Source organism: Notechis scutatus, chromosome 4, assembly GCF_049901735.1.
Source record: "Notechis scutatus isolate UNSWTSFEM ecotype Mainland chromosome 4, rNotScu1.2, whole genome shotgun sequence".
Lineage (NCBI taxonomy): Eukaryota > Metazoa > Chordata > Lepidosauria > Squamata > Elapidae > Notechis > Notechis scutatus.
The window spans coordinates 60,099,558-60,171,646 of NC_142012.1; the positions used below are offsets into that span (position 1 = coordinate 60,099,558).

Below are 72,089 nucleotides of genomic sequence, written 5' to 3' on the forward strand. Positions count from 1 at the left end.
AAGATGTATGGACTTCTACTCCCAGAGTTCCCCAGCCAGCATGAAGTCCACATGTCTTAATGCTTTCAAGATTGAGAGATGCCGGTCTAACCTAACTTTATGAAATTCAAAGGCTTTGGCCACCTTGTGAGAAGGGAAGACTCACTGGACAAGTTGATTGCAGGAAATACGACTTCAGCAACAGAGTGGTCAACGTCTGGAATACTCTACCCGACTCTGTAGTCTCTTCCCCAAACCCCAAAAACTTTAACCTTAGACTGTCTACTATTGACCTCACCCCCTTCCTAAGAGGTCTGTAGGGGGCATGCATAAGCGCACTAACGTGCCTACCGTCCCTGTCCTATTGTTTCTCTTATTCTTTTATTTTTCTTATATGTACCCATTTCATGTATTCACAACTATGTATACGCTTATACTTATTATCTTGTAAACAATTGGCAAATCAAATAAATAAAATAAATAAATAAATAAGAGCCTAATGCTGGGAATGATTGAGGGCAAATGAAGAAGGGGACGGCAGAGAATGAGGTGGCTGGATGGAGTCACTGAATCAGTTGGCGTGAGCTTAAATGGATTCTGGAGGATGGTAGAGGACAGGAAGGCCTGGAGGAACGTTGTCCATGGGGTCACGATGGGTCGGACGCAACTTTGCAACTAACAGCAACAACAACCTAACCTTTGCTGACAGTCTGGTTCTGCCATTTCCCCATCGCTCTTTCATTTTATTCGCTTTTGGTGACTAAGTCAGCCTTAACTATCTCTACGATGAAGGGACATTTTGGTTTCATTGGTGATACCGTATCATCCAAAGATAACCTGTCAGTGGATAAAGATTTCTGGCCTTTGTCACCATTATCTTAGAGGGAAGTCAGAGAACTTGAAACAACGGCAAGAGGGGCAGGGTGGAAATTCTCCACGGAAATCTTGGTATTTTTATTTTTCAAGAATTCTATCCGGTAAAATTTCATTGTCCATTCAGTAATCCATAAGTGTTGTTTATGGTCAACTCCACGACAGCTGGAGGCTCTTCAAGTCTTGATAGTAGGCCTAAATTTCATTGTGGTGCTATAAAGGTAGGCAGGCAGGCAGGCAGGCAGGTAGGCAGGCAGGCAGGTAGGTAGATAGGTAGATAGGTAGATAGGTAGATGGTAGATAGGTAGATAGGTAGATAGGTAGATAGGTAGATAGGTAGTAGGTAGGTAGGTAGATAGATAGATAGATAGATAGATAGATAGATAGATAGATAGATAGAAAGATAGAAAGATAGATAGATAGATAGATAGATAGATAGATAGATAGATAGATAGATGATAGATAGATAGATAGATAGATAGATAGATAGATAGATAGATAGATAGGTAGATAGATAGATAGATAGTAGATGGGATGATAGTAGATATGAGTGATAGGTAGGATAGATGAAGGTGATGGTAGATAGAAGATAGATAGATAGGATAGATAGATATAGATAGATAGATAGATAGATAGAGGTGAGATAGATAATAGATAGATAGAGATATAGATAGGATGATAGATGATAGATAGTAGGTAGGTAAGTAGATAGATAGATAGATAGATAGATAGATAGATAGGATAGATAGATAGATAGATAGATAGATAGATAGATAGATAGATAGATAGATAGATGATAGATAGATAGATAGATAGATAGATAGATAGATAGATAGATAGATAGATGACAGATAGACAGACAGACAGACAGACAGACAGAGTGATGACTTGGGGTATGGCACAAAGGAAACACAGTCAGCTAACAAGAGTCCCTTTATTAGCTCCAACTTTGCCCCAATGTCCTAGGTACTTTCTGGCTGGAGAAGAACTCTCCCAGGAACAGCTGTTGACTGCAGAGATTCAAGTCCAAAATGTGGTCAACAAAAACTGTAACTATAAGTCCAACCAAGGCAAAATGAGGAAATTTTTTGGCAGGGAAGGAAAAGGAATTCCAGGTGTGAAGGCATGGCAAACCTCAACATGGTTGGAAAGATGCCAGGAACACAGATAAGCAAAGTCAACACAAGGTAAACTCATGTTTGCTCCCAGCAGCTGCCACATGCAGCCTGCATTTCTTCTAAACTTTCTTCCCTAATGAAGGGAATCAGGGCCCTTTCCTCCCCTGTAAGCTACACAACCCACATTTTCCTCTTCTCCATTCCTCCCTGCGTGCCCTAGGATGAAGAGGGGGTGGGCCTGGTTCTTCCTCTGAACTCCCTCTCCCTTGTTCTACCTGTTTCCTGCTCTGCCCAGCCACACTTTGTCTTTCCCCAGTTTCCTCCACAGACAACAGAGCCACACTCCCACTCTCTGTCAGCTGTTCATCTTCCTCCTTGGATTCGGACTCTTAACAGGGGCATGACAGATAGATAGATAGATAGATAGATAGATAGATAGATAGATAGATAGATAGATAGATAGATAGATGGATGGATGGATGGATGGATGGATGGATGGATGGATGGATGGATGGATGGATGGATAGGTGGATAGGTGGGTAGGTGGGTAGGTGGATCGGTGGATAGGTGGATAGGTGGATAGGTGGATAGGTGGATCGATGGATAGGTGGATAGGTGGGTAGGTGGGTAGGTGGATCGATGGATAGGTGGATAGCTGGATAGGTGGATAGGTGGGTGGACAGATGGACAGACAGACAGGCAGACACAGACTGACTTACAGACAGACAGACCGAGAGCCTAAATAAGCTTGGTTTATATATGTGTGTGTGTTTTGGATAGATGTATGGATGGGTGGATAGACAGACAGGTAGACAGGCATACACACACAGACAGACAGACCATCTTTAATATGAGCTCCAGTCTTCATCTTCTTTAAAGAAGTCTCTGGGATAGGACACCATTCATATGAACTCCAGGGTTTTCTGACACATTGAAAGAACTTTATGCCGGTTGGTTAGAGGGATCTGAGCTCTTCAAAGGCTTGAAGACCAAGGTATTATATTATCATTGTGTCCCAAGTTGGAAATACAATCTAAATATGATTCAAACATGAAAAATAGGGCTTCTCTAAAGGACAAACACCTTTGGATGAGACACTGTTGAATTCTGATGAAAAACTAATTTAAAAGGTATATCACGTCTCACATTTCCTAACTTGGCCTGCATTAAACCAGAAAGAACGACTCCCATTTGCTGGCACTATTATTGTGGTAGAGTAGAGATTGCCTATGGAATCAGCACAGTTTACACAGGTTGTTGTTAACACGACAAGGAATGCTGGATACCATTTAAATATGGCCCTAATCATCAACCATTCTAGAAACAGGGTTACAATTGCATATCCTAGTATCTCTCTAGTGCTGCAGTAAGAGACAAATGTAAGGGAGGACTGTAGAAGATCCCCATAGATCCTGTCCAAGATCCTTCCAACCCCATGACTCTGATCCCTCTTTAGCTCAGGTGCCGAAGATTTGGGGGTTAACTGGTCAGGCTTGCCAACGATCTGCAACCTGCCCAGGTTAGATGATTCCAAGATCTGAGATTGATGCACTCTGGATGACCCTGCTGCTTATACAGGTAGTTCTCGACTTACGTCAGTTTATTTCGTGACCGTTTGAAGCTACAACGGCACTGAAAAAAGTGACTTGTGACCATTTTTTTCACACTTAAAAAAACTGTTGCAGCAGTGGTGGGATTCAGTGGTGGGATTCAGCCAGTTCACACCGGTTCAGGTGAACCGGTAGCAAGGATTGGGCATGGGTCGGTGAACCGGTAGTAACTTCTGGCTGGCCATGCCCCCGACCCGGTCAGCCCTCCCCTCCCCACCCAGTCAGTCCCTATCGCGCATGCATAATGTTGCGCACATGTGAAACATCGCTGACTGTGTTCTTCTCTATTCAGTCATTCCTTAAAGTTGTTTCTCCCCTCCCAACGATCAGCTGTTCCTACGAGAAGCTGTGCCGGGATTCCCCTCACTGCTTTGCTCGGGAGGCTTCGCTGAGGACCAGAAGGCCCCAAAATGGAGTGTGGGGAAGTGCCGCGTGCCCCCCCAGGCTCTGTTTTTTTCCTCCCTGAACCCCAGGAAAGCCTTCTGGGAGCAAAAATGCCCCCTCCAGGAGGCTTGCCTGAGGCCCAGAAGGCCCAAAACATGGGGGGGTGTTGCTGAAAAAAAAGCCACGCCCACCCAGTCACATGGCCCAGTCACATGGCCATGCCCACCTAGCCATTCCTACCTAGCCACGCCCACAGACTCGATAGTAAAAAATTTTTGAATCTCACCACTGGTGGGATTTAATTTTTTTTTTTACCACTGGTTCTGTGGGCGTGGCTTGGTGGGCATGCTTTGCACGCGTGCAGAGAGTTTATTACTGATTTTCTCCTGCGCTCCTGCACTCTGCCTGTGTGTTCAACAGCTGACATGCGGCAATCCGCTGTGGCGCGCGAAGCAGCTGAGCTTCAAAAACCAGGAAATAAAGGTCAGTATGGAGCTGGGGCAAGTGGGAGGGCCCAGGAACTGATCATCAGGAGTGAACTGGTTCAGCTGAACCGAGCCGAACCGGTAGAATACCACCACTGTGTTGCAGCATGCCGCCCCCACCCCCGGGTCACATGACAAAAATTCAAACACTTCAAAACTCCTTTTTATGATGGTTGCAGGGGGTCACGTGACCTCCTCTTGTGACCTTCTCACGAACAAAGTCAAAGGGGAAGTGAGAGTCACTTAACAACTCTGTTAAGTGACCTAAGGGCTGCAGGGATTCACTCCACAAAACGTGGCCAGAAACCTCGTAAAAATGGGGGGGGGAGCTCACTTAACCAATGTCTCATTGAGCCAAAGAAATTCCGGGCTCAACTAGATGACCTACAAGGGCCCTTCCGACTCCATTAATCGATAATGTGATTGTAAGTCCAAGGACTACTGTCATGCCCTTGTTGGAGTCTGATTCTGAGGGGGAGATTGAGCAAGTGACAGAGAGTGGGACTGTGGCTCCAGTAGCTGTGGAAGAAACTGGGGAAGGGCACATTCTGGCTGGGCATTCAGAAGAAGACCCAGGGCCACCACCTATTCATCCTAGGGCATGCAGGGAGGAACGGAGAAGGGAGCAACATGGCTTATGGGAGAGAAAAAGGCCCTGATCCCTTTCATTAGTTGCAGATGGGAGAACAGGCTATAAGGCGGCCATTTGCACACAGCACCTTGCTGGAAGCAAAACGTGCATTATCTTTATCGAGGCTTAACTGGGTTTTTGTCGTCCCCCCAACTGTGTGTGTGCTTCATTATCTTTTGGAAGTCTGCAATTTATTATCCTGGCCTGTTGTGTTAATTACTTCAACGTGGTTTGTGTTGGTTTTTTTATTTCTACTTTATCTGTACTTTGGGTTCGGACTGCATTTCTTCCCTTTGTAGACTTATTTTTGGAAGAGTTTGATTTCCAGCCGAGGATAACTGGACATTGGGGGCCAAGTTGGAGGCATTAAAGGGAATCGGTCTACTTTGGTGCCTTTGTTATTTTTGTGCCACACCCCGGGTCATCAGAGCTACCTGTATTCCCCCGGGGATGGTGGGAGGGAGGGAAGGAGGGGTGGCAGTGGTGGTTTTATTTTTATTTTCAGAACGTTTGCACAGCAGTGGTTGACTCTTCATCACTGCACTCCCCCTGATGTGTAGTGTGTGTGCATTGTGCGAGTGTGGGTGTGGGTGTATTGTGTGCGTGCGTGCACACGCCTGTGCACCCACTTGCTCCACCTCCCTGTCATGAGGCCATTCTCGTAAGCATGAAGAAGCCCTGGAATGTTTTATTGAAAGCTCTTCATTGACTTGTAGCCATCCTTTTTCTCCTAAGCGTGGCATTGTGAGATGGCGGCTGTGGCACCTCTTCCCAATCTATCCCCCCTCTCCCCAATTACTCCATTCCCCCCGTAACCAGGCAACACTTTCTGAATACCCAAAAATTGAAAAGAACCGCTTAGTCTTCCAGAAAGTCCTCAATAATAGTGAGGAAAAGAACAAAGATCTATGAGACAACAAAATGCCACAGGGGTGACTTTTTGAGAGCAATTATCTCTCATTAATCAGAAGAACAGCTGCAATATTAATTTTCTCGCTTTCTTCCTTTGCTTTTCAAAGTGTTGTCTCCCTTCCCCACTGCACACCCAACATTTGAATAATCATAGATTTTTGGCTTCATAGAGAAGCCACCGTTTCAGGGGCTGAAAACTGCATGGCCGACATTGAAGAAATAGTTGGAGGCTTTCAGGTTTCGGGGAAGGGAATGAGAGTGAAAATGTTAATCGCAGCTCCTTTTTCTCTCTCTCTCTCTAAAAAAAAAAAAAAAAAAAAAAGAGGGAGAGAGCTTTACTTTGGATCAAACCGATCCATTAGTTTGTAGAGATTCTCAGTCATCCAGATCATGGCTGTCCCAGAGGTGCATTTTAGGAGGCAATTGGACTTTCTGCTTTTTTCTTTTGAAAATGTTTCACTTCTCATCCAAGAAGCATCTTCAGATCCGACAGGATAGCATGGAATGGAGGGATTTATACTCCTTGCAGACAGCTGGTCGTTTGTATCTTTATAGAGAGTCATTGAGGCCACTTGGAGGTTTATCTGTGTCCTCAGGGTCTACTACTATTCATGACTCAGGTGACCTTGAGGACACAGATAAACCTCCAAGTGGCCTCAACGACCCACTAAAAGGATGCAAATGGCCAGCTGTCTGCAAGGAATATAAATCCTTCTATTCCCCACTATCCTGTCAGAGTTGAAGAAGGTCCTTGGATGAGAAGCGAAATGTCTTCAAAGAAAAAATCCAGTTGCCTCCTGATAAACAACCTTTGGGGAAACTTATCCATTTTTCTTCCTCTTCCCCTGATTCATTTTTCCACTTTTCAAAATGAAGATGTGAAAAAAACCACCCAGGAGGAGAAATGGCAGGTTCTCCATGGGTTCAAGCTAGAATGGGAGCGTAAGAGGCTGTGCTGTCCATTTCATTTTCAGGAAGAAGACGCATACCATCCATCCTCTCAAAAGGACCATTTGGAAGCAGGATGCTCTGGGGACACATCGAAAGGTCCAGTTGTGTGTCCTTGGAAACAAGAAATTTAATCCAGCAGACAGTCAGGTCAAGTTCTCCCTCCTTTTTTCCCCCCTCTCCTCCTCCTTGATTTTATTTTTCAAATGTTGTAGAACAGTGGCCCCCAACCTTTTTTGTGCCACGGCCCGGTACCGGCATCACAAAATGATCCACGGCCCGGTACCGGCATCAGCATGCATGGCAAGGCGAGCCGAGCGACCGGCCAGCCAGCCGTCCCCCGCTTCTCCCAGCCACCTTCAACTCCTCCTTTGTACCTTTGTCGATGGGCTTCGGGATGGCTTCGGGACGGTCGCTCGCTCGCCTTGCCTTGGGTGCTGAAAGAATCTTCGTGCCTTAGTTTTGTTGAAGCCGCCCCCCTTCGATGAAACTAAGGCGCGAGGATTCCTTCAGGACCCAAACGCCGCTTTCCAACCGGAAAATCTCACCCGGAAGCACTTTCTCGTCAAACAAGATGGCGGCGCCCAGCAAACCGGCGGCCCGGTAGGAAATGTTCCACGGACCGGTACCGGTCCACGGCCCGGTGGTTGGGGACCCCTTTTGTAGAAGATCTGCTTTTATGTTCCTGGAGATGAGTTTAAAAAACAACAACATGACATCTTCTTAAAGAGAAGGACACGTGCAACATTTGTATGAGCAAATGTGCTTAAGATTTATGGATTCGTGGGTGCTACACTGTGCCACATGTTATACCATGCCGTGCCACTGATTTTCAAATTAAGGTCTGATTCCACATCCATTTATATCCGCTAGGTGTCAAAGAGCTCACTGTGAACACAAAAATGAAAAATGAGGAATGGTGATTTATGTGAAGTATTAAGAAAACTGTTGCTATTTCGTGAACTTACAGATAACAGGGATGGCAGTGAAGAAAACAGATGGGTGTTTAATGGTTGTTTGATAGCAGTATTCTAATATCTCAGGGGCTGCCCCAAAGAAGAGGGAGTCAAGCTATTCTCCAAAGCACCTGAAAGCAGGAGAAGAAGCAATGGGTGGAAAGTAATCAAGGAGAGAAGCAACTAAGAATTAAGGAGAAATTTCCTGACAGTGAGAATAATTAATCAGTGGAACAACTTGCCTCCAGAAGTTGTCGTTCTGACAAGGCTTCTGGACCGTAATTAAGCACAAGCTTAGTTAAAACAACTCTTGTTTTATTTCGATGCTGGGAATTATATTCATTCCCAGCCTGTAGTGAGTCCCAAACAGTCCCTCGAGATAAGCACCCATCTTTCTCTCCTTTGAATTGCTGCCAACAACTAAAGTGCCAAATGAAGTATAAAAAAAAAAACCAACCAAAGTACAAAGTCCACACAGAGCTTCCAGGTTGAATCTGAACAGAATGAATGACTTTGCTTCCTGCAAAAGTTTCTCTAAGTTTGCACCTCCTTTATATCTTGGGGAGGGGCAATCACTTGCAAGCCTTACTCCCAAGTCACCCCTTTTGTTTCAGCTGTTCTTGCCTTCTAGCAGCTCTGTGCGCACACACACACTGGGAACAGGCTCCCCTTGTTCCTCTACCTCACTGCTGCCAGACTCCAGAGGCTCCGGAGTCAGCACACAACTCCCAGATGGTCCTGGCCCCATCTCTGTATTGGATGCAGGATCCTCGTCCGAGTCCTCCCCAAACTCCCGGACTGGTCCCCTTTCTTCCTGCCAGTGAACCACAACAGTTGTTGATGCTCCAACACTGGAAGTTTTTAAGAAGAGATTGGAAAACCATTTATCTGAAGTGGTGTAGGGTTTCCTGCCTAGGCAGGGGGTTGGACTAGAAGACCTGCAAGGTCCCTTCCAACTCTGTTATTCTATTCTATTCTATTCTATTTATGAGGGTAGTTTGGGGATGAACACTGAAAAAGTGAGAAGGATGGACCGAGCTCTGGAAGAATAACAAGGAATTTAATCAAGGGGGGAAGTTCAAAACCCTTTTTAGGAAATACGAACCAGTCGGCAAGCATCCAAATGTAAATCACATGACCATGGGGATGCTGCAATGGTCATAAGTGTGAAAAATGGTCATAAGTCACTTTTTTCAGTACTCTTGTAACTTTGAATGGTCACTAAATGAACTGTTGTAAGTCGAGGACTACCTGTATTAGGAAGCACTAACAAAAATTGTCTCTTAAACAAGGCCTTTTAAAGACTGAAAAGGCTGGGAACAGAATGCTCATGTCAGCCTCCCCTCATAGAGACTTTGTGAGGATCCAGAGTGTAACACAAACGTAACAAAATCCAAGACGAAAATAAATGTCCTGTAATGCCTCCAACTTGGCCCCACTGTTCAATAATTCTCAGTTGGAGATAAAACTTATTCAAAAATAGTCTTCAGAAGAAAGCAATACAGTCTGAACTTAATGAGCAGATAGAAGTGAAATAAAAAACTAAAACAAACTACAATGAAGGAATTTCTACAACGGAGAAGGCACAGTCTGTTGGAAAGATGCCAACCAAGATAACTTCAGCCCAAAATAATACACACTTTGCTTCTGGCAACGCTGTGTTTTAACCGTCTCTCTTATATACTATTCTCCCCAGCTGCAACCAATGAGTGGGATCATGGCCACTTCCTCTCTCGTAAGCCAAGTTGTTGCCTTCTCCATTCTTCCCTGCGTGTCCTAGGATACAGAGGGGTTGGGCCTGGATCCTCCTCTGACTGCCCAGCCGGCCTCTGCCCTTCCCCAGACTCCTCCACAACCTCCGGAGCCACACTTCCACTCCCTGTGGGCTGTTCCTCCTCTCCCTCAGAGTCTGACTCTAACAAGGGCATGACAGACTTTCTTGCTTTATCCTATATAAAAGTCCAACTTTTCTCCATTATTTTCTTCCCATTCAAGTTAATATTTGCGTAAATGGGAATGTATGTAAAGACTTCAAAGAATGAAATAATGTTGGGGATTAATTGTCTTTTGGCTGAATATTTTTATTGCCTTGAATGTGTATTGATCTACCTGATCAGAATTTTATAGTAAGGAGTAGGAGGACTTTAAAAAAAAACAGTTTTGATTCTAAGCATCAATAGTGGTGAAGAAGGGATCTTCTAAAGAAATTGGTCCACCACTACCAGGCCATTTCCCCTCTGAATAATTTCTTTAAAAACAGCTATATTGGAGTTACAGAAGGGTTGGCTTTACATCACTTGTATTCTCTCGTGATTATTCAAATGTCAGAGGGAGTAAGCGTTATTTCTCTAATTTCTAAAGAAATTAGAAAGAAAGAATATAAGGTCCTGCAATCTTCCAGGTGCATTAGGATTGGTATAGTGCCTGATGAAAATGGGAATTGCAATTCAACCACTTCTTCATGGCACAAAATTGATCTAAGGGTCTTTTAGATTTGTTTTTTAATTCCACCTTCACTATTATTATAAACCATGCTTCGCTACGAAACTATGTGATCGGGCTTAGTTTTTGGGGAGGAAAAACAAGGGGAAAATTGTGCCTCTGTCTAACAGCGTACATTGGTATACATCTGGCTAGCGTTCTGTCAGTGTGTGAGAGAGTTGAGGGCTGTTTGGAAACTGAAACAGTATTTGCTGTGTGAGCAAGAAGACAGCAAGGAGCCTGGGTGTGGCTTAGCTCAATTGTTCTGTACTAAAACTGGTTGCTGCTGTGAAACTAAAACTGAAACTCCTCTGCTTGTGTTTTGCATTTGGAACAGATTTCTTTTCAGGTGAGGAGGGTGAGTAGAACTTCTTAGCATCAGAGCGTGTTAATAATAATATACAAAATACTAATGCTCTGATGGTCAGTTTGAAAAATCCTTTCTTAGCGAGTACCTAGAAGCCAAGAGGAGCATACGTGACAAATTTCAAGTTTGTAGGCTTTATGGTTCTGGACATTTTGTGATGAGGTGTGAGCGGTATTTTGCTTTTATATAGAAGATATGTCAATGCGATGAACGTATCTAACACTCCCTTCCTCAAAGAACGTATAAAGGCTTCAGGAGGCATCCAAACATTAAAATAATAAGTGATTTACAGATATTGGGCAAAGAGTGTTTCTGAGAATATATACTAGCATAAGGGCCCCCCCCCCCCCCCCCCCCCCCCCCCCCCCCCCCCCCCCCCCCCCCCCCCCCCCCCCCCCCCCCCCCCCCCCGATGACCCACCTGCAAATAACCACAAGACCATGTTCTGCCAATCTTTGACCACTGATCTGACCTCTTCCAGCAACATACCATACTAATAATGGCAAAGCTGATGTTAGGTATCCTGACCTCAAATTGTTTGTTTATAAACCGCCTTTAAAAAGGCACATACTTCCGGCATGAACTTATAAAACTCAAGATTGTTGATACAGTTCTAAGGAGGAATTATTGAGTCTGTCATGGAATCAAAATCACATGAAGTATTAGTACCACTTTATAAAGCTTTAATAAGACCACAACTGGAATACCGCATCCAGTTTTGGTCATCACATTACAAAAAAAAAGATGTTGAGACTTTGGAAAAAAAGTGCGAAGAAGAGCAACTAGGATGATTAAAGGCCTGGAGACTAAAACTGAGGAAGAACAGTTGCAGGATTTAGGTTTGGCTAGTCTACAGAAAAGGAGGACTAGGGTGGGAAAATGATAGCAGTATTCCAGTATTTGAGAAGCTGCCACGAAGAGGAGGGGGTCAATTTATTCTCCAAAGCACCAGAAGGCAGGACAAGAAGCAATGGATGGAAACTAATCAAGGAGAGAAGCAACTTGGGGTTGAGGAGAAACTTCCTAACAGTGAGGACAATTAACCAGTGGAAGAACTTGCCTTCAGAAATTGTGGGTGTTTCATCAATGGAGGTTTTTAAGAGGAGATTGGACAGTCACTTGTCTGAAATGGTATAGGGTCTCCAGCTCAAGCAGGGGGATGGACTAGAAGATCTCCAAGGTCCCATCCAGCTCTATTTAGATTTATTCCTCTTTAAATGTCTGGTTTTGTACCTGTCCCAAACAAGACAGGTACAGACTTCAAGAAAAAAAAAAACTGCAACCAGCCAGCCTTCCTTCAATTGAGAATCTGTATATTGCACGAGGCAGAAAGAGAGCTCAAAAAATATCTACAGACCCCTCACATCCTTGGACACAAATTGTTTCAACTCCACCCCTCAGGGCACCACAACAGAGCATTGCAAGCCACAACAACTAAACACAGGGACAGTTTTTCCCTCGTGCCATCACTCTACTGAACACCTAATTCCCACAGCCCGGCCTAAGGATGTTTACCCATGTAGTAGGGCTGCAATTGTTATTATCCTTCTCATCTTTCCTATTATTTTCTCCTATTGGTGTCTTACGATTATATTACTTTGTTGTTTGTTGTTTGCATGTACACCGAGAGTTTATGCACCAGAGACAAAGTCCAATTGTGTGTCCAATTACACTTGGCCAATAAAGAATATTGCATATCATGAACTTGGCTGAGCTGTGCAGTTGCTTTTGCAGATATGAAATATGTATACTAGATTAGATACAACTGAGATTTTTTTTTTTTAGTTTTATTTTTATTTTTGTGATGCAACTGCCCAAGTTGTAATTTTTGAGTTGTGTGGAAATTATCACCGCCCTTCATCAACACTGTTAATGAATTCAGGATCTCAGGCCATGGTGAGAATTTTCTTCCAAAAGTGGATTCCATTCCCACATTTGTGATTACCCGGGGTGTGGCACAAGGGCAATCCAGTCAGATAATCAGTAGGAGTCCCTTTATTAGTGTCAACTTTGCCCCCAATGTCCTGGTTACCTTCTGGCTGGAGAAAAACTCTCCCGCGAACAGCCTTTGGCTGCAGAGAATCAAGTCCAAAATGTGGTCAACAAAAACTGTAACTATAAGTCTAATCAAGGCAAAGTGAGGTAATTAGTTTGCAGGGCAGGAGCAAGAATTCCAGACGTGAAGGCATGGCAAAACTCAACGTGGTTGGAAAGACGCCAGGAACACAGATAAGCAAAGCCAACATGAAGTAAACTCATGTTTGTTCCCAGCACTGCCACACTCAGCTTGCATCTCTTTTAAACTCTCTTCCCAGGTATTCCTAATGAAGGGAATCAGGGCCCTTTCCTCCCCCATAAGCCATGCAACCCATGTTGCTCCCTTCTCCGTTCCTCCCTATGTGCCCTAGGATGAAGAGTGGGTGGGCCTGGGTCTTCCTCTGAACTCCCTCTCCCTTGTTCTACCTCTCTTCTGCTCTGCCCAGCTGGACTTGCCCTTCTCCAGTTTCCTCCACAGCCAATGGAGCCACCCTCCCACTCCTTGTCAGCTGTTCATCTTCCTCCTTGGATTCAGACTCTGACAGGGGCATGACAACATTCAGCTGCCACTTTGGCTCACAGATTACAGGTTGCTCTGTTAGTCATTGGGCATCTGGCTACATTTAGGAGATAGTCGAAATCTGATAATATGATAATTCTAATGTTCAATATTAATACTGTATATATTAATTCAATATATCACACAGGTAGTCCTTGACTTACAGCTGTTCATTTAGTGACAATTTGAAATGACAACAGCAGTAAGAAGTGACTTATGACTGTTTTTCAGACTGATGACCATTGCGGCATCCCTATGGTCACATGATCAAAATTCAACCACTTGGCAACTGACTCATATTTATGATGGTTGCAGTGTCCTGGGATCATGTGATCCTGTGATGACCCAGGGTGGGATACAAAACAAACACAGTCACAAAAACCCGGTGAAGCCCCTTTTATTCCTTCATTTTGCTTCCAAGCTCCAAATATTCTTAACGGAAGCCAAAACAGTTACAAGAAGAAGGGAAAAAGCAACACAAACCAAGCAAGATAAGGGCTGGAGGACGTCCACAGATAACACACATTGGGAAGGACGCCAAACTCAGAGAGGAACCATAAACTAGAGATATTTCCATGCTTTGTTTCCAGCGTTCGCCCGTACACATGTCCGCCCTCTTATTCAGTTGTCACAGCTGCAGCCCATGAAGAGGATCAAGGCCCTCTCCTCCCCTGTAGACCACATCTCTCCCTTATCCTCTCCTCCCTGAGTGCCCTAGGATGGAGAGGGGATGGGCCTGGGTCCTCCTCTGACTGCTTAGCCAGCCTCTGCCCTTCCCTAGCCTCCTCCACAACTTCTGGAGCCACACATCCACTCCCTGTTGGCTGTTCCTCCTCTCCCTCAGAGTCAATCTCCACCAGGGGCATGACAGATTCCCTTTTGGGACCTTCTGACAAGCAAAGTCAATGGGGAAGCCAGATTCATTTAGCAACTGTGGTACTAATTTAACAGCTGCAGTGATTCATTTAACAACGGTGGCAAAAAATGTTGTAAAATGGGACAAAGCGCATTTAATAAATGCCTCAACAAAAAGTTTGACCTCAACAGTAGTTCTAAGTCAAAGACTGCCTATATTTCATTCCTATCCTGTAATTACAAAGTATTCGGAATGTTAAGAAGTAGGTCGTGGTCAGTTTCTAAAATAGGTTTTGACTAATTGATTCCCTCCATCTTTTATGCATTATGTAAATAAATAAAAGGGTTGGATATTCATGTCATAAATTTCTTTCTGTACCCTTAATTCTTTAATATAAAAAAAGTAGTATCTTGTCCAGTTACTCCATAAATTAGGATAAATCAGTCTTGATGCCACTGGGCATTAATAATACTTCTAAGAATTTTAAGAGTATGTCCAGAACAGCTTGACTGCTACAAAAGTTAGTTTTCCATATCAAAGGCAATGTCTTTGGCTCCAAGGAAAAACATGCTTTCCTAAATTTCAAAAAGAAGCATACTAATATCACCTTTGTGCAAATTAACATTTAATCAATTTATTAGCCACCTCTAAGAGAACAGCAGGAAACCAGAGCTGTAAACTAGCTGGGGAAGTTGAAAATACCTCTGTGGGGTCCTTAGTGCTTGCTTGTTTTCTTCCAGACGTTTCATTACCCAGCCAGGTAACATCATCATGGCTGGTAAGGAGTGATGTTTGCTATCAGTTTACAGTCTGGCAATTTGCTTTGTGTGTGGGTGGGGGAGGTCTTAAGGACTCTTTGATTGGGCTGTTTACTTTGGCAGTTTCTTGACTGGGGTATTGCTTACTAGAGTATTGGTCTGAAGTTGACCTTGGAGTTAATCTATGCTGATGTGGGTGCTTATTCCTGCTGGAGTTTTTTTCTCTTTGGGGCTGGTTGATTGTCTTTTTTGCATAATCTATAGATGTTGTTAATGTCTATGTGTCAAGTAACCAACACCCCAATCAAGACAATACCAAAGAGCCATCAGTAAACAGCCAAACCAAAGAATTTCTAAGTCCACTCCCACCCACAGAGACCAGAACACCAGAATATAAACTGACAGAAAACTGCATTCCTTACTGGCACTGATGATGTTACCTAGTTGGATAACGAAACGTCTGCAAGAAAACAAGGCAGCTCAGAGAGCACCAAGTTCATTTCAATCTCGAGCTTTATTCTCCTTTAGTGTTTTGGTTCGCCGGCAGCAGGTGCCGACGGCTGAGGTCTCTGACAGTGAGAACTCAGATGAGGGGCCTGCGTGTGATGCAGGAATGGGGCCAGGACTATTGGAAAGTGGGGTGCTGCCTTCGGAGGTTGTGGAGTCTGGCAGCAGTGACAAAGAGGACCCCGTTGGAGCCTGTGCTCAGGGTGCGTGTACGCAGGGCTGCTCGAAGGAAAGAGCAGCTGAAGCAGCACGGGCGACTTGGGAGTGAAGCTGGAATGTGATGGCCCCTCCCATAAGGGATAAAAGCCGGCCTTCGGGGATGTGTTCTTTGCAGGAAGCAAAGAAGTTCTTTAGACTCAGAGTCCTCACTGAAGCCCCGCTTACTTCAGTTTGTCTTTTGAAACTTCTGGCTTTGGATATTTATCTGCAATTAGTCTTTTGTTCTTGGCATCCTTTTGCAACCTTTAAAGGGCTTGCTCTTATCTGGGACAATTAGTTTTGAATGATGCTTGGCTGTGAATGCACAGAATTCACAGCGCCACATTAAAAAGGTTTGCTTTTATACATACTTTGTGTTTGTTTGATTTGAACAAGGCTTGGGTCAGAACATTTAGACTTAGAATAGCTTTATTGTCACTTTGAATGTACACTAATTGGCATACATTAAAATGAAATTTTGTTGCATACAGTTGCATACAGTTCTCAGAGGGTCACCATCTCCAAAACATACTACATAAACACAACAAAATAAGTAAAAACAAAATTACGCATATACCCACATATATTATAATGACACAAGAGAAACAACACAGTCTAGGTTGGATGCATATGTACATGTAGAGAAAAATGAATCTTGTGAGTTTACCAGACGGATGGAACCAATTATTTATTGGAAATACCTCTAAAACACAGTTTCTCAAGCATGTTTGGCTGGGGAAAGTCATCCATCTTGAAGCAGCCAAGTTTGAAAAATCACTGCTCCAGAAGATACATAAAGGCAAATATATTGTGTAGTCAACTGCCACGAAGTCACCCGGATTGAGCTCAATGCTTAAAGCACAACTGGCTGGGCCGGATTCCACTGCCAAGCTTGTCTCCCAAAGGAGCATCCCGGAGACTCACACTCAGAGCCCAGTGAGGCAGCCTTTTCCCTGGTTGCAAGAAGGGGCTGCTGTCCTTCCTCCCTCGCTCTCTGGTCATTGCCGCCCTGCACCCCCAACCTAACTGACCCCCAAAGGAGCATTTATTTATTTATATCATTTCATTTTAATGTATTTTATTTTATTTTTTCATTTTATTTCATTTTAATGTATTTTATTTTATTTTATTTGAATGTATTTGAATGTATTTGAATGTATTTTATTTCATTTCATTTTATTTTAATTTAATTCCCCAAAAGTCAACTGGACATTCTCTTTTTCCTGGAAGACGTTTCGCTTCTCATCCAAGAAGCTTCTTCGTTCTTGGATGAGAAGCGAACTGGAAGAAGCTTCTCGGGCAAAAAGCGAAACGCCTTCCAAGAGAAAGTCCAAGAAAGTCCAGTTGAGTTTTGGAAAGGATTAAAAAAAAAAAAAAAGCGCCCCTCTGGGACAACCAGGATGACCGAGAACTCTAATAGAGACATTCGAGCCCAACGGACGCGACAGCCAGCGCATGCGTGCAGGAGCTCTCGCGCGCGCCCGCAGGCCGGGAAGAGAGGCGGGGCGTTGACTTTTCGCAGCTCCTCCAGCCAGTGGCTGCCGAGGCCCCCCCGACGACCGGATGTTGTGATTGTGACCGTTCCTGTCCCGCCCCTTCCGGGGGAGCTCGACGGGCGCTTCCTTCCCGGCGGTTCTGAGGAGAAACATTTCAGCGAGTCGGTTTTTGAGGGGCGGGCCCGGGCGGCAGCGGCGGCGGCTGGAGCCGCTTGGGCTGACCGTCTCCCCTCGCTTCGCTTCCCGGGCTCTTGAGTCTCTCTCTCCCTCCTCGGGAGAGTCACCGTGGCCCGGCCTCGGTCATGGCGGACTTCGACGAGATTTACGAGGAAGAGGAAGACGAGGAGCGGGCCTTGGAGGAGCAGCTGCTGAAGCACTCGCCTGACCCGGTGGTGGTGCGGGGCTCGGGCCATGTGACCGTGTAAGCAAGGGCCGCGGAGAAGAGGGCGAAGAGGGGCGGCGGGCATTAGAAGGCCGGCCGGGCAGCCTTTTCCGGGGCTGCTGCTGCTGCTCCTCCTCCTCCTCCCTCGTCCCCACCCGACCTTTAAGGCGGCTTCCTTTTAATCCGGTTTGAGAGGAAACCGGCCTCTCCTTTCCATACAAGCCTATCCGCAGCCAAGGACCGCCGCTAAAAATCGCTCTTTTTTCCGTTACAAAAAGCCCCGGAGAAAAACTGCAGTTCGGAATTCCCCTAAAAAGTTTTACTAAGCGGTGTCCCCCCCCCCCCCCTCTCCCTTCCGCCGCTTTTTAACGAAAAAACCGCGGAGCCATTCTTGGGCTGTTTTATCCCTCATACAGGTAGTCCTCGACTTACGACCGGTGTGGGGAGGGGGGGGGGAAGAGAAGCCCTGAGTGTATTTAGGCTGCTAAAGGAGACCTTTGGTGAAGAGAGGTTTGTTTGCCCTATTTTACGACTTTTCTTTATATGTTAGGGTCCAGGAACATACATGTTGTATGTATGTAGTGCGTCTACGGGTGTGTTGTACTTTTGACGGCAAGGGGACAGAATATCCCTTTTCAGTGGGTGCCAGAAGGATTTTTAAAAAATGACAAGAAAGGGGATGTTATCTTTGTTAAACTGATCACTGCAGTTGTTAAAGTTAGTTGATTTTGTCCTGGAATTATAAGTTTTTTAAAAAGAAAACTATAACAGAAAGACAAAATATCTTATATTACATATACTAACAGCAGCAAGAATTTCATATGCTCAGTACTGGAAGGAAAAATCCATACCACCTGAAGGTTTAATAATTTTAAAAAAAATGTTAGAGTGTGTGGAAATGGATAAATTAACTATGGCATTAAAAGGGAAAGCAGACACAGAATATAATGTATATGATAAGTAAGAGGGTATGAAAGTATTATGTATTGTAAGTTTTGATAGGACACATAAATGTATATATAATGTCACAGCGCTGTTTAATAACTATTGGTATTATGTATAAATGGAAAAAACCTCAATAAAGCATTATTTTAAAAAATATAAATCACGTGGCCCTGGGAATGCTGCAGTGGTCGTAAAGTGTGAAAAATGGTCGTAAAGGCCCTTTTTTCCAGGACCGTTGCAAACTTTGAAGCAGATTGTTGTAAGTTGAGGACTGCCTGTACGTTAGAGGGGGTTAAAGTGGAGACCTGAACTCTTACAGAATAGAATACAGAATAACAATTGGAAGGGACCTGGGAGGTCTTCTAGTCCAACCTGCTCAAGCCGGAGACCCTATAACTCGTGGTTTGGTCTTCAGGCTCCGAATAAAAACCTACCCGAAGCCTTGGTGGAATGAGAGACACCTTTTATAATCTTTTACGTAGTTGTTAGCGCTAGGTCAGTACCAGGTAGTCCTTGACTTATGACCTCAGGGGAGCCCAAAGTTTCTGTTGCTAAGTGAGAAATCGGTTAAAGGAAGTTTGCCCCATGTAACAACTTTCCTTTATACGTTAGGGCAGTGATGGCTAACCTTTTCATCCTTGCGTGCCTGGTACCCATAATGCACTGTACGCGCCCCCCCTGCACATGCGTGCCTGATCTCTGTGCTGTGCACCTCTGTGCATACTTGCACTATTTCCTGTGCTGCGTGCCTCTGCACATGCGCATGCAAACCCCCCTGCATGCACTGCGTGCCTCTGCACATCCACATGCCCTTCGTGCGCGCGCCCTGCGCTCCACGCATGGGCGGCAGATACACCAACAATCAGCTGGCTGGCGGGAGGCACGTGCACTTACGCAGTGCATCTAATCTGGGACGACGGCTAGTGTGCCGGCAGAAATGGCTCTGCATGGCACTTCTGACAGATGTGCCATAGGTTTGCCATCATGGCATTAGGGTGTAAATAGATACATATGTATGTATATAGTGTTTCTACAGTGTGTTATATATGTGTACACTTTTGAGACCAGGTGACAGAATTTCATTTTCAATGGGTACCAGTGTGCCCAAAGGAAAAAAAAAAGACAGTTATCTTTCTACGTTTGTTCAGTGAATCACTGCAGTTAAGTTAGTTAACGCGGTTTTTAAGTGAATCTGGCTTCCCCAATGACTTTGCTTGTCAGAAGGATGCAAAAAGGTATCGTGTGACCCCGGGACACTTCAGTCATCATAAATATGAGTCAGTTGTCAAGCATCTGAATGTAAATCACATGACCATGGGGATGCTGCAGCGGTCATAAGTGTGAAAAATGATCATAAGTCACTTTTTTCAGGGCTGTGGTAACTTTGAACGGTCACGAAATGAATAGTTGTAAGTCGAGGATTACCTGTATCTGGTGTTTTGTAAGATCTGGTAAAACAGAGATGCCGTAGTGGGTGTGTGGTGGAGTCGTTTTTGAAAAACAGGTCTCTCGTGAGAGCAGGGAAAATACTTAATAGTTTTCATAGTCTTTCTTCTGGTATTGATTAACATAAAGATAGTTTCCCCCCATGCCATCACTCTGCTGAACACTTAATTCCCACAGCACTGTCTCATTTCTCATCTTTCCCGCCATCTTCTATTGCTTTCTTATGATTTATCAGTTATTTGTAACTTATGATTAATTATTGTAACTATGACCTATGACCTATTACTATTTATATGTACAGTATAGCTTATGCACCGGAGACAAATTCCTTGTGTCTGATTGCACTTGGCCAATAAAGAATTTTATTCTATTGATGGGAAGTCTAAGGCATATTTGATTTTTTTTTTTACAATACTGTAGAAGAAGAGGAATGGAGATGGAAAAATGTGATGCAAGATTGCATTGTAGACCCAAGTTTGAAGGAAGGCAGGTCTTCAAAGTATAATAGTCTTGTCTTGCCCAAACTTTAATGGGGGAAATCAGAGAAAAGTATTATTGGGAATAAAAAACTTTAACTTCTTATATTAAGTTTCAGATTTTTTCCCCTCAAACTTCATGTTTGCTCTTTTTTCTCCATCTCTTCTTTTGAATTACTGAAATCTAAAATAAAATACTGCAATTAGAAATTGCTGAATCTTTATCTGTTCCTCTCCTACGCTTTTCCTCTCCTGGTTTTAGAGCAGGTAAATCAGATTAAATCAAAATACCAAATATTGTATTTGCTCCGTATTCAATTTGCAATTTATTCAAGTGCATTTGATGCACAAATGCTAGAGAATTGTTAGTTTGCATAGGACTTACATTTTTCATGTTTCTTGTAGGAGACTCTGTTTTGGAGTATAGGTAATCCTCGACTTAAAACTAGTCACTTAACAACCATTCAAAGTTACAACAGACCTCCCTCAAAAGATACTTACAACCTGGATTTGAAGTTCCAGTGCTCTCCCTCTCCCCACAGTAATGTGACCACATTTGGAGAACTCGGCAACCGGTCCACATTTGTGACCATGTTCCCTGCGGTCATGTGCTTACGATTTATGGTGTTTTTTTGCTGGAAACTGACATTTACTTCTAGTTTTCGGCAAAAAAAAGCCCATTATAGACAACGGGTTTGCAAAAATAATGTAGAATCATGTCAGTCTCATAGGTGTCTTGACTGGCTTCATTACCATCATGTCAAATACTAACTGTACTTTTCAGTAGTATATTAAATATTGTATCACAACCTGAAGGCAGAAGATCCTTTGCTATGTGCTATCTTGAAATCCTGGGGGAAAAAGTGCTTGGTTTAAGAAATTGCAGATAAGTGCTATGTTGGCGTAGACTACAATTTTGCTATTGTATACAAAAATATTATTTCATGTAGCTAGTGAAGACTTACGTGGTAGGTTACAGGATCTAACTTACCTGGTCTGCTACTGAAAAAGCTCAGTATAGGGTCAGACTGGGCTAGTATTTGAGTAGAGACCATTACAAATCCCAGAGTTGTAGATTAAAAAGTTTTTAAAAATGTGAAAGGAGGCAATACTTCTGTATTGCTGTATCTGTCCCATGTTGAATTTGTCTTGAAGGAAACTTTACTTAAACAGGATTTGAGTCATTTTGTTTAAAATTCAGAGTATATTCTACATATACCCATATACACTTGCATTCAAATTGTACACTGTGTGCAAAACCTTAAGAGTGACCGTATGATTTGCCTGATTGTTTAGTTCAGGGCAAGGAAATATCAGATTATACACTACTATGATTGTTCATTGCCTGGACTTGTTTGTAAAAATAATAAAAGCAGGATATAAAGAAAAGAAAAAACAAACAAACAAGAAACTACATTGTCTGGGTCAGTAAGGAAATTCAGCTAATTATGACTAAGGCAGAATATAAAGCATTCAAACAACATAATGATGACATGTCAGGTGAATGCTTGGAATATATAGGAACAGCAATACCATAGCTAAATCCAAAAACGTAATGCTTGTGTTAATCACGGCCCTGACCCACTCATGTAATAACAAGTTTGACCTTTTTTCTAAGGCATGAAGAATTCCCTTTAATATATAGTTTGTAAATAGGACATGCTTGGTTAGTTCATGATTGCCCTTATTATATGGAATATAATGTATAAGTTGCTCTGTTTTTTTCTTTTAACTTGGGCTCATTTCTTGTAGCTTTATTAATACTGTTTCTCATGATCTTTAAGCTGAAACACTTTCAGGATATTAGTGTAAGAAATAGTGCAAAATTATAGATTTAGTGTGGATTGTTTGAAATTATTCTGGAAAATGACATTTAAATTATTGGTTTAAATCGTATTTCCAATATTTGACAGCTATTACAAATAAAATACAATATTTTGCAACTAAACATGCTCTTCATAATATCTAGGAGCATAGTAAAATATTGTAAGCAGCCCATTTATCTGTTGCATTGTGTAAAATATTTGTGGAAGTGAGTTTGAGGGATTACCTTAACATGATTTTCTGTTTTGCTGGGTATATATTCAGTGACTAGTAATGTATATCCTTATCTAGATTATTTATTAAAAGTATAGAAAAATACATGATTCATATACAATATGATATTTTATGTGAGACTTCAGTTCTGAAAACAATAATAAAAATGTGAGTAATACATTCCAAAATTAAGTTAATCTGCCGCTAACTTCAAACTGGACATTAACTGGGCTGACAAGGTAGTGGGCAAAGAGAATGTGAACTACATAATTTCAGTTTTTCAAAATGTACAAGGACGCTAATAGTGAAAATGGGGAAATCATTTTTTAAAAATAATGAATCAAGAATTACCCAGGAATAATAAAATGTTTGCTGGAATGCTCACTGAAATTAAAAAAAAAATCTTGAAGTTTAATGTTAAAAGTAAATTACTTAGATGCAACTGGCCAGGAAGCCTCGCCTGCATTCCAGCAACTTTTTTTCTATTGATTTCAAAGGCAAGAAATGAGAGCAGACAGGAAGACAGATTTTCCAAGTGAATTTTTTTTTTTTTTTATTACGGCCACTGACCAGAATTACAAATAGAAACACATTTAAAGTTAAGCCTTCCAAGTGTCATGTTGGTCATAGGAATTTTTGTTGCAGTGTTTTGCAACAAAAACACTACAAGCCAAAAAAGTGTTCATGATAGAAGTCTGACCTTGAGATAATTGAGGTTCATGTTACTTAGCTGTGTCATCCTTATGAAGAATACATTTGACCTACCTTCCTAAGGTTAATACCTGAAATTTAGTTACAAGAAATTAACTGATTACAAGTGTGTTTTCAAAGGGAATGCTACCCCAATTTAAAAAGTCTGAAATACTGTTCCCTGATTCAGTTTCTACAAAAAGTTTGGTTTATTAGCCAGAGCATCTTTTCTTGATCCAGAAATTATTCAGATCTTGGATACACTTGGTATCTTGTGAAAAATGGGAAGAATAGACTACTAGTTCTTGATGATATTCTTTAGCAATAATTGTCTGGTTCAGGCTGTTCAACCAAATATTTATAAGTTAGAATTTATTTATGCATTTATTCAACTTATATGTTGCCCATCTCACTAGATGGCTAATAATCATTATTATCGGTTTGAAGCCCTGTTCTTTCACTTTTGAAGGGGACAGTTTTTATCATTTTGGATGTACTATTTGTTGGGCTGAATATTTTGAGCTGAATAAAGTCCTTGATTGTAAGTATTTTGTAGTCCAGTAATTGTTCAATTTTCTAGGGGTGGAAATGCTTAAATATCCTAAATATCTATTAGTAGAATACCAACTCTTTTTATCTACCCTGATAATTATTTGCAAAGTCTATTGCAAAAGAAGATATTTTTTAAAGTTGTATTTACTACATTTGACCTAATAATCTCTTTCTTTTATTACCTTATTGCTGCTTTATTGTCTTTGAGCACAACTGTTTTGTTTGTATGACACTATCCTTAAATCTCCATGGAATGCAAATATATACCACAGAGATTCTCTTATATTGTTCTATATCATGGTTATCTTCTGAATGTTTGATCGAAAGGAATTATAAAGCTTGCCACAAAAAGGAAATATAAAGAGAAGTGAATATAAACAATATAAAGGTTTTGTATTGTATCCATGTTATACATTTGTTCTGTTCTGTTCAACACTAATTGTGTATATATTTCCTTATTTTTTCTCTGACAAATATGTGTCTTGATTCTTTGAAGTTGACATAGGGGGAAAATAGTGAAGATCTGAAAAATAGTTTTTAAATTGAAGGCCTACTTCTATTTTCTTAAGAATAGATAACACATACCATTTTTCATATAAGAGTTTCTATTACTAATGCTCTATAATGAATCATGATAATTGGGTTTAGTGGGTGAGGGAATTATAAGATTATCAGAACCAGGTGATCCCTAGAGTTGAGTTTCAGTGTTGGCTGAGAATAGGGATAAACTGTAAACAGTGTATTTTTTCTGTAAGTTGCTGTTGATATAAAATATAACGTTTGTCTTCAGGGTGATTTGTCCTTAGAATAGCTTTTAAAAGTCATTTATAATTTAAACAGTTCCTTATAAACTGTTGGGATATCCTTTGGGGCTTGTTTATTTCTTTAATAACTTTCAATTGAAAAAGTTTCTCCAGAATCACCTATAAAGATGACATCTTTTCCCTCAACTTTACAACCAAGATGATTGGTGCAAACTTTAAAAGGCACCGAGAAGGAGGAGAAGGCGGCAATGTTTTTAGTTACCAATTTCTTGTAGCCATCAGTTGAAACGGCCTAGCTCTGGCCATCACAGTGCAGTCAGGTCTCCTGCTTTCCTATCCTCCCTTGGTAAAGCTTTATGACGTGGCGGCTGCCAGGAGACTGTTGCTGGAGAGAAGCTGGCTGCTCCGTAAGACTGGTAGACGGTGGCACAGTTTCCCTTATTGCAGTCTCGTGGATTAGCAGCTGCAAGGTTTTTATCACGGAGTCTGCTTGACCCCTTCGATTGCTTAGCATTCTGCACCGTAGTGCTGCTGTCATTTTCTAAGAGCAAGGACTTACTCAAATTCACAGTGTCTCCTGTTAGGCTTAGTCCTTGTATCCTCTACTTGCAATATAAATTGTTGCTGAACCATTTCAGCAGATTCTGGAAAGGTAACCATAAAGGCTTATTGGAAGTAAATATACATACGTATCTTGCAACATATAAAAAGATTGCAAATTGCCATAACTTTGGAGGACTGCAGTCCACCTCATGAAAATGGAGGCTTTGTTTTCACTTGGCAAAAGTTTACACACACACACACAGACAGACAGACAGACAGACAGACAGACAGCTATGGAATGTTTCATATTTTGTGCCTGTGACCCATGCTGTTTAGTCTACAAGCCAGTTTTGCGAAGCTCAAATGTGTGTGAAATAAGTGCAGCAAGCAAGTACAATAGTAGAATTTGGCCATATTACATTTTTCTAGCTGTCTGATGTTACTTTAACATCTATGGCAAGAGAAGGGCTTTTCCCTCTCTCAGTAGAGATCCTTTTGCAGAATATGAGTTTGTTAACAGATAATGCTGAACAGTTAAAAGAAATGTAGAAGTGTAAGAAGTATAACTACATATGTTATGTGTATAGCACTGTATGCAAGTTAAAATTATACGGTAACTATCAGAATTACTTCTGATAATTTACTTCAAAATAAAAATTTTAAATTTATGCTTATTGTTTTTTAATTAATAAAAGAAAAAAGAAGAAAACACATAATGGAGAGACAAATTGTCAAAGAAAAGAGGAAAAAATGCATAAAAAGTGGTTTGAACAAAAAATAAAAGAAATACAGCAAAAGAAAAAACAGTATATGTCACAACAGTAAACAATTATAATTCTATATCTAATGCAAATATTCAAGTACATATACATTTCAAATACATTTATACAACGATCATTTTAACTGTTCGGTACAGATTTGGTACAAATGTTTCATTATACTTGTCTTTACAAATTCTGTGGGCAATCTGCTTCTAAGTGGCAAATGCAATTAGGTCTTCAATCCATTGAATGAATACTTTCCAATGCTGCACCATTAGTCTTTTAGCTACAGTAAGGACATGGAAAATCTATTTATGTTGTCCATTTAATACTGTCAAATTACATCTATTAGGTATATGGTTCAAATGAATACTATATGATCTTCTAAAAAATTTAACTTTTGTCATGTAATGATATTTATATTATCTACTACTTTCTCCCCAAACTTGATAAGTATAAAACATTGTAGAAATACGTGATTTTAAAAAAGCATTATCCTTATTACATCTCCAATAAAGTGTTGTTTTTGACAGTCTTTTTCTATACAAATGTACCGTATATACTCGAGTATAAGTCGACCCGAATATAAGCCGAGGCACCTAATTTTACACAAAAAAACTGGGGAAACTTATTGACTCGAGTATAAGCCGAGGGTGGGAAATGCAGCAGCTACTGGTAAATTTCAAAAATAAAAATAATTAATTTGGGAAACGATCTCACTATCTCACGTCGCCTCGGGGAAGGGAAAGGCAAAGCGCTTTTTTGCCTTTCCCTTCCCGGCTGGGGCTGTTGGGAGTCGCCGCCGCCTGCCTTTCCCTTCCCGGCTGGGGCTGTTGGGAGTCGCCGCCGCCTGCCTTTCCCTTCCCGGCTGGGGCTGTTGGGAGTCGCTGCTGCCTGCCTTTCCCTTCCCGGCTGGCCCCAGTCCCGCCGCCTCGGAAAGGGAAAGGCAGGCGGCGGCGACTCCAACAGCCCAGCCGGGAAGGGAAAGGCAAAAGCGCTTTGCCTTTCCCTTCCGAGGCGGCGGGACTGGGGCGCTCCGGCGGCAGCGACTCCACACCATTTTTTTTCAGAGGGAATCTGACTCGAGTATAAGCCGAGGGGATTTTTTCAGCACAAAAATGGGCTGAAAAACTCGGCTTATACTCGAGTATATACGGTAAATAGAATTCTAAATATTATTTTTATTGTCATAATTTGATGCTCCTGGCTTTGGAAGTTAAGACACTCTGCCATTTTCTAGGGACAATATCTAATACTTTATTCCACTCATCGTTTAACTTGTATAAATCAAATAGATTTTTTAATAACAAATATCTGTAAGAACGAACAGTAAGTTTTCTAGTTTTAAAGGATTTAATAAATTCTAGTATCTTCGGTATCTTCAGACTCTAAAAATGCTGCTAATCCAAGCAATGTTGTTAAGAAATATAATTTTAAATTTATTTCATTTCATTTCTATAGCCACTCAAATTAACCAAGTGACACTGGTTAAAATTATAAAATTTGTAATTCAAAAATTGCAAAACAAAACAATTTAAAAAGCATTCAAGCAATAAAAACAACCACAAAATAAATATTGCTATTAGGTGCTATTATGTTAAAACTTCATCTATCATTTGGTCCACAGTCGAATATCCCTGCTTTCATATCATTCCCCCCGCCCCAATTGCTAAAGTTATGGGAAAAAGGATCTAATCTACTACATCATCATCTATTAGTGTGCCTCAGTGACCAGTCCTATGCCTTATACTCTTTAATAGGTTAATGAATGACATAAGTATTAGAAGTACTTATTAGAAGTACAGTAAACATACAGGCGAATGTAATGCTTATCACATTTGCAGATAATAAAAAAGGCTGAAAAAATGGGTGGGATAGCTAATCATCCAATAACATAGAAATGACATTTAGTAATATCTTGCTAGATTGATGAAGCGAGATCGGTGTAGCAGAATGAAAGACAATTGGTAACTGGGGAGAAAAAACACCTTGAAATAATTGCTGAATGAAAACTGATGAGCCAGCAAGCTATATGATAGGTCTACCAAAAAAAAAAGTCACCATTCCATTTATTCTGCTTTGGTTAAATAAAATTCAAATATCTGTTCAGTTTGGATTATCACAACCTCTTTTGTCTTTACCCCTTTGGAGATTCCCTCCATAGCAGGCTGAAAACCTTATTAAAAAGGAGCTTCAAAATCCAGATATTTGGTTGAAAATTAAGAAATTAGGTTACTGTTTAGGAACAGTAAAGCTGGGTGTGGTGTATATTTTGCTTTATTTTGGGGACTGATCTAGGATCTTATGACTGCGTGTGTGTGTGTGTGTGCGTGTGTGTGTGTGTGTGTATGTTTGTATGTATATAGCTAGAGTGGAATCCTGGATAGTTTTCTGAAATTTTCTTCCTCCTAGGAGTCATTCTTGTTTCTTAAGGGAAAAAAAAAAGAATTGGGGGGGGGGGGGAGAAATCCCTTTATAGACTAGATTCATAGATTGGAAAGTTGTTGCACTGTTGATACGTTAGGCCAAGTTGCAGTTGAATAAATCATGGCAGACCTTGAATGAAGATGTGAATGGGATAAATATGATTAAGATGATGTACAATTGTATAGGTGCTTACTGAGAAGTAGGTCATACTAAGTTCATTAAAGCATATGCAGCCTTCTTTTAGATGCAATTGCTTTTTAGAATTTTTTTTTTTGCCATAAAACATGACACATAAGCAGAACAATAACATTGCCCACTTGTAACATGGAGTTAACAGTGCTTGTGATCTAGGAACTAAGGCTGTACTGTTATTCAGCACAAACCAAAAACAACATGGCACAATTTAGAGTGATCGTTAACTCAGTGGACGGTAATAGAGTTCTCAATCTTTCCCTTTGATAATAAGTTACTTGAAAGCTTAATGTACTATATAGAAATGCAACATGATGTGCCCCTAATAAGTGAGAAAAAAGAAACTTTAAACATGATCATCTAATGCTTGTTAGCTTTGGCGTATAGGAATATTGGATTCAGTGATTTACTAATCTGCTCAAATTGAGTGAACTTTGTAATAATGTAAACATTGTTCATAGCATCCAGTGTCGTATGAAGACAAGAATCAATCTTAATTGACTATCACTTCACTGTGTCCCATCATCTGTCCTTAGAATTTGTAATAGCTAATATATTTGATAGGCTTAGGGATATTGCTTTGTTTTGTGAAAAGAACTGTTTGTTTGTTTGCCACCCATCCCATCGTCCAAAGCGAATCTGGGTGGCTTACAATACAATAAAAGCCCAAATATGAGAACATTATGAGAGCATTAATGAACATTAAAATGAACAGGAATTACATGAACAGGAATTACAGGAATTATGTATACGAGCATATATTTTATAGAATGATTGAAATAAGATTTCTTGCGGTAAATTACAATATACATTTTCTGAATGAGTGAAATATTGGTGTGCAAATAATGTAGCCTTCCTAGCCAATTTGGTCTAGTGGTTAAGGCACCAGGCTAGAAACTGGGAGACTGAGTTCTAGTCCCTTAGGTATGAAAGCCAGATGGGTGACTTTGGCTCAGTCTCTCTCAGCTCGATCCACCTCACAAGAGTTGTTGGGAGGAAAATAAGATGGAACATTAAGTATATTTGCCTTGAGTTATTTATAAAAATAATAAAGTTGGGATAAAAGCAGATAAATTAAAATCTCTTGTTAGTATACAGCTCCTAAACGCTTTGTGAAAGTAAAGTAACTATGAAATTAATGAATGGGAATTCATGCAAACAATTTCATTTTACTTGAGGATAATTCTCTTCAGTCAAACTCTATTGTTGGCTGCAGTGGGAAAAAGTAGGTGGGGTTAGAACAATTTGTGAGGGGACAATGGATGGAGTGGCAGTAATAAGATCCTGAGAAGTTCATTTCTCTCATTCACATGCCTCATTCGTTCTCGCTCTCAAACACAAATTATTTCTGAAGTAGATCTTGGTCAAATGTTTCAAAGAATGCAGTTCATTTGACTTTTCTCTCCCCCCGCCCTGTTTCCTTGAATTCATTCAGACCGAATTAATCTTTAAAAAAGCAAGAGAAATGGGAGATAGACAGGTGTTTGCAAGAGCCTGGAAAACTAGCAGCAAAGCATAATTATAATTTCTTTCTGAAGGATGCCACAGGGCTCTGCCATTCAGCTTGGCTTTCTGAACTCGTGTGCTCTTGGCTGCTCTTCTTTCATACCCTAAGTGACAGTGAAAGCAAGTGATCTATATGGATGATTTTATGAAGGAGTGACCACAATAGCTAGAACATCTTTCTGAAGGTCATGGTTGTGCCTGCTAAGTTATGCGTACCTCTGGGTACTTATTCTGAAACCTGACTGTTCATATCTTTTTCCATCTTCAGCTCTTTGTACTGTGTACAAAGCCCTATAAGGTCTTCAACAAAACTTCTTGTCAGAGAAATCAGTGCAGTTCTTTAATAATAATCTGCATATTGCTTTTCATCTCTCTTCAGTTTCTGATTTACCCCAAACAATTTTTTATCTCTAGATTGCATGTTCCATATCTACTGATACTTGGAGTTGTAAGTATGCTAACTGCTTCTTCTCCTAAAGCTTAAAAACTTCTGTAGATGTTTCTTGTAAGGCTTTCCTCTTTGATGGATAGTTCAGTTTATTTTCAAGAAAAGTTGATTACTAAATACATATGCATTCAATAAAGGATTGTATCATTTTGCAATTCTGTTTATAAACTGATACAGTACAATCTTTCCTTTTCCTTTTCTTTTAGCCTCATACCCAATTCATTGTTACTTTTCATTATTTCTTGGAAGTTCTCATTTTGGATTAAAAATAGATCTTATTTTCTTTTTCTTATTATTTGCTAACATTCTGGACTGAAATATTTTTTAATTGTCTTTTCCTATTTGATTATGGAACTCTGGGTTGAGTCATCATACATGCTTTTTATTGCCCAAGGCTACTGTCCTCTGTTTTTCTCTGGGTAGGATGACATCTTGCTTTGAAAGCATTTGAATCTTTTCTTCTTTGCAATGCTAGCAATGATCTCATCTCCTGCTTTTGAGTTTTTCCACCCAAGACCTATCTATTCCATATTCCTTCAGGTTCTCTTTCATATAAGTTTAATGCAGGAAATAAGGTAGTAAGATCTTTTTTGCCAATGCTGTGAGTAACATACATACAGGTCTTACACATTACTGGGTGGATAACACTGGAATCAAATAAACTCAATAATAGGGACTAGAAAATACAACATTCAATCTAATTATGTAGATTATATTTGTGTGAAGATTAGGAAATGTATCATAAATTACTCATGTCAAATATGTAGATTGAATTTTGAAAAAGTTAGAATGTTCAACAGGTGTTGAATAGATCTTGGAGGGAGATTGGGCGGTTAAGAAATAGAATACATGCATACATATATACAGCATTGCATTTAAAGTTTATTTTAAGACCAGTTAGCTTTTTAAATACGTACATATTTTTAAAATGAAAAATAGGGTTTATAAACTGATATGTATTAGGTAGGTACTGTGTAGAAGCTTTTAATACTTCATTAGTGACACGTGAATTGCAACATATATTCAAAACTTGGAAGGTATCCGGGCCTCAGTTCTTACAGCATGAAATTGCTTATCATACTTAAAAACAGTAGTTAGACATGGAGTGTGAGGATGAAAACAAAAATGATACTAAAAATAATGACACAGAAATGCAGCCCCAGTTCCTGAGGCCTTGCGCTCATGCTCATATTTTCAGGTTTTGTAAAGTACTCATCATCGTTCTATGTTCTTATTCTCAGCACGGGGCTTATTAGTGGCTAATTATCAGGCCATCATGGTTCATTATGAATCTTTTATTATGGTATAATCTCTTCTCCACAGTTAATTGTGTTCATGGGAGCAAAAGGTCAGCCTTTTTTGCCTACTAGAAAAAGGGAGGTCAAGATGAGAGAATAACACATGCCCCAAAAGCTTAAGATACTTGGAATGAAATCTCTTGACCTTGCTGAGTCACTTTTGGTTAAGGATGACATGATTACTTCCAGAATCTCTCCTGGAGTTCCTGGGTGCTTTTTTCCTTCTTCTTCCTCCTCTTCCTCTTCTTCCCCCTCTCCTTCCCTTCTCCCCCTTCTTCCCCCTCCTTCCTTCCTTCCTTCCTTCCTTCCTTCCTTCCTTCCTTCCTTCCTTCCTTCCTTCCTCCCTCCCTTCCTTCCTTCCTTCCTTCCTCCTTCCTCCTCCTCCTCCTCCTCCTCCTCCTCCTCCTCCTCCTCCTCCTCCTCCTCCTCCTCCGACACTTTCTTCATAAGTCTGCTTAACAGCCTGAGTGGATGGATATTATTTAAAATTGTGTTGACTTTATGGAGCTTTGAAAGGAATGTAAACTGTACAGTTTCAATTGTAACAATTTTCATCTTAACATTTTAAAGACAATTCCTCGTCTTATGTCCACCCCATAAAAAAATTACAAAGGTGAAGGACAGCTGTGGGAATGGGTGGGCAATGAAAACAGTGTTCCCACACATCAGTGCTTTTGTAACTTTGAATGGTCACTAAATGAGTGATTGTAAGTTGAGAACTCTCTGTATATTAGGACTAAACCATCTGAGCATACTATTATTTGGGAATAAAATATCCAGGAGAACTTTAGATTACAGGTAGTCCTCAACTTACGATCACAATGGAGGCCAGAATTTATTTTGCTAAGTGAGAAATGTTTTAAGTTTGGTCCATTTTATGACTTTTCTTGCCCCGTTTCTTAAGTGAATCACTGCAGTTATTAAATTAATAACACGGTTATTACTTTGCTTGTCAGAAGGTCGCAAAGGGGGATGACGTGACCCTGGGAAATGTCAACTGCCATAAATGTGAGTCAATTGCCAAGTGTCTGAATCTGGATTGCATTACCATGGGGATGATGCAATGGTCATAAGTGTGAAAAATGGTCATACACCAACTTTTTCAATGCTGTCGTAACTTTGAATGGTCAATAAATGAACTGTTGTAACTCAAGGACTACCTGTATATATAGGTACCTATGGAAATATTTTTGGGTGAGCTAACCTTACAAATATAATAATTCCAGACTTCTGAAACTTACAAAGGAGATAGAGCTGTATTCTGAGGGGACTTCAGGCTAATCAAAATTGGATAGAAAATTTATTGGGGGTTGCAAGTACTCCTGGTTTCCTTCTCAGTGGAGAAGCCTGTTTTGTCAGCACAAGTATGCTAGGCACATGTTGGGAAATTGTACTTAGCTAGCAGGTGTTGATCACATGCTTAATGAATCAAGATTTCTCATCCAATATGCCTTTTATAGAATGGCTTAAATCATTTATTTCTGCTTTCTTCTTTGTGGTGCGTCGTCGTAGAATGCAGCACTACAAAAGTAAATAAATCAAAGGCACTCTATATATTTATAGAAGTGCTTGTGAAGTGTATATTGGTAGATGTATATCATTTTAGCATAGCATGAAAACATCATCGAACAAATACAACTATATTAAAGCCAGTAAAGCCATTAATTTACGCCATCATTGATTCCTGGCTGTTAGGCAACCTTAATGGCCAGATCTTTACAAAAGGACCTGCTTGAATAACTGTTTTTATTGCTTTCCTAGAGGCAGGCAATGATGGCACCATCCAGATTTTTGCTTCCATAGAATAAATGCTACCAGCAAAACATAATCATCATATAGCTGGCATCCTGCTGGTTGCTCCTTTGCTTGAGACTATTGCTCAAGGCTGAACTCTTTCAATCAGTAAGACTATGTATCTGTTGAGTGGTGAGAAAAAAGTATTTTCAATTTGAGCTTCATTGTCCCAAAGGTGCTTTTTCAAGACTGTTTTTTCTTTGAAGACATTTTGCTTCTCATCCAAGAAGCTTCTTCAGCTCTGACAGGACAGCGGGGAATGGAAAGATTGATATTCCTTTCAGACAGCTGGTCATTTGCATCCTTTTAGAGGGTCTTTGAAGCGCTTGGAGGTTTATCTGTGTCCTCAGGGTCACCTGAGTAGTTCTCCTGGTTCCTGTAGTCTGTAATTTTTTTCTCTGGAAAGCCATTCCTAGAGACTTTTAGCTATACAGTTTGGACTGAACACTGTTTGAATGATGTGGGAGTAGGAATCGTCAGGGCCAACTTACCACAGACAACGCGCCATGGCCAATTCACCGCAGGACAAGAGTTACACTAATATCAAAGAAATGGTGGAATAGAATCATTAAACAAAGGATGCAAAAGGAGCAACAAAATCAACTCTGAATGATAAAAATTAAAGTAATGGTAAAGTAATTTTAAATGCTTGAATTGTTGAATTGTCCCAGAACGGGCCACAGCAAGTTCTCCTGTGGCAAGTTGGTTATGATGAGTGGCCCTTCCTACAGGTCTGATTCTGTTTTGATCTCCCATCCACAGACTAACCAGACCCAAAACTGCTTAGCTGTCAAGCTTGTACAAGGTTGGCTAGGTATATCCACCTGTTGAGACAGGTGCAGCAAACCCAGGCAAACTTAGTAATTAGAAATGTAGCTGGCTGGATTAGATTTCAGACTGCTATATGATTTAGTGAAATATGGAAAGTTATTTGTGAGTAAAGGGACAATGATGAAGGTCAGATGAAAAGTAATGTTTCTGATGTTATAAGTCATCAATAAATGGAAATCCTGAAGCTCTAGAGAGGTTCTGACATGTTATTTAGTATATATTCCTTCACTTCATTTAGTGGGAAGTTGCTGTGAGAAAAGATTATGTGACTTTTGTTCATTAAATGGAATCCTCCTATGAGCACGCATTATTCTGCTTTAAGCAACATATTGGGATGTAATTTTTGACTGCTGAATTAGAATTCACTGCCAAATACAGATTATTTATGATAGTGACTGTGTTGACGTCAATCCAGATGTAAACGTGAACTGGGAACAGCTGATTGATGTGATCAAGAACAAAGTGGCAGCAACCAATGAGTTGCACATAAGAGAGGTTGAAGCACAGGCTAAGAGCAATTCAGCAAAGGATCATTGTTGTCAAGTTTGGCATTTCACCAAGAGTGTATATATGGGTCACATTATTGATCTTCAGCATCAGAAGGCTTGGACAAGATGGGCTCCTCGCGCACTGACGGCAGAAATGAAACCCCCAAGAGTTGGAACTTGCCAACAGTTGTCACATTTGTGAGAATGGAGATGGGGAATCATTATGATCCAGAAACAAAGTGCCAGCCCATGGAATATCATCGCAAAGCTTCCCCTGTACAAAAAGATTCAAAACCTGGACATTCTTGAACCTGGCAGCTCAGAGCACCATACTGCAACACTCAAAACTTTGAATGAAAGAACAACTTAAGATAATTTAGAGGCACAAGAAGGAAACTTTGCTGCAACATGGTAATGCTAGGCCTCACACCTCATGAACCAGGTTGGATTTTGTTCTCCTATCACACCTGTCTGTCCTTAGCCACATGGATCTTCTACTCTTTTCTAGAATTGAAAAAAATGCCTTCAGGGGAATCTGTTTGACTGAAATGAAGAGGTGAAAAGAAGATTGTCATGACCTGGTTGAAGGGACAAAAGTATAAAGTTGTTTCATGATGTCTCTAAGCAACTGGTTTATCATTGGCAAAATTGTATGGCAAATGGTGGTGATTATGGGTAGAAAGAAATATAGGTTGACCTAAGTTCTCATTTCAATTTATTGAAATACCTTTATTTACCCTAAATATGACGATGGGAGCATTATAGAAATAGCACTTAGACTTGTATACTGCTTCACAGTACTTTACAGCCCCCTCTAAGTGGTTTACAGCGTGAGCATCTTGTCCCCAACAATCTGGGTCCTCATTTTACCAACTTCAGAAGGATGGAAGGCTGAGTCAACCTTGAGCCCGGTGAGATTCGAACTGCCAAACTGCTGTCAGCCAGCAGTCAGCAGAAGTAGCCTGCAGTACTGCATTATGCTTCATTCAACCTCTCTGTGATGACCCGGGGCGTGACACAAAAATAACCAAGTCACAAAAATAGAAGAAAGTCCCTTTAATGCCTCCAACTTGGCCCCAATGTCCAATTATCCTTGGCTGGATATCAAACTCTTAAAGAAAACAGTTTACGGAGGAAGTAAATGCAGTCCGCACCCGAAGTAAAGTTAATTTGAAATAAAAAACCCAACCCAAACCACACTGAAGGAATTACTACAGCAGGCAAAGATGATCAATTGCAGACTTCTACCAGATAATGCAGCAACCACAGTTGGGGGAAGCCAAAACACAGCTAAGCTCCAACAAGAATGCACGTTTTGTTTCCAGCACCTGCCATGCACAGTTTGTCCTTTTAACCAGTCCTCCCAGCTGCAGCTCATTAAGGGGATCAGGGCCCCTTCCTCCCTCGTTGACCATGCCACTCACGTTTCTCCCTTACCCACTCTCCCTTCGTGCCTATGATGAAGAGGGGATGGGCCTGGGTCTTCCTCTGAATGCCCATCTGGCCTGTGCCCTTTCCCAGTTTCCTCCATAACCACCGGAGCCACACTCCCACTCCCTGTCAGCTGTTCCATCTCTCCATCGGAGTCAGACTCCAACGGGCATGACACTCTCTTTCTCCATGTGTGTGCACATGGTATACGTTGATATGTATGATGCTTCCTGTTTGCCTATATAAACAAATATAATGGTCTAATGATCCGTAGATAAAAATAAACTGGTTGCTGAAGGAGAATTCTTCAGCAACTGATGGGAGCCAGCATAAAATGAAGCACTGGTCTAATCTACCAGAATAGCTCTCAGATACTGCCATCAACTCTTCAAGGGCAACATTACAGGCAGTCCTTGACTTACAGCAGCCGTTCAATGTTACAACGGCACTGAAAAAAGCGATTTAGGACCGTTTTTCACATGACCATTGCAGCAGCCGCATGTTCACATGATCAAAATTCAGATGCTTGGCAACTGACTCATATTTATGACCGTTGCAGTGTCCTGTGGCCATGCGAGCCCCTTTTGCGACGTTTATGACAATGGGAAATCCAGATTCACTTAGCAACCGTGTTACTCCTTTAACAACTGCAGTGATTCACTGAACAACTGTGGCAAGCAAGATCTAAAATGGAGCAAAACTCACTTAAGAAATGTTTCACTTAACAACAGAAATGTTGGGCTCAATTGAGGTCGTAGCTTGAAGACTACCTGTACGTGCCAGTGGAATCCACCCACTGTTCTTAAAGGACAGAATAATTCACATGAGAATAAGTGGTCCTTTAATAACTAAACCATTCAGTTAAGCAACTATTCCGTATTTTAAGAGAGAAAAAATACCCATCTCGTGTTAAAAAACCAAACCAAACCAAATTGCACTCTGAAACAAATTGAGAGTTCCTGCTATATGTAGTATGATTCTAGTGCTTGTTTCCAATTTAAAGACAGGCAGCAATAGAGTATAAGTAATTCTGTCAAGATGTATCTAATGCATTTTGAACCATTTTTAGGTTGGTCTGCAATAGGTTAGTTGCTGCATTAGCTGGAACTTAGCAAAAATCCTTACGTTGTATCTGTCTGTCTATCTTTCTGTCCCATCCATCCATCCATCCATCCATCCATCCATCCATCCATCCATCCATCCTTTAAAGGTTTTGTTTTATTTAAACCACACAAGACACTGAAATCTTTAAAACAGCTGGAGGTGTGCTTTTCAAATGGATTCTTGAGAAGACATTCCATTTAGAATTGCTTCACAATTTTATGCATGAGTTGTGTTTAATAATAGCACTTGCTGCACTAAGTTATGTCAAATGTGAGAGAAGGCAAATGCCTTCCCTTGGCCTCCTGTTTGGGCAACAGTTTATACTTTAGCAAATGTTTTATGAACACGTCTTGGGCTTTGCCATAAATGCCTTCATGCTAACAAAACACTAAGAATCTCTTTGTCCTGATATGTTGCGTGAAAAAAAATGTCTTTATTTTGTTTGTAGGTTTGGGCTAAGCAACAAATTTGAAGCAGAGTTCCCTTCCTCATTGACAGGAAAAGTAAGTATCTTGGAAGAGAATAAAGTTAATAAAACTTCTGACACTTTTACTACGTGTTGCATTTGATGCTGCTTCTACAGCAGGAAAATGGTTTCTTAATGCATATCAAGCCTTAGAAAAATATATTTACCATCCTGCTTTTTGGGTTCATTCTTGAAGGTTGCACCTGAAGAGTTTAAAGCCAGCATCAGCCGAGTGAACAGCTGTCTTAAGAAGAATCTTCCAGTTAATGTCCGGTGGTTACTCTGCGGCTGCCTTTGCTGCTGCTGTACCTTAGGCTGTAGTATGTGGCCTGTGATTTGCCTCAGTAAAAGAGTAAGTTAGACCTCACTTATTATCATAAATGCTCTAGACCATGTGATTGCCTTGATGTCTGGGAGGCCATCAGCAACTTTGTGTGTGTGTGTATATATATGTGTATGTGTGCATGCACTGGGTGGTGGGTGGGTGGATGGTAGGTGTTTAAATCCCAATCAACCTTGCATAGGCACAGTGTGAGCATTGCAAAAATGTGTATATCTGCCTTTGCTCCAGGCTCTGCCTGTCTACAATCCAGGGAACATTGAAGTACTATTACATTTGATATAATTTAAAAACTAATCATTAAAAGCAAATAGTATATTTACTATTCTTGTCTAACCCCACTGTAAAATGTTTTATTGAGGAAGGATTCACACATTATCATTTTAAGGAGAATCCTTATCCTAATTTAATCTCTGCCTTTTGTTAACTACCTGTAGTATCTTCTCCATCCCTTCCACCACTCCCCCCCTGGAAAATTTCTAAATAAAAATAGAATAACTGTTGTTTACTTAATACTCTATTTGGTTAACCTTTCTGAAGTTGGGATCTACAATACAGGTAGTCCTTGACTTATGACCACACTGAAGTTGTTAAGTTGACAACATAGTTGTTAATTGAATCTGGCTTCCCCATTGGCTTTGCTTGTCAGAAGGACACAAAGGGGGATCACAGGACACCAGGACACTGCAACCATCATAAATATCAGTCGGTCATCAACCATCTGATGATGTGACCCTGGGGAGGCTGCAACAGTCATAAATGTGAAAAACGGTCATAGGTCACTTTTTTCAATACAGTCACTAAATGATCTGTTGTAAGTTGAGGACTACCTGTAATGATAACAAGAGACCTGTACTTTTAAATCCCCCTTCTAAAAAGTGCTGTACTTTGGAGTTACAGTTTTTGTAACATGCAATATCTAGTGTGGTCTGAACCTTCTCTTCTCTTCTTTGGTGAACTCTTAAGAATATTTTCTTGTACAACATATCCCTGGGGTTGTAGTCTCATATTACATTTATTCCTAGCAATTATACTGAGGATCTATTAAAATTTTCTTGCCACCATTTCCTATTTACTTAAATTTTTCTAGCCACTTAGGAAGCACTGTTCTTAAAGTAAACAGGAACAGTAAACAGGAAAAGTAAATAATTAACAACACAGCATAGTTGTCAGTGGTACTTCAAAGAATGATTCATGCCCTTCCAGGCTCACTTACTTGTGCACATAGAGATACACATAAATACTCAGAATATGTGACATCATCCGTACGTCAAGATTATTTTATGTACGGATAGACATGCATATAGGTACTTCCCAGTACATACAGCTAGACACAATTTTTTAGTACCGTGCCCTTGAAGTTCTGCCCATTTTGGTGACCCCATTCCTTTGGCTTCTGCTATCCAGCTTACGCTCTCTGTGCTTAGCAATGAGAGTGATGATTATCAGATCACCCTTTTGTAATATTTACTATCCTGTTGTAATGGCTGTAAGAACACTTTTTAAATCACATAAAATGTAGTTATTCTTATCACTTGTTATTGTAAAAGTAATTCATGTACTGTGTGCAAAATAAGTTACCTAAAATTTGTAGCACATAGTCCTGAAGTGTGTTTCCCCAAAAATAAGACCTATATTAATTTTTGCTCCAAAAGATGCATTAGGGCTTATTTTAAGGTAATGTCTTATTTTCGGGGAAATGTGGCCACTAAATGCATCGTCTGGCTGAAGATCTCAATTGGGGCTTATTTTTCGGGGTAGGATTTACATTACGAGCATCTGGAAAAATCATGCTAGGGCTTATTTTCCCCATTGGGTCTTATTTTCGGGGAAACATGGTACTTTGTCAAATTATGCTTCCTTAGTGTTTCATGGTGCCTTGTCTCATTTTACCGTAATGTCAGGTTTTAATGTTCAGAATGAAATTTGGGACTCTTGTTTTACTGTTAATTACAAATATGTTAAATTTTGGGCGGCAGAAATAAAGTTGAGAAATAATGCCTGAATATACCTCCAGTGGATTAGTAGACATTCCTTAGTCTTCCTCTCTGCATACCCACTGCCTCTATTTTAGAGGATTCCTTAATCTTTGGTTTACCTAGCACTTCATATACTGAAGGTATATTAAGAAAATAGACCAAATTAACACAGAACATTTAATTGTTATACAGTGTAGTAAAGTATTGTGCTTATTTTTGTAATTGATAGGGCTAGGGATGAGCGAGCTAATTTTGCCTTATTCATAACTTTTTCAACCAGTGAGAAAAAAACTTAAGTTCCATTTTGTAATTAAGCTAAAATAATATCTGATGGTCCATGGGCTTTTAAATATATTTTGTTAATTGTTTTCTAAAATATTAGAAAGGAGAAAATCTTTTTTCCTTCTTTTAGTACAGCCCATGGAAAGAGTGCCATGATCACCATTGGCTCCAATTGAAAAGGTACAGCAGGAGTTGTTGCTTCAAACGTTTCCAAAAGGGTGTGCTGCCTTACATTTAAATTTAAACAATGAATAAAAAAATAGTCAAAAAGTCTTCCTAGCACATTATTACTTTTAAATTTACAAGAAATCCATGCTCCCCAATTTAGTTAAAACTATTTTCAGAGTAGCAAAATGAGGGCTTTCCAGGATTTTCTGATGGAGAAATAATTGATATGCTTATAAAACAAAATTGCAGTACATGTATAAGTTATTCCTGTTGTTAGTAAAACTGTTGTGTGGTTTTTTGGCCATACTTTGCTTTGGTCTTTCAGACCCAGATCTTTTTCTGAGTAATGTGTTGCAGACCATCAAAGATACCCCAAACTGACAATTTAAAAAAATATCTTTTATTTAAGGATCATCTTCATGATAGAATTCCATTTAAACCAGTACTTAAAATTTTTATTGTATAATTTCAGAACTATTTCATTAAGCTTCTCTAAGTAATAGAAAAAAATGAAAGTGATCCATTGTATACAAAGAGGAGTCATTTATGACTCCTCGGTAAACCTACATATAGGATAAAGTGGCTTCAGTATTGTGACTCTGTGTGGCCCTTTATTTAAGAAGAATTTGGTCGAGTGGTTTCCATAAATAATCCTAGCTTGTTCCCAGATAAGAAGTATTAATCTGGTTTTAAAGAAATGGGATGATTAGGGTTCAGAATCTTCCTAATGTCTTTTCCCCTTTTACTTGTGTTTTGTGTTATCAAATGTTCTTAGAAAGCGTATGGCTGTGGTTGAAAACCTCCAGTGTTGCTCACAGATCAAGGGCCCCTCTTAGGCTGTGAATGTCCTCACCTGCTTCTCACTGTAAATCACTGTGCTGTCAAGTATCATGATTAATTAAGCTGCCACATGCCAGTCTCTTTTTTCACCTGGCAAATAGAGAGGGAAGGAAGCTTGATCTAAGAATTGAGTGATGCTCTTTAAAGTCACCTTCTCTTCCTCCGCCTTCCAGGTTCTTGCTAAATGTTCATCCCCCCCCGCTCCTTTTTTTTTTAGTGGCCAGGGGTTGAGCCGATTTAAATACTTGCAGCATTTAAGTAGCGATGAAATGATTTACAAAATTGGAATATTTTTTTATAGAGGGGAACAACAGTGGTATCTACATTAAACCTTAGGACAGGATAAATTGATGTAAAAGTTTAACAGCAAAGTTTGTTTTCCACATGCATGTGGCTTGTTTAATATTGTTTTTAATTTTCTTTTTTAAAAATGCCATTTTATGTTACCTTAAATCAGGATGTGCCATTCAATTTGTGCTTAAGATTTCCTCCAAATTAAGAGTAACAGTAATTAAATGTTAATTTTAAAAAAAAATCTACAGAAGGCTCCTTCAGAGGGTTGCATTGAATCTTCCGTATTCAGTTTTCTATTTATAATGTAAAGTGTTTAATTGTACTAGTATTTGGGAAGCTGGTTTCTTTGCCACCCTTTCTCCTTCCCCTCCATGCAAGCAATGAAATTTAAATTGTACAGCAGCCGTAATCTATTATTTAAAAGGCTCTGGCAGGAAAGATTACAAGGTAGCTTCACATTTTTGAATCGGGTTTTGCCATTGGTTTAGCAGCGGGTGGGCAGGCAGATGCCCTCTCGGAGTAGAACCTATTGCCATTTTCTACCATTGATAGAGTAGCCTTTCAGAGTCAATGAGCTCTGTCAATGTGAGCTTGTCAAGGCTACAACTTCATAGACCTGAGAGGCGGTTTGAGAGGTCAGCCCTTTTCAGGTTTGCTGTGATGCAAATGAGCTTTAATGCTTAAACAACTATTGGAATTTTTATGTCTGCTCCTTGTTCTTTTTTTCCTTCACAAAGTCATTGACGAGACATTCAGTGCTTTTTAAATTGGAAGTTGCATTGTGCTAAAGACCTAGTACAGATTTACTGAGGGCTGAAAGCAGTTAGATCATGTTCTTTTCATGGTGCGATTAGAATCAAATCGATTTCCCTACAGCCTTCAGCATTCAGATGGCAATTTTAACAAAGCTTAGGGGGCTAGACAAGGGACAAAAACGACTGAACTGAATGTTAATTACACTCTGCAGCCTTATTTTCTTTTGATTTGGAGCTGACTGGCAACTAAATTAACAAAAGTGTGACCATAACTGCTGCCCTATTTTCATTTAAAAGGAGAGCAGGCTCTAAAAGGCTATCTTTACAAAGAAACAAGAGAGGTCTGCTGATCATTGTTAAAGGGCAGGCCCGCTCTTTCATAAAATAAAATAAAAAGTATTAGCCAAAAGTAACAGAACTTCAAAAACTACAATGCGGCAATTTAATCGTTGCTATTAAAAGGTGACTCAGAGTTCTTGGAATCCCTTCTTTTTAGGGGAAAAAAAAAAGATGGCACAGAAACTTACAATTCATCCATAATAGTTGATTCTTTCATCTAGGCACAGCTGACGTTTGTGCATTTGTGTTGGTTGGAAATGCAAAGAATCTCTCTCCCCCCCTTTTTCTTTTAAATATTAGCACATACATACTTGTATGTATACATGTTCACTCACAAATACGTTTGCCCATTGAACAATTCCCATACTGTTTTCCCTTTTTTTAAAACTACACTCAGTAAATTTGGAGAGTTAAGTTTTTTTTTAATCTTGCTGGACCAGAGATGGAGTTTATAACACCTCTTGTTTAGCTTCAGTTGAAGTGCAAAGATGCTTTTCCAGCCCCCCCTCCCTCAAGTGCCCCCCCTTTCTCTTTGCCTTATAAGGAAACTGCAGCTGTACAAAGTTGAATTTGCCACAAGGCTCAGTGATCCATGCTTTTGCACCTGCAAACTGGTCTCATCTCAACACCTGGTGTCATGATTTATCTTTCCTTATGCATAAAGACTATAAATCCCGTCTTATTGTTGTGTGGTTGATGGCATGGCCGTCAAATGACTATATAAACAGCAGGATATATTTCTAATATAACTCCGTCAGAACACTTAGTGAGTGTTTTAAAGTTGCGGGTTTTGCAGGAAGATTTAATTCCTGTGTTTAGAACTGAGAATTTAGGTGCAAGAGATTTAAGGACCAAATGCCTTTTGCATAATTTTACACGATGTGTTAAATGAGAGAGCATAGATTTTACAACTCGTATCTGTTTTATGTGAAAATCCCTATTGAAAATGCATCCCATTAGATTAGATTCAGTGGATTGTGAATTAATGACTCTATTCCTAAAAACCCTTTGTTAATGCATAGCTTCATAAGCTTTCCAACTCTTTGGTTATTTCTTTAAAAGTTGCTCTGCTTCCATTTTACTCTCTATAAGCATGCATAACCTCTTGTTACTACGACCCCAACAAGTAAATGTAGACTACAACAAATCACCCTTTACTGAGTTTGCACCTCCTGTGTCTGTTTCCGCCAAAACATTTTCACATAAAGGCGGATTTCCCCAAAAAAAAAGCAACTCGGGAGTAAAAAAATTCTTTTACTTGCTTCCTAGACACGAAGATCGATTGAGAAGTTATTAGAATGGGAAAACAATAGATTATACCACAAGGTGAGTACTGCAGGGAGCAGCTTCGTACTGCTGGGGCTGGAGTGGCTCAGTATGGAAACAGATGCTTTTGTTGAAGGCCAAATATGAAAAGTGGACTAACGGGGGTGTCTCAGTGCTTGGCAATAAAACATCGCTCATTTTTCTTCTTCTCCTTTCTCTCCGTTGTCTAGCTGTGCTTGCATTGGAGGCTAAGCAAAAGGAAATGTGAATCGAATAACATGATGGAATATGTAAGTTAAAGGGCTGTTTTGTGCGTCTCTCTATTAAATGATCATTTATTTTGCTTCTGATCTTATTCTTTCCACGATTATTAATCAGCAAAGGTGTCAGGAGGCTTAATCGCCTGAGTGGCATGGATTTTCTACGGTTCACAGAGGCATGGTTTCATGCGCAGGGCTGATTTATAAAGTTATGAATGACTTGAAAAACAAGGCTTCACTGTGTCCTTGGAGGGGGGGGGGAAATAATAAATTAATTGCCAAGATAAAATGGCTTGCACATGTGCTGATGGGGTGTGAAATTTTCAAATGCTGTATAAAAAGAATAACTGCAACTTTGGTTACGCAGTGAATTAGACGTGGGCTGTTTTATATAATGCTAATCGAGTCTTTGGCGTATGGAAAAGACCTTTCAACGGAGCGGTTGGAGCTTAGGAACTCTATAAAGACTTTGTAGATTTGTAACTGCTCCCATATCTCAGCAGCCCTGAAAGTACTGCCTTCCCTCTAATGTTTTAAAAGCCTTGATTGTAAGAAAGGAAGTTTAGGGTCTTCTTCCTGCTTCTGAGGCTGAACTTTGCATATATATTTTTTATAAAGACTTTGGAAGATGCAAAAGTTCTTCCTTGTGCAGTCTTTGCAATCAAAATCATTCCGCTTTATTGTTCTTTGTATTTTTCTGGGGCGCACAGGGGACTTGACTGTCATAAAAACCAGCCCTCTCTAACAAATACACGATTGCAAAATACACCAGCATTATGAAAAATTTAAGATATAAGCAGGGGTTAACAAATTAAGACTAACCTGCAAAAGTATCTTGCTTTAGCTATTTCTAATACATCCATGCCTTTTAATTATATATCTTGTCTATTATTTAACACAATGCACGCATTATAGACAGTATGTTAGAAGATTGATTTAAAACAGTGCTTAAATAGTTACAAATTATCTTAAAATCATCTTTTCTGTTAGCACTGAAAAAGAGGAAATACTAAGGCCTATATCTAGCCTAAAACATAAAAGACTGCCTAAAATGCCCTTTTTACAGAGTAGCTCTATTCAACAAACTGTTTCTTTTTAACATCTATTATACTTAACATGTTAATTTATGATCATCTATTATAGCGAACATGTTAATTTATGATAGCAGACACATGATAACTTTGCAATAATTGAAGGCAAGAAAAGAATTTTTGGCACTGGTTTTTAAGATTGGCTATGTAAAGAATTCAGCACTTTATTTTAATAATTACTTCAAGCTTCTGGCCTTTATAAGACCATAATAAAAAAATAATAGACTTTTTGCATGCTCATAGAGAGATACTTGATTACAATTGCCGCTTTCTAGTAAGGTGTTCAGACGATAATAAGTTAACATCCTAGCCTTTAAGCCTATTGTAATAGTATTATAATGCACACAACGAAATCCAGGTCAAGTTTAGAAAGCAGCTGTGCAGAATTTCAGATTTGAAGGAGGAAAAGGTGCTTTGGGCACACGAGTGTGCAGGCAGCACCTGATTGCAGCTCCTTTAAACCACATATCTATTTTCACAGGATCATACTGCAATGGTGGAGGCAACCACATGATTTTTGAGAAAAGATGCAGCTGCTTTAAGCAGTTGCTGGTAGGTAGTATGAGAACGCTTCAAAGTGCCAGTTTACCTTTGAATGTGAAATGCTGCCCAGCTCCAGTATTTACTATTAAAACACTTCAATGTTTAGTATTCAAAATGAGAACACAGTGAATGACACAACTCATTGCTTTTTATATTCTTTAAATATTTTATACTACTATGCATACCTATCTGTTGGTCACATATATTTTTACTCCAAGGTATGTTTGAATGGCAAAAGGAGTCCCAAACTTTTGGGACCTGTTTCTAGGTAATCTCTAATCCAGTAGATCGCTGGAAGTGATCTACACATTTCTGCAATTTCTCATATCGTACAGTCCCATTGTAATACTTATGCAGGTTATTCTCAGATATAAAATTGATATGCAGAAGTTGAAAAATTTAACTTAGCATAATCTTTGACAATCTCTTGAGGTGTAATAAACATTTCAGTTAGACCAGAGTCTTACAAGAGCATGCTTGTTGCAAGAACAATAGGGCAAGTATTCCCTAATATTTTCAAAATTTGTATTTTCTTGGGAGATAAAATATACTGAAAGAAGCAGCTCACTTGGCCTGTCTAGGAAGACCAAATAGCCTGAAAGACATAAATTTTGTGTTAATGATTAAAATTAATCTTTCATTTTAGTTCTTTTATATTGCAAAATGCAGTCAATCTATATCTGATGATATACATTTTAAAAAGGCAGTACTTTCACTAAACTAAGTTGTAATATTTGCTGCCCTCCAAGCTAAGTCTAAAAATGAATTCCTTTTAGATTAATTGCCTTTCCCTCTGCCATGAATAACTTACTACTGGAAACTTAGTAGACTTTAGAGACCAGTGGGAAAGAGAAGACAGGAGGAATATGAAAATATTGACGAGAAAGCTGTTGTAATTGAAGTTACCTTGGGTTGAATGGTAATGGCTTTATACTGGAGCCATTTTTCTTCCTCTCAGTTAGCTCTTCAGAATTAATTGCTCCGAAATGGTTAGTAGCTCTTGGACAAAGAGGCTTTAGGCATGGTAAAATGGGCATGTGCCCACAGCCTGCATTTTCTCTTAAGTAGGCCCTATCTTGCAGCTTTTATACAGGGAACAGTTGGGAAGTTGACTCTCTTTATGAGCATGCCTTGTTATGAACCTGCAAAATGTGTTCAGGGATGACAAAGGCTGCATGCACATCTAGCGCATTTTGTTCTCTGCCTTGGATGTTCCTTCCAGGCACAGAAAGGACACCTCACAAGGTATGGGGCATCCCGGTTTGGAAAAATACAAAAAAAACCAACAACCCCAAACCCTCATTTTGGTCACGTAAGATAAGTTGCAGCTTTTTTTTTTTGGATCAAGGCATTGATATTTTGGATAAGTATCCATGTGTATTTTTATTTGAGTAAAACTGATCAAGCAAATACGTCATTTGGTAGCAAGGTGGCAAGGAAGAGAACAACTGTTTCTTCTGAGGGTCCAAACAAAGCTTTGGAATACGGGTTTCTCAACCTTTAGCTGTATGTATTCAGAGCTACTAACCATTTCGGAGAAATTAATTCTGAAGAGCTAACTGAGAGGAAGAAAAATGGCTCCAGTATAAATCCATTACCATTCGACCCAAGGTAACTTCAATTACAACAGCTTTCTCGTCAATATTTTCATATTCCTCCTGTCTTCTCTTTCCCACTGGTCTCTAAAGTCTACTAAGTTTCCAGTAGTAAGTTATTCATGGCAGAGGGAAAGGCAATTAATCTAAAAGGAATTCATTTTTAGACTTAGCTTATTTCAGCTTCCCATCGTGCCCCCCTCTCCGCATTGGACCCTGAGAAAAGAGAAATATTTGACCCATCATAAGCAAACCAGTGGGAGGGGAATCACAGTTGCCAAGTGGGCAGCAAGCACAAAATAGCTGGGTAGCACAACTGGTGTGTTTATATGCATGAGCCTCAGGTTCCTTTTCCCTGTTTCCAGTTAAAATCACAGTAGAATCGATGTGTAAGGTGTACATTCCATTAGTCTTGGAGAGATGCTGTCCAACTGAAAACATGCCGAGATAGTTAAAGCAAATGAGAGACCCAGTTCAGGATAGTGGTTAAGGCATCAGGATAGAAACCCTGAGGTCTAGTCCTGCCTTAGTCGCAAAGTCAGCTGGCTGACCTTGGCCTAGTCACTCTTAGCCCTAGGAAGAAAAATACGAACTGCTTAGTTAAACAAATAAATTAACTTAGGAAAAAAGTAGCTTCCTTTGTTCCCGACCACATATATGTCACTTAAACTGGGAGGAAATTCAAAAACAATGGCTTATGTACAATATGAGAGCAGCATAAAAGCAAAATTAAAAGCTCTCTTGGCTTTTCCTGTAATCCTTTGGATCCTTGGCCATGGGGTTATTATTCCCTTCACATACTGAAAGCTTCTGCTAAGAAACTTTGAAAATAACAATGCTGTCCATAATTCATTTTTCCTTTCTTTCTTGTTTTAACAGGTCATTCTTATAGAATTTTTACCAAAGACACCAATTTTCCAACCAGATTAGCATTTGCTTTACCTAGAGACTTCCTGAGTATGTTTCATTTCCAATGGTGCCTTGCTTGGTGCTCTCCTAATGATACAGAGTTGGTTCTACAGGATCTTGTGGTGTTCTTCGTTCTTCTTTCTGTTTTTTTTTTTTTTTTTTTGAACAACGTGTTCAAAGTTCATTTTATCAAATTTGGCACATAGCATTATTACCTTCCCCCTTTTCTGTTCATGAACCCTGGTCTTGAGTATGGGTAATATGTGTGGGTATGTGTTTGAATATGCACGCACATATACACATGTGGATGTTTCTATATGTATATATACATAGCTATTACATACAAATGACAATAGCTGTAAGTATTCTAACCCCAAGATAGACATGAAAATTGGCAATCATTTTTAACCTATGCACTTGCATCTCTAAATCTAAATCTCACCATATTTGGCTGATGACAATATCTGTTTGGGTCAGATTTTTTCCCCCTCTTCCTTTCTGGGATATAAAATCAGTCTCTTCTGAGCCAACAAGCAGTATTCCTTCGTAGCCATGACATCCATTCCTGTTCTTGTACCTTGAAAAACAAATCCTGTCTGCTCAGAAGATGTTCCTCCTCCAGAAACTTGAACACGGATTGCTGTTTCTCCACAAGAAGACTCCAGTCGCAGATTTGCAGGTGTCTAATGGCTAATCCTGCTCAGGACTGTAAAATTGACTGGTATTTCCTAAGAAGGCTGCTGCATGGACCACGGTAGATAATCTTCCTGTGGCTAAGAGATTCGAAGTGACTGAAGAGAACTCAGGGTTCCACTCCTAATCTCTTAATCATGGTGGGGAAAAAAATAAAGTGATATTTTGTTTATACCAACTCCGTATGTGTTTGTGTGGGTGCTTGTGAGAGAGGGGAGAGTGAATATGTGTGCAAGCCAGCGTGCATTGTGGTTCATGCCATGTAACAGCTTTCTTATTGTTTACCCAATTGAATAGTACATGAGGATGCAAGATGGGCAGAAACATGTTTGTTAATATTTTCAGTAGTTTTGAGTTATTGAATGTTACAGTGTTTGGCTCCAACCCACGGAAAGCTGTATTTAAATCCCATTAAAATCATTGGGCCTAGTCTATTGGTTTCTAATGCTCTCAATTTCTATTTATTTCATTAGGACTGAAGTGCCAACAATATTCTCCTTTATTTTGAAGCTTTCCCTTGGGTTGGGGCCTTTGTGTGTAAAACATTAACAGCATTTGTACCAGATGCTAGCGATGTGTCGTAAATGTCTTGAGTTTTACATCTGTATTTCAGGTGGATGAATTTTTAAAAAATGATTATTTGAATTAATAGTTTACTGAATGTCTGGAGTAAATACTGCATTCTAACTTTTAAATTTTATGTTTACATGGTTAGCTTTCTGTTTTATTGTTTGCACAAGGAAACATTTAAAAAATATGAGTATGTAATAATATGCTTTGGTCAGGCCAGTTTTTAGTTCCTTGGCTGTGCATATCTTCATGTATTAAGTTCAATGCCTGTTGTATGCAGTTATTTCTGAAACATTTGTTTCTAGATTTTAATGTAGGTGAAATATAACATATTTTAAGGGGCTGTTCTTCATGTAGCAGAGCAATAATGTGAATAGCCAACGAATACAATTTGCATAATATTTGTATTAATGAAATATTTATCCCACTACATGAATATCAGTTCTTTTCATTTAAATATGTGTTTTGCTTTATTGTCATATACAGATACGTTTATTGTGTATTTGCCAATGTTTGCTACTCATAGCAGATTGCTAATATATTTTGAGAATATACTTTGTGACAGTTTAAAGCTCTGCTTGCATATCACACCCTATAGTGGCTTTCATTGGCTAATCTTGTTGTGGTTCATCCAGAGTCTGGCATTTCTGAATCTCAGAATCTCAAAAGGAGACAAATGGAGCATATGCCAGGGCCCTTCTATCATAAAACAATACAACTAGCTTTGATTAGATGGCATGCATTGTACTTTGCTCTAAATATGTACCTGGACTCTTTTTAAAATGATTTGTTTCCTTCTTATTTTAAGCCATGATACAGTTCGCTTGTTTGGGGCTGAGAGTGTTGTGTGAATGAAATCATGGTTTATTTTAGGGTATTCAAACTATGGTTTGAAACCATGGTTTGTTGTTGGCTTGCTGATTGCAACCTTGATTGAGCTAATGTGGAAAATGAACAGATATGTATGGGCTGGATTGTTTCCCAGTTCACTTTTGCTTTGATTCTGTACCCCACCACTTTAACTGGGCCTCAGAAAGAAGGGTAACCAAAAAGAAGGAAAACAAGTTAAATTTGCCCAAAGCTAAAATTACTTTGCCCATCTGCAAAACTGATGCTAATTTGATTTTTAAAAAAAATCATACTAAGATTATCCTGTGGTTGATTACGATACATGAATGCAGCCTATGAAAGAACTTTAAAATATGTATGTAGTGTTAGTCAGGTATTCCAAAACTATCTCCTATCATTCATGATCAACTTTTTTTTCTTAACAAAAGAAACCATAACACATTTTCTCCTCTTCTGTGAAATTTCCATAATGTCTTAGAACATAAATATTAATAATGAAAGCTTGGGCTGTTTTCCAACACAGTGTGCTTATTGATTTGAATGGGCTTATTGTCCTTATATCTCTGTGTTATTGGCGTGGAGTCTTAAGTACACAAGATGTAAAATTCACCTCTGTCCCTAAAGTGGAGAGAAAATTGCTATTAACCCTTAGCTTCTTAGGTCTCTCTCTTTACTTCTGTGAAGGTAGAGCCTCTTTCTAAGGATCCGTTTTGCATTATTTAGTTTTCCTGGGGAAAGTTATTGGCAATTTCTTGCATGTGCAAGAAGCTTGGCCTGCATGCTAGCGCTGCTGTACATGGATATAACCGCTGAGTAGGTTGATCGTTTGGTTTGTTACATTAGAAAAACTTGGCTTATAAATATTTTCTTCCTCAAAAGTTTTTGTCAGTCCGAACTTTACATGGATAGCTTTGCAACTATCATTAGGGCTACAAAGACACTAATGAAATGAGGACTGCTCCAATATTATATTTCTCTCTTAATTAAATATTATGTCCGAGCTAGCTCAGGTAATCTGTTGGATGGTGGGTGCAGCCCCATAACTATCACTATGAGTGATCTCTTCATTGAACCACCTATGCTGAGAGAAAGGAGTCAGAATGACATGGCATACTAATATATACACACACACACACACACACACACACACACAACACATGTGTGGATCTTTGGTTATTCGGGTTTTCTCCCACGTAAGATTGGAAGTATCTAGGCAGCGTTTCGATGAAGTCTCATTCATCATCTTCAGGCTTGTGTCTTTGGCTTTGTGCTTCTCTGAGAAGCACAGAGCAGAAGACACAAGCCTGAAGATGATAAATGAGACTTCATGGAAATGTTGCCTAGATACTTCCAATCTTACGCGGGAGAAAACCCGAATAACCAAAGATCCACATACAAATACCCGCGAGAACCTCAGAATATATATATTGTGTACACACACACACAAAGGAAAAAATATGTGACCCTGTGAAAAGTCTTGCTTTTTAAAACTGGTCTAATAAGTAGATCTTTTCCATAATAATGATTTACCTGAACTTTACCTGAACTGTTTGTACAACTATGCTAATTTGGCAAATTTTTAAATAAGCATGTCCACTCCTTTGATTTGGGTTGCTTTATATACATTTACCACCATGTCTTTTCTATGTACTGGATTTTTAAAGAAAATCTGGGGGTGAGGGGGAGGGTTGGGTTGGATTTACTTGAGTTGCAAGCACAAAACTTAGGAAATTGCTAACTTATTCATGCATGACTATGTATTAGATAACAGATTTACATCTCACATGGCAGTAGAAAATGAATATTAAAGCTTATAATAAAAATGTTGGAAGTATGAAGACTAATGAAGCAAGAAAAAGTATAATATTACTGTGTAAATCTTGCATCCACAGAGAGAACTTCCAGAGTGAGTTCACATTTAGTCACTTATGAGTGTAACAGAATTACAGTTGGTCTTCAAAATATTATGTTGCATTTACATTGCTCATTTAAAATAATGCTATGGTTACATGCCTTTCGATATGCACATTAGATGCTCTCCCTGCTTGTATGTAATTTTCCTCTGAAGCAGATGTACCTTAAGGTACTAACAGTGGCAGGAAACCCACTAAATACTTGTCAGTACCCTTGTTTTGTGATATAAGACAAGTAAGGAAAAAGTGTTTCACTGGATCCTTGATGGGCCAGTATAAGGAATTGATACTTAAATCCTTAAAATTGAATCCTTAAAATGAAACTGTTTTATAATTATGCAGGTCTGCATTTAGAAGCATATGTTCTTTATGAAATCATCATTAAAAAATTGTTTTAAGGCTATACACGTACCAAGGTTAACCTTACTAAAGAGTAAGCAGTCTTGAACATGTTTAGTAAGCATAAGACTGTAATGTAACCCTAACCATTTGGACAGCTAATAAAGAAAATCAAAACCTCTTATGAGGATTAAGAAAATTACAACTCTGCCTAATCAAGCATTTGTGTGTGTGCATGTATGTGTGTATGTGTATTTCCTTAAGTTTCTTGTCCACTAACTGCTGATTTGGTCTGGAGACTGAATGCCATTCTGCACCATGAAATCTATGATATACAGACCTACACACAAAATGTTGATCAAATGCTACATGAACAAATAGATGAACAAACTTTTACATTATACACATGATCCGCTTTTAGTTTTTTTTTAAATGTAAGCTGCCCATCTTTCCAAAGTAATTTTAAATGCTGTTCAGATTGCTCCTCTCAGATAGGAAATCTAAGAGCATGTTCCACTAAAAAAAAAATGAAACGTTTTGAATAAAATTGCCTTGTCTATATAAAGAAGGTAGTAAGTAACATTTTAAAAACATTGGAGTAATTCTTCATTTCTCGGTACCGTGGTATGTAACTGCATTGGCTAATTTGGCTACCGTGGTATGTAACTGCATTGGCTAACCTCATATTTCAAATGTACCTTTAAACAACAATGCAGCTTTAATACTTTTGTCAAATACACTGACAGAATGTCCTTTGAAGATTTCTCTGGAATTGCCTTGTATAGTGCTTGATTAATTCCTCAATTGTTATATAGTTAAACATCACATGCCTTTAAAATCATATTACAATACATTCCTAGCCTGTTAAAGTGTATGCGTCTATAAAAGATCTTTTTCACAATATGGCTTTTGGCTTGACATCTAGATTTGGGGGACCATAGCTCTTAACCATTTTGAGAAGATTGTATATCAAGTTTCACCAGCATCCTTTGATGAATTATATTACTTTTGTCATATGGCCCAAAAAAATGCAGTACAGCTGAAAACTGATTCTTAGCATACAGTTTCAGGTCTTGCCACATTATAATTTTCTTCCTGGTCATTATAGACCTTCGTATCCTAAGGTTGTAGTGAAACTAATTTATACAGAATTCTCTAGACAAGGAAGTTCTGGTTTGGCACTGCTAGATTCTGAAGGCACACACCAATTCTAGCCAAATAAAGGAAAACGCTGAAATGTCGTGAGATTACTTTAAGTGGGTTTATTGGGCTGGAAAAATGCTGTTGACTACCTGGGCTTGACATAATGCTCATTGCTGAGGTCAGAATTCCCATGGCCCAATCATGTCTGTCCCTAGGTTATATTTGGAGATTCTCAGTCATCCAGGTTATAGTCAGAGCTGAAGAAGTTTCTTGGATGAGAAGTGACGTGACTTCAAAGAAAAAGTCCAGTTGCCTCATGAAAAAGTACTTTTGGGACTTGTTGCAAATGCTATATGAATTGGAACTACTGTATTCTCTCTCTCTCTCTCTCTCTCTCTCTCTCTCTCTCTCTCTCTCTCTCTCTCTCTCTCTCTCTCTCCCTCCCTCCCTCCTCCCTCCTCCCTCCCTCCCTCTCTCTCTCTCTCTCTCTCCCCTCTCTCTCTCACACACACACACACACACACACACCGCTATCAACAGGTAAACCGGAATCAAATAGTTTAATCCTTAGATATGTCAGTTCCTGTAGCAGAAACTGAATGAGAAATTATACTACAAGCTGTTTTCCGCTACCTCTCCTCCATCAAAGAATCAAAGGGCAAGGTAGCCTTCCTCAACAGACCTGCATATTGTAACCTTTGTGAAAGACATCAGGTTGGGAAATCCAGCTGTTACACAATTAAATTTCCCACCCAACCATCGGGGCCTGGTCAGTTGTCCGGGATAAATAACAAGGATAAATTAGGAAAGGGCTTTCTATTTTAAGACCTTCATTGGAATAGTGCTGCATAATTCCTGAAGGTAGGAGTATTAACAGTTATCATCTACTATGATGACATCTATTTTTAAAGTACATTTAGTAGAGGAGCAATCCACTGCAGGACTTCTTTCTGAATAAACCAACACAAAATCGACTTATCAAGCCTTTAGGTCGATTAAAGTTGGATTTTAAGTGCAATTCAGTAAGCCCTTCATTTTTTCAGGTTTCTTCGTGTATGAAAGGGTAGTCTCATTTCATTATAAAGTACTCTCAAAAGAATCCAACTTGCCAGTTCAAGAGTAGCTTCCCACCTCGTGCAAAATGGCAAACACTTTGGAAATAGACTTTCAAAAACCCATTTCTCATCTTGTATGGTGGTCTATTCAAAGAGGACTTTTTAAATGAGGGCATATGAATGCCCTTGGGCATGCCTAAAGAGTGTGTGTGTGTTTGTGTGTGGTGGTAGTGTTTCTTTCTGGACCTCAGCCATGCCGTTTCGCCTTTTCTTACCCAGCTAATGGGAGCTCTACACTTGTGGCCTTCTCAATTGTCATCGTTGTATGTCCCTGTTGATGTTTCTAAATGAGTGATAAACGGCATATTTGACTGTTTGTGGAAAATCATTTCAATCTGGAATTAATCCTAATATTCTAATATATTTTAGAGCATTAATATGAAATAATGACACCTCTCCCTTGCCAATAAAAAGCTTCACATAAAAAATAGCAGGTGAATAAGTGTTAGTGAAATACATTTTTATTTACAGCTTATATAGAAGTCTGATAAAATTGGATGTCTTAATAAAATAAGAGCATTGGTTAATCACCTTTCTCCTGGGGGGAGGGGGGATGCTTTTAAAGTACTTTAAAACATGTATCTGATAATGTGTGTATATTCAAAGACATGGAAAGAACGATTAATAGGGCGGATTTTTAAAATGCACAAAATACACTTTAAAACCAATCTGATATGGTTGTTTTTAAGTTTATCCACTCGCCAACATTTCATAACTTTGTCTCTTTATCAGACATCTTTTCCCATCCTGACCCAGCCTTAAATAATGTATTCCAGTCAGAAATCTCTCTAGAGAAAAACTGTATGTGTTACAAAGGAATAAAATTGTGAAGCTATCTTACAAAGACTTGTTTTCCTTTCCTAACTGAATGAACTTTGCATGATTTCACCAGAATGCTTTTAATCGACAGTTTTATTCTTTAGCACATAGGAAGCTTCCTTCTACTCAGCTAAGCCTTTAGTCCAGATAATTCGGTATAGTCTGGCTGGAGCTCTGCATGGCTTCCCAATCTTAATGAGATGCCAAAAATTAAATTAGAGACTCTACCACCGTGCTGTGGTCCTTTCCTGGTAGAAAGATACCTCACCGACTTGGAATGGCAGGCTGTGCCTTGCTGAATTCAGTGGCAATTATTTTGAGTAGATACACCGAGGATTCCCTTGTCTCATAATTAGCTGTACATAATGGTATGGAACTAAATTTAAGGCAGATTAATGGAACTAAATTTAAGGCACATTAATACTGCAAGGCTGTGAGAGTATCTTAAATTTTAAAAATGTTGAAAAATGTGTTAGGGGCATATGTTAAAAATTCAAAGAAATATATTTTTATTGGGTGGCGTTGAGAGTAAAGTGTTTTGTTTTGTTTTGTTTTAAAAAAAGAAAGCATCTTCATTTTCCTAAGTACCATTTAGTTTCCTGTTCTTTTTTTAAGCATAGATTTCATCACATGCTGCCCCATCCTGTTTGGAAAAATGGAAGTTTTTTTTTTTTTTGACAACGAAGGATCTCTGAATATGAATGGAATGCCTCTGCCAAGACTTTAAAATACAATTGATGGGAAGCAGAGAGACATTAAAATCATTTTTAAAAGTTGAAACTTTTTTTTTAAAGGATTAAAAAATAATAATCAAAAAGCCACAATATCATATTCAGGAAAATTGAGTGGAAATTTTTTTTGAAGAAAGGTGAAATTAATTCATAAGTGAGAGTTTGCCAAATTCTGTTTTCCAAGCTAGAAAACGTGAAGTGTGTAATCCAACATAAGCGTCAACAACAGCTTTACCGCTGGTTACTATCTAAAACTTTAGATCTTTGAATATTTTTAAACACGGGGATCTCTTCCTAGCAGAAGTCCAAGAGCATCTGAAATTAACTTCTTTTCAGCATTTCCAAATTCTGGCATTAAACTCTGTGTGCATCTTTCCATTTTTAGAGGGTCTTTAGATGTCCTTTTAAAAACAACAACTGGCTAACAGTCTCTTTATATGTATAATTAAAAAAAACACACCCCGGAGCTACCCTGAACCGCGCAGGGTGTTGTAATTTTCAGTTTGCAAAGCAGTATGATACAATGTTGCTGAGCAGAAAGGCCCAGGATAGATTTAATGTAGCCAATTGTGCGCTTCTTAAAAAAAAAAAAGAGTAACTGTTCGGTGTGAGTTAATTTTGGATTTTTTTTTCTCCTCCTCCTCCAGCATCTCTCTCTCTCTCTCTCTCTTTTTAGGCTTTGTGCCACATTCTTCCAGACAAATGCGTATTCCGTGTGGACCACTGTTCTGCTAAATGCTCTCAGTTCTCTCTTTGCAATCAAGATTATGTTGCTAAGGAGATCTTGCTTTTATTGGTGCCATTGATTTGTGTTAATACGTTTTGAATACCTCTCGGTATTCTTCCGTAGACAAGGCCAAAAGAAAAACTTCTCTTCCTCCCCTCCCCACCTCCCCTCCTCCCGAGTTGCCCAATTTACATGACAAAACGGAGCGGTGGTGTAATGAAGCCGATAGAAAGTGGGCAGTTGAAAAGCAACCAAAGAAGGCCACTCAAGTGAGATAGGTGGGGGGGGGGGGAATGTGCTGGGCTCAGTCTGGCCTGCCTTTGCTCCAGCTGCAAGATCTGGTTTGGGCCTGGGCGAGAGATGAACAGGGCGATGAGAAGAGAGCACCTCCAATCTGCAGAGACCACCCACTTCTTGAATTCCCTTGGATTACCTCACTGGTTTTAAGACAAACGCTCACGATGCCAATGGCAATGAAGGCTCCTTCGTTCTTCGGGGAAAGGGGAGAGGAGAAGCCACCACCTTCTACCTTCTTTTCCTCCCAAGGAAGGCGGTTGAACGTTGAAGCCCAGCCCTGAAAGCCCATCCTTGAGAAATAGGAAATATGGGTAGTTCTTGACTTATAACAGTTTGTTCGGCGGTCATTCAACCGCGGCACTGAAAAGTGGGGCTTACGGCTGTTTTTCGCAGTTATGACTTTTGCCTGATTTATTTCTGGTATTCTGCGCTTTGATAAAGCCCAAGGGCTAATCTATATATATTATATATAGATAAAAGCCAAGTGCCACTCACTCATCACAAAATCTCCAGAACCGTAAAGCTTACAAACTTGAAATTTGGTGCGTGTTTTCCTCTTGGCTTCTAGGTGCTCGCTAAGATAGGAATTTTCGAAATGACCATCAGATCATTACTATTTCTTAATACAGCAATTAACATGCTCTGATGCTAAGGAGTTCTACTCCCCCTCCCCACCTGAAAAGAACTCTGTTCCAACTGCCAGTTGCCTCACATTCCATTACCTCAGTTCAAACTGGCAGACGTTCCACTCCCTCACTCAGGAGCGGCCTGGGGCTCCTTACAATACTAAACGTCGGTACCTCACCAAAATGTCTACGCCTTCCACCTATGGAACAGCTTCCAGACTCAAAGCGGCCCCTATGTGTTTCAATCACCAACCACCACTGAGCCAACGGATTGTGAAGCGAATTTCTCCTACATAGCCCGATCACAAAGTTTTGTCGCGAAGCACGGGTCTCCAGCCAGTCAATAAATAAATATTGACCCAGACCTTTTCAGCAGTCTCATGGTCACGTGATCAAAATTCAGAAGCTGGTTCATATTTATGACGGTGGCAGTGTCCTGCAGTCATGGGATCCCCTTTTGTGACCTTCTGACAAGCAAAGTCAATGAATGGGGAAGCCAGATCCACTTAACCACCGGGTTACTAACTTAACAACTGCAGTGAATCACTTAACAACTGTGGCAAGAAAGAGCATAAAAATGGCGCGAAACTCGCTTAACCACAGAAATGTTGGGCTTGTAAGTCGAGGACTACCTGTGGTGAAGGTGGTAGGGGAATAAATAGGGAGCACAGGTTGATTAGACTCTCTTCTTTTTTTTCAGAATGGAAAAACAGCCGGTGGTCAGTTTTGGAGAGCACTTGTTTGGAAATTATCAGTTTCATTTGGTAGATGGGTAAATGATTAAGATTCTAAGAAAGGAGAATATTTGTGTCGTGCCCTTGTTGGAGTCTGATTCTGATGGGGAGATTGAGCAGCTGACAGGGAGTGGGAGTCTGGCCAGTGGCTGTGGAAGAAACTGGGGAAGGGCACAGTCCAGCTGGGCATTCGGAGGAAGGCCCAGAGCCACCCCCTCTTCATCCTAGGGGTTGCAGGGAAGAATGGAGAAGGGAGCAACATGGCTTATGGGAGAGAAGAAGGCCTTGATCCCTTTCATTAGCTGCAGCTGGGAGAACAGGATATAAGAACACAGCACACAGCACCTTGCTGGAAGCAAAGCGTGCATTATCTTTGTGGAGGCTTATCTGGGTTTTGGCGTCCCCCCCCTCAATTGTTTTTGCTTTGTTATCTTGTGGAAGTCTGCAATTTATTATCCTGACCTGTCATGTTAATTACTTCAGCGTGGTTTGTGTTGGTTTTTTTATTTCTAATTTATCTGTACTTTGGGTTCGGACTGCATTTGTTCCCTTTGTAGACTGTTTTTGGAAGAGTTTGATCTCCAGCTGAGGATAACTGGACATAGGGGGCCAAGTTGGAGGTATTAAAGGGACTTTACCTATTTTTGTGACTTTGATGCTTTTGTGCAACGCCCTGGGTCATCACAATTTGTAGCTCGGGGTTGACTTGAAGGGATCCTTAGTCCTCTCTGAGCTTGCTTGTTTTCTTGCAGCTGTTTTATTACCCTAGCTAGGTAACGTGATTGTGAAGGTTGTGGTTCTGCCTGTGATCTTAAAAAGAAGTTTGCACAGGGAGTCCTTGGCTTACAATCGTTCGTTTAGTGGGTGAAGTTACAACAGCACTGAAACAAGTGGCAAGATCTCTTTTCACATGACTGTTGCAGCATCCCATGGTCACTTGATCCAATTTTGGACCCTTGGCAACTGGTGTGTATGACGGTTGCAATGTCCTGTTGTCATATGATCACATTTTGCGACTTTGTGATCAGCAAAGTCAACGACAGATTGACTTAATGACCATGTTACTAACATCACAACTGCAGTCATTCACTTAACAACGGTGGCAAGAAAGGTTGTAATAGGGCAAAGCTCACTTAACAACTGTCTAACTTAGCAACATAAATGTACGGCTCAAATTGCCATCCTAAGTCGAGTACTACCTGTTTTGTTAACGAGTACCTGTTATGCATGAATACAGCTCAGTTGCAATTTTCAGGAATCTCTACCTGGGAAAGAGGAAGTTTGTGCCCCATTTGCCAAAACATACATAAGAAACACCCCTTTTCTAAAAAGAGAAAAGACAGGGAAAGGGGATCATGCGTATACTATTTGTAGTATATTTAATATGGTGTAAAAAGAGAAGGATTTACACAGCATGTGTCTTCTAGAGGCTTGGTTAGTATGAAGTTGGATTTAACACCATGTAAAAATATTTCAGAGTATTTCAGGTGGCATTATTTAAAAAATGGGGATAATGGATCTTCTTTTGTTTATTTGTGTAGAAATAACATGCACTTAAATAATGAAGCATTCCAAGGATATCTTACCATATGAGCTAAGCCCATGATGCAGCTGCTAAAATGGTAATTTTGGGGATGTATTAATGAGCATAAAATCCAGATTAATTGGGGGGAATGGTCCTACTCAGCTTAGGAAAAATGGACTGGACTAGCTAATGTAGAAAAGTTATTAGTGATACGGTGTTGTGGCCCGCCAGTGGCTAGTGGAGTTGGCAGCAGAGTCAGACAGTGAGGAAGTTGAGGAGGAATTTGGGCCAGTCCTGGAGGCTGAGGAAGGCTTGGATGAGGGCTCTGCATCAGAGGCAGAGTTGGGGCCAGGGTGGGCTGGCAGTTATCAGCTGCCTTCGGAGTCGGATAGCAGTGAGAACAGCTGGAGCTGGTTGTCAGTCTGCACATGCACAGAGTTGCCAAAAGAAAATAACAATTACGAACTAAAGGTCGATGTGGGAGTAAGGCCACAGGTGAACGATGAATGGCCCCTCCCATAGGGATTAAAAGAGGAGCAAAAGGGGAGGGGACTTTTGCAGGAAATAGTTTGTTCATTGCAGCAGTGTGAAGATCTGTCTGTGTGTCTCAAAGCCTCTGTGCTGAGTCCTTCCTTGTCAGCACTGCGTTTGAAACTATTTACTTGGCAGCTCTCCAAGCTAGATAAGGTCTGTGCTCCTAATTAGACCCTTGGAAGACTGTTTGCCAGGCCTTTGGCTGAATGTAAATGCAAGAAATTTACCTTTGTTTAATAAAAGGGGTTTTGCCGGGACAAAAAGTCTGCTTAGTGCTTTTGGGGGAAGCCTAGGTCAGAACATATGGTTGAGAGTACCTCAAATTGGTCCCTTAACTAGGATAGGACTACTTCAATAGTGAAGGACTAGGAAGCAGGTCCTATAAACTAAGGGTCTCCAACCTTAGTAACTTTAAGACTTGTGGACTTCAACTCCCAGAATTCTGGGAGTTGAAGTCCACAAGTCTTAAAGTTGTCAAGGTTGGAGATCCCTGCTATAAACAATGATGAAAGGAATTGGTTGTGTTTGGCTTTCAGAAAGAAGGAGTGAGAGGAATTATGATTGTCATCTTCATCTATCTAAAGGACGGTTGTGCAAGTGAGGGAATGGAGTTGGGAAGTACCAGTGGGCTAAAACTACCAGAAATCAGATGTCTATGAAGATTCTCAGACATCCAGGTCACGGTTGTCCCAAAGGTGCTTTTTTTCAAGGTAAATGCAGTACAATGCAGCGGGACATGCGCAGTTCTGTACATTGGGGAAACAAAACAACCACTTCATAAACGCATGGTACAACATAGGAGAACAAACCCATCAGGACAAGATTCAGCAGAGCACCTTCATTTAAAAGACAACGCCACTCTCTTTTTTTTTAAAACAGTTTTATTAATTTTAACAACAAACAAAAACACATAAAACATAAAAACATCATCCTCTCCTTCATGGGTTTACAGACAGTGTGTCGGTTGGTTTACCACTTTTTTTTGTGCATCCATTTCATAGTCTCCATTGTAGTTATATTACATAATAGCTCATATTATCAATCAACAATTATATAGCCTGATATCATTATTAAACAATCATTTGACTATAATTTTATTAATTCATACTTTAACGAGATAACTATAGTTTACTTAATTTATTTTATAGCAAATCATAAAGTCATACCAAGTCTATCTTAATAAAATTTTATAAAGATAGTATCAAAGAAAAAAAGAAATATGTATTCATTGTTTCCTAAAGTTCTAAATATTCCATTATTATATTCTATTATCTAGCCATTGATAGAAAAGGTCCCAAATTTCATAGAATTGTTTATCTTCTTGTTCTCTAATTTCAAATGTCAATCTACTCATTTCAGCACATTCCAATATTTTCTTAATAATTTCTTCCTGTGATGGTATTTTCAAGACAACGCCACTCTTGAAGAGGGCAATATCTAGATTTTGGACACAGAGAAGACCGCTGGTTTGAAAGAAGGGTCAAAGAGACCATCTATATCAAAATTGAACAGTTCCTCTCTCCTCTCTCCTCTCTTTATGGTATATAAAATCATACATTGCAATGTCCTACCTGTCAATGAATACTTCAGCTTCAACCATAACAACACAAGAGCACACAATAGATACAAACTCAAAGTTAACCGCACCAAACTTGATTGCAGGAAATACAACTTCAGCAATAGAGTGGTCAATGTCTGGAATACTCTACCCGACTCTGTAGTTTCTTCCCAAACCCCAAAAACTTTAACCTTAGACTGTCTACTATTGACCTCACCCCTTTCCTAAGAGGTCTGTAGGGGCGTGCATAAGCGCACCAACGTGCCTACCGTCCCTGTCCTATTGTTTCTCTTATTCTTTTATTTTTCTTATATGTACCCATTTCATGTATTCACAACTATGCATACACTTATACTTATTATCTTGTAAACAATTGGCAAATCAAATAAATAAAAATAAATAAATAAATAAATAAAAAATCAGAGAGGGAGAGCTACGACATCATCTATCTGCAGTCCATAACACAGTCCTTTCAACAGTTCTAAGAAGGCTCCACACCCATTTGCACTACTCAGGTGACCCTGAGGGCACAGACAAACATCCAAGTGGCCTCAACAACTTTAAAAGAATGCAAATGAGCTGTCTGCAAGGAGTATAAATCCTTCCATTCCTCACACCATCCAGCCGGAGCTGAAGAAGATTCTTGGATGAGAAGCGAAATGTGTGATGACCCAGGGCATGGCACAAAGGCAACACAGTCAGATAATCAAGAAGAGTCCCTTTATTATCTTCAACTTTGCCCCCAATGTCCAGGTTACCTTCTGGATGGAGAAAAACTCTCCCAGGAACAGCCTTTAACTGCAGAAAATTAAGTCCAAAACAGGGTAAACACAAACTGTTATTCAAAGTCCAAACAAGCCAAACTGAACTAATTAGTTTGGCAGGGCAGGAACAAGAATTTTAGGCTTGAAAGCACGGCAAAGCTCACACAGTTGGGAAGACACCAGGAACACAGATAAGCCACGACAATACAAGATAAAGTCACGTTTGCTCCCAACAGCCTGCCGCCCACAGCTTGCCTTTTTTTATACAACTGTGTTCCCAGCTGCAGCTAATGAAGGGAATCAGGGCCCTTTCCTCCCCCATAAGCCATACAACCCACATTGCTCTCTTCTCCTTCCCTCCCTGCGTGCCCTAGGATGAAGAGGGGGTGGGCCTGGGTCTTCCTCTGAATTCCCTCTCCCTTGTTGTACCTCTTCCCTGCTCTGCCCAGCCAGACTTTGCCCTTCCCCAGTTTCGTCCACAGCCAATGGAGCCACACTCCCACTCCTTGTCAGCTGTTTGGCTTCCTCCTCGGATTCAGACTCCAATAGGGACATGACAAAATGTCTTCAAGGAAAAAGCAGGAAAGTCCAGTTGCCTCTTGAAAAAGCATCTTTGGGACTACCAGAATCTAGACAAGGTACTAGAAGAAGTGAAGATTATTCTACAGGCAACATTGTTTTTTATATGTATGGCAAATAAAAACCCAAATACAAGCATTTAAGAAAACGGATTGAGTTCTAGAGCCAGGTTCCTCCTAAACACATTCAAATTAACACGCCTGTAACATGAAATAACTACTATTTGGGGCTTCAACCAAGAAACAGGTGTTGAAGAGGGAACCTTAATTTGTCAGGGAAAAGTAGAGTTTAAGCATTGAAAAATTCCGTAACTGTTTAAAAAAAGGATTTTTATGTATGTATTTCTAACTAGCACACCTGTGGACTTTTTCCAAAAATGAAATAATATAACGATTGCATTTTCTTCCTTGTCTATAAAAATATTTCCGGAAATAAGGTTGAGGAACTGGATTTGTTTTTCAGGAGAAAAAAAACACCTGTCTAATTTACTGAAATTTCTTGCAATTCAGATAATAGAGTTACAGGATGACAGAAATGCATTCTGGACAAAATGTTGTATGAAGAATTCAGTGCACGATACAATACATAGGGGACATGTATAATGCTTTCATTCTTTTCCCCTTAATAATTTGGCGGTTCTAAATTTCTCTATACCAAGTGCAAGATTTTTCAAACTCCTTTCTTGTTCTCTTGTTCAGTTAGAATCTTTCTTTTCTAGTATGTGTCACACTGAAGTTTCCACGTATCTAGTTAAGAAATGTAACATCTGGACTTTCTAGAATTTGGAGGTGAGTCTTTAATGCCAACAGATCACACTACCTATCTATATATAAATTTCTGAAAGTAGTCATTTTAAATGACTCATCTGATTCGAACAAAAGGCAAGGAGGTAAATGTTCCATTAAAAACCATTGCCAACATAATTTTACCATTAGCTTTTATTCTCAGCCTTTATTCCACCCTTTCCATTAGCATGTTGATTGCTTTAATTAAGGACCTTCCCTTCCATATGCAGAGATAATCTTTCCGAATGGCTTTCAAAGTACATGAAACATAGTCTGTGCTGCACTTTGATAATATAAATAAATTGTTCTCCTCTCTCTAGAAAAAGGCCTGGTCCTGCAACCCACAACATGGGGTTGAAAGAGATCTCAGTGGTTTTCCTCAAACCAGCGCTTGCCATATAAAACTCAAACCATTGTAAGACATTAGAAAAATTAAAACTGAGCAATAAGGGAGTGGCAATTGGGCAATGGAAGATTGAATCTGGATTGCATTCTCTTAGTATCTTACTTGAACAATGGGAATGTATACTATCCATTGAAGCTATGAGAAGGGGAAAGAAGAGTTCTCCACTCCTCTACTTGTTGCAGAATACCTTATGCCACCAGACTTGAAATTCTAGACCTAGAAAACCTAGAACTATGCCGCCTTTGGTCCGATCTAAGTATAGTATATAAAATCATACATTGCAATGTCCTACCTGTCAATGAATACTTCAGCTTCAACCATAACAATACAAGAGCACACAATAGATACAAACTCAAGGTAAACTGCACCAAACTTGAATGCAGGAAATACGACTTCAGCAACAGAGTGGTCAATGTCTGGAATACTCTACCTGACTCTGTGATTTCTTCCCAAAACCCAAAAACTTTAACCTTAGACTGTCTACTATTGACCTCACCCCTTTCCTAAGAGGCCTGTAGGTCTGCATAAGCGCACCAACGTGCCTGTCGTCCCTGTCCTATTGTTTCTTTTTATTTTTCTTATATGTATCTTATATATATATTTCTTTTATGAATACATGAAATACATATAACTATGTTTATATTTATACCTGTTATCTTATAATCACTTGACTAAATAAATAAATACATAAGAAAGAAGCTGAAATAAACCACCAGAACCCTTGGAAGCCATAACTGTACCAATACAAAACCATTTGAAATACTTGTCACTTGACTAATCACAAAGCAAAGCATTCACATAACAGATGGAACTATTCCAGAGCCAACTCTTAAGATTAAACATTTTCCCAAGCTCTTTCAATTCAAAAGCCTCGTGTTTTTATCCCAAACAGTACAAGGCAATTTGGAAGTTCCTCTTCTGAACTTTGAGTTAAGAATAGAATAGAATAACAGATTTGGAAGGGACCTTGGAGGTCTTCTAGCCCAACCCCCTGCTTAGGCAGGAAACCCTATATCACTTCAGATAAATGGTTATCCAATCTCTTCTTAAATCTGGAGGCAAGTTGTTCTACTGATTAATTGTTCTGTCAGGAAATTTCTCCTTAAGTTCTAGGTTGCTTTTTCTTAAGTTCTAGGTTGCTTCTCTCCTTAATTAGTTTCCACCCATTGCTTCTTGTCCTGCCTTCAGGTGCTTTGGAGAATAACTTGACTCCCTCTTCTTTGTGGCAACCCCTGAGATATTGGAACACTACTATCATGTCTCCCCTAGCCAGGAGTGGGATTCAAATTTCTTAACAACTGGTTCTGTGGGTATGGCTTGGTAGTAATGTGAATGGCTGGGTGTGGCTTGTATGTAAATATTGTAAATATATATATGTAAAGATTGAATTTTTTATTTAAAAAAAGAGCAACTTTTACCCAAAATCAGGCACAGCAGGCAGACAGATTGAGCTGCTTGCAGAATCACAGATTCACTCAGAGATCTACCTTTCTGCAATCTGCTGCCTGAGTCTGCACTGAAAAATAGAAGCTTCAATCCTAAGGAAGGTTCAGCTCTGCTCTCAGGCCACTTCTCCCTTCTCCAACCCCCTGAATACCACTCCTGACTGGGCCTCAGGAAAGGCTCCTGGGCGGGGTGGGTGGGGAGGGGAGGAATCAGCCAGTGGTGTGATTTGCTGGTTCTCCAAACTGTGCAGAATCGTAACAATTGGTTCTATAGAACTGGTCCTGCCCCTAGCCCTTCTTTTCATTAGACTAGACATACCCAATTCCAGAAATTGTTCTTCGCATGTTTTAGCCTCCAGTCCCCTAATCATCTCTCTTGCTCTTCTCTGCACTCTTTGTTTTCTTTTTGCCAACTATGCTGTATGGTTTCACTTTTGGATAGTCTGATGTTGCTCTAAAAAAAAAAAAGTGCTTGTTTGCCTCCATTCTTTGAAGCAAAGCTGACCACACTTGGAAATGCTTTTTGTATGTGGGACAGCTTGGCCAATTCAGTGCCTCCAAACATATTCGGATTCCGTTTCCCTGACCTCTCAGCCAGGACTGGTCCAAATCCATGCTGGCTAAGATATGGCAACCCAGCACAACCAGAGAGACTCTTTGTGGGATGGGAGCAGAATATTGCCGTTATGTATTTATATATTTGCATTTATTGTGTTTTGAAAAAAGTAGTTGACCAATAAAAATGAATGTTTGCACCTACTGTCCATTGGGCTTCAGGCAGCTTTCTCAAATTTCTGAGAAATTGAAACCAAAGGCATGCTTCACTCTTGTACCTAACATGATTTGTTCTGACCAAGGCTTCCTGAGACGTAATTAAGCACATGCTTAGTCCCAAACAACACTTGTTTTATTTCAATGCTGGGAATTATGTTCATTCCCAGCCCGTAATAAGTCCCAAACAGTCCCTCGAGATAAGCACCCACCTTTCTCTCCTTTGAATTGCTGCCAACAACCAACGTGCCCAATTAACTAAAAAACCAACTGGAGTACAAAGTCCATACAGAGCTTCAAGGTTTAATCCGAACAGAGCGAATGACTTTGCTTCCTGCAAAGGTTTCTCTACTTTTGCACCTCATTTATACCTTAGGGGAAGGGCAATCACCTCCCAGCCTTACTCCCGAGTCGCCCCTTTTGTCTCAGCTGCTCTTGCCTTCTAGCAGCTCTGCACACACGTGCACTGGGAACAGGCTCCCCTTGTTCCTCTGCCTCGCTGCTGTTAAACTCTGGAGGCTCCAGAGTCAGTACCCCACTCACAGATGTTCCTGGCCCCACCTCTGCATTGGACACAGGACCCTTGTCCGAGTCCTCCCCAGACTCCTGGACTGGTCCCCGTTCTTCCCCACTGTCCTATTCTTCTGCCGTCTCCGCAGGCTGCCTGCGAACCACAATAAGGTTTTATTTTAGACTACATAGCATTACCCATCTTCAAGAGAATTCATCTTTGTCAGCTGAGAAAAAGAAAACAAAAGAGAGGGCTCTTCCTTCCCTCCCTTTGGGATTTTCTCGAAGTATTCATTTCTAATCTTTTTCTTGACGTCATGGTGCTTGATGTGGTCAACTTGAAGGGTGCCCAGGTATTAATAGTGAACATTTTCACCCAGACTCTTAATATTATTTGCATAGGGCATCTTGATTCTGCCGGTTTTTATTATTTTTTTCCTATTTCATAACAAGAATGGCATATTTGTCCAGTCCAAACTCCATTGCAATATCTTGGTTCTATATACAGACAGTGTTCAGCAGACAATTCTATTTCAGATGGTGTTTTTCCATATAGCTTCAAATTGTTCATGTAAAAAGAGGTGGCATAGTCAGGTGGATGCTTTTGAGGTTTGGCAGCCATGGCCTGTTGGTCATGCCCCTGGTGGAGACTGACCCTGAGGGAGAGGAGGAACAGTTGACAGGGAGTGGAAGTGTGGCTCCGGAGGTTGTGGAGGAAACTGGGGAAGGGCAGAGGCTGGCTGAGCAGTCAGAGGAGGACCCAGGCCTATCCCCTCTCCATCCTAGGGCACGCAGGGAGAAGAGGATAAGGGAGAGATGTGGTCTCCTCGGGAGGAGAGGGCCTTGATCCTCTTCATGGGCTGCAGCTGTGACAACTGGATAAGAGTACGGACTTGCGTACAGGCGAACACTGGAAACAAATTGTGGAAATACCTTTAGTTTATGGTTCCTCTCTGAGTTTGGCATCCTTCCCAGTATGTGTTATCTGTGGACATCCTCCAGCTCTTATCTTGCCTGGTTTGTGTTGCTTTTTTCCTTCTTCTTGTAACTGTTTGTGTGGGAGTTTTTTGTCTTCAGTCAAGGATATTTGGAGCTTGGAAGCAAAGTGAAGGAATAAAAGGGGCTTCACCTGTTTTCTGTGACTGTGTTTGTTTTGTATCCCACCCTGAGTCATCACACTCCCATTCACCATCATTGACTTGCAATTGTGTCTGCCATTGTGCCATTGATCTTTGTCCACAGCTTCTGGTGTTTCTACTGACTCCTGTTGTTCCTAGACAGTTGATTATCCAATCATGTGGCAGGGAGTCAAATGTCTTCCTGTGATCAATCCATGCTACATTCAAGTTGGTTTTCCTTCTCTTGCAGTTTTCAAGAATCATTTTGTCAATTAGAAGTTGAACTTTTCTCCCTCTGCTCTTTGGGTGGTTTCCTTTCTACTTGGGTGGAAATAGCTTGTTTTCAACTAGATGCATCTATCACACCAGTTAGTAATTTGAAAGTTGTCCGTAAGCAGGTAATTAGCCTGTAGTTTCCTGGTGCTACCTCTTTTGCGGGATCTTTCATTATTAGGTATGTTTTGTTAACCATTCTTCAATTTCGCCTTCTTTAACAACAGTATGTTGTTACGGTTACTGTTATTTCTACTCTTCTTATTCTTATGATTCAGTTAAATTAGTTCATAAAATTATAGTTCCTTCATCTATCTCATACTTTCCACCTAAGAGTTTTCTAAACATTGGAAAACTTTTCAAAATAAAATGGAAGGTGGAATATTGTTCATTGCTTGTGATAGTTCTGCAACCTCTCCTAAATTTGTCTAGAGAGCCCCTGGTGTCTACAGTGTAAGTTATGGAAGCCAGAGAAACCAGTTGTAAGCTGTTTTGGCAATTGGTAGAGCAAGAAAAACCATCCCTGGCCCCAAGTTTTAGAAACTAATGTAGAAAATGTATTTGTGATAGGGTTGAGGGTATCTCAAACTGGTCCTTGGTATCGTTTGTTTATCAGTGTCTCCTTTCCCCTTGTTTAATTTTAACATTTAGCTCTCTCCGACATTTAACTAAGATGTTTTTTTTTAAAAAAATATCTATCCAAATGTACAAGCGCCCCTGGCAACCAGCAATAGGATGAAGTCCTTTGAAGGCAACTTCAAATGCCCACAAGAGACAGAAGAAAGAAAGCAAGATTTTGAGTTTTCTTAGTGATGCTTCCATCCAGTTCCTAAGGGAAGACTCCGTGCTCAGTTAGATAAAGAATGCTGTCAAAACCCACTCAGAAAGAGTGCCACTTCCCAAAGAGATAATCTCTGGTATTCTTGTTTCTTCACCCCACCTCCAAATGTTTGTTTTGACAAATCGGGTCTTTTCCTTTATCTCTCTCTTTAAACAAGAGAAGGTTTTAAAAGCTTAGAGATCTGAGCCCTCTGAGAATTCAAAACTTCAGTCTTTGGAACTTGCACTAAGTATATTTATCAAAGGTTTATGACAAATCCCCCAGAACATGGCAGAATGCTAAATACATTACAAATAGACTGGAACTTAGCTAAATAATGATGAATCTATACTGCTTTAGTTCCTTCACAAGAGGTAGACATCACTATTCTCAACCAGGAAGAAGAAGAAGAAGAAGAAGGAGAAGGAGAAGAAGAAGAAGAAGAAGGAGAAGGAGAAGGAAGAAGAGAAAGAAGAAGAAGAAGAAGAAGAAGAAGAAGAAGAAGAAGAAGAAGAAGAGGAGGAAGAAGAAGAAGGAAGAGAAGAAGAAGAAGAAGAAGAAGAAGAAGAAGAAGAAGAAGAAGAAGAAGAAGAAGAAGAAGAAGAAGAAGAAGAAGAAGAAGAAGAAGAAGGAAGAAGAAGAAGAAGAAGAAGAAGAAGAAGAAGAAGAAGAAGAAGAAGAAGAAGAAGAAGAAGATAGAAAGAAGAAGAAGAAGAAGAAGAAGAAGAAGAAGAAGAAATTTACATCGGGAGTCTTCAAACTTGACAGCTTTAAGATTTCTGGACTTGTGGACTTCCAACTCCCAGAATTCCTCCTCCAGTCATGTTAGCTCAGGAATTCTGGGAGTTGAAATCCACAAGTCTTAAACTTGCCAAGTTTGAAGACCCTTGGTTTACATGTACACTAACCAGCTGACATTAAAATGAGTTTTTGTCTCATACAGCTCTCAAAGGGTAACCACATCCAATATACACTACATAAACATGACAAATATGTATGCATATCCCCACATACATATATGGCTCAGAGAAACAATACAGTTATTGTTTCTATACAGATGTATACATATACATGATGAAAAAAATAATAATCCTGCAAATTTACAGGACGGATGGCATAGGGAACAAAGCTTTGACAGGATCGGGTAGTACTGCTAGAAATACTTCAAAACTTCCTCCCAGAGGGGAGCAACAGAAACAGACCATGAAGTGGGTGTGTGGGGTCTCTAACAATGCTTTGCGTTCTAAGCATCCAGGGTTTGTGAGCAGCATCCTGAATAACAGGAAGCGAGCTTCCTATAATCTTCTCGGTTGTCCTTACCACTCTCTGTATGGACTTTCTATCTGAGGCCCTGCCATTATCTGGTCCACTATGTAATTTTAAAGTCTCCATGGGGGGGGGGTAGGGAATAAATGATATTTCTGTGCCCCCATTTTGATTGATTTATGTGCCATCAAATTGGTGATTGTGACCACATAGATGTTCTTTCTGATGATCTGTCCTATCTTGGTCTTTCAAATCTTCCAGTGGTCCATCTATGGCCACTGTGATTGAGTTCATCCATCTTCATGCTTGTTTTCCTCTTTCCTCCCAATTTTCCCAGCATTAGAGCCTTCCCTGGACAATTGAATCTTCTCATATGTTAGAGGTAGGATGGTTTTGAACCAAATAATGTGTGAGAACTCTGGGTTGACTATTTCACAATCCATTTGTCTGTTTTCTTGATTGTCCTTGAGTTTTCTCAAGTTCAAAATTTCCAACAGTGGTTCTTGAGATCAACCGGAAGAGCTCCTAAAACCCCGAAACATCTCCTTCTAGCCATTATTTATATAATACCTATTATTGAGATTGTTGCATGCAAGCAGTCCCAAGGGGGCTGTTTTTCCGAAATTGTAGGAATTTTAAGAAATTGTAGAATCGAGGGCACCTGCAAGGAGCAGGGGTGTGAAAACAAGGATTGTAGCTGTGATGGTGACAACGTGAAGCCCTGTCCATTTATCACACATAGTGCATGTGTGTCACTCGCACAACCACAACTACCATGTTGA

General features: G+C 39.9%; 1 protein-coding gene across 2 annotated transcripts; it reads left to right on the forward strand.

Annotated features, from left to right (window-relative positions):
• The first annotated feature begins 17,230 nt into the window (after positions 1-17,230).
• Positions 17,231-50,443, forward strand: CHIC2 (cysteine rich hydrophobic domain 2). Of its 2 annotated transcripts, XM_087963511.1 has the most exons (7): positions 17,231-17,576; positions 37,719-37,773; positions 37,933-38,088; positions 44,003-44,059; positions 44,230-44,289; positions 45,832-45,902; positions 48,368-50,443. In XM_087963511.1, exons 1-6 carry the CDS (start codon positions 17,458-17,460, stop codon positions 45,862-45,864), a joined length of 480 nt encoding a protein of 159 aa, XP_087819637.1. In that variant the 5' UTR covers positions 17,231-17,457; the 3' UTR covers positions 45,865-45,902; positions 48,368-50,443. The 2 variants fall into 2 exon arrangements, with proteins under 2 accessions (XP_087819637.1, XP_026539690.1); XM_026683905.2 differs by lacking the exon at positions 45,832-45,902 and having other exon boundaries at positions 17,232-17,576.
• The last annotated feature ends 21,646 nt before the right edge of the window (positions 50,444-72,089 follow it).

What these genes read in the sequence shown, in the direction of transcription:
- CHIC2 (XM_026683905.2), top strand. Translation starts at nt 17,458, where the DNA reads ATGGCGGACTTCGACGAGATTTACGAGGAAGAGGAAGACGAGGAGCGG. An exon ending in GGCTCGGGCCATGTGACCGT is followed by an intron (nt 17,577 to 37,718) that starts GTAAGCAAGGGC and finishes TTTTGTTTGTAG; the next exon opens with GTTTGGGCTAAGCAACAAAT. An exon ending in CGAATAACATGATGGAATAT is followed by an intron (nt 44,290 to 48,367) that starts GTAAGTTAAAGG and finishes TTGTTTTAACAG; the next exon opens with GTCATTCTTATAGAATTTTT.